Source organism: Spermophilus citellus (genome assembly GCF_964194105.1).
Source record: "Spermophilus citellus genome assembly, chromosome: 16".
Classification (NCBI taxonomy): Eukaryota; Metazoa; Chordata; class Mammalia; order Rodentia; family Sciuridae; genus Spermophilus; species Spermophilus citellus.
Window position 1 is genome coordinate 112,732 of NC_138196.1, and position 72,089 is coordinate 184,820.

The following is a 72,089-nucleotide window of genomic DNA, read 5'->3' on the forward strand; positions in this document are numbered from 1 at the left end:
GTTGAGTAATAGTAAGTTTCTATATGCATTTATAGAAATTTATCACTGTTGAGTGGCTTGGGTGATTATTTCTAAATTACAATGAGCACAGCAAACAAGGCAATGTCAAGGGAGTTGGCCCCAACCTGACACACACTGCCTGCTTCACAAACGCTAGTTTTCATGCCTCCCTCCCAGGAGGACATTCTGTATAGGAGTGCTGTTGTCAGCCTGTGTCCAGCAATGTTCAGTCCAGCCTAATAATTATTTCATTAATATATTTATTATAGCATTTCAGAGTTGGGGGACATCAGAGTGGTTATTGTAAGCCTTCTGTTTGCAAGAGGAATGAAGATTAGGAACGTCAAATTCCAGGAAGTTTAATGAGCTTTGCACCCTAACAGCTTATTAGAGTCACCTAGAGGGTCTCCTGTTTCCAGTTCATTCTAACTTAATTGTCCTGGGATGTGGCCTAGGCTTTTCTGGTACTTTTTAAAGATTCCTCAGGTAAATTTATAGCACAATCAGCCTTGAAAATGATAGGATTTAGGTCCTAGATATGCAGCTCTAAATAATTAGGACATATAAACCATCCATTTTCAATTTTTTTTCAATCATGAGTTTAAGTTCAGAATAATGGCTAACTATAGTGTTGAGTTTGTTGATAACAGTGTCTATCACTTGCTAATCTCCTTTTTTAATTAGCAGAGCAAAGGTCTCTGGCTCAGGGACTTTAACATCATTCAGCTGCTGTCCATGTACATTATCTTGGACAGTGTCCATTCATATTTTTTTTTCTACTCACTGTGTTCATTTCTGCCATTAACTTATTTTGGTGAGCAAACTCCCATTTAGGTAAAAAATATACATTTTCCCTATCTGTTTCCATATTAATTAAAGAAAGTTAACCAGTTTAAGAAAACATCAAGTGAATAACAGAACTTCCATTCATAGGAAGTGTCATATAAAGCTGTAAATGTAACTGTAGTGACCAAAGTGTAGAAAACAATGAGTTAAAGTCTCTGGTAAAGGCATCTTGACATCACCAACTTCTAGTGAGGCACACCAGGACATTCCCTCCCAAAGAAAGTTGAGCAAATTCTTAGCCCAGCTCAGTGGGGCACACCTATAATCCCAGCACTTTGGAGACCCAAGGATTGTGAGTTCAAAGCCAGCCTCAGCAAAATCCCAGGCTTGTTAAGCAAGTCAGAAAGACCTGTCTGTAAATAAAATACAAAATAAAGCTAGGGATGTGGCTCAGTGCTCAAGTGCCCCTGAGTTCAATCCCCAGTACCTCCCTCTGCCAAAAAAAAAAAAAAAGAAAAGAAAGTCAAGCAAATTCTGATATGAACAGATGGCGTTTACCTGCCTTAAATATCACCTGTTCAGACAACCAAGTGACTGTAACCACTGCTAGTAAGAAAAATTAGCACCATGTCCCAGCTTGGTCCTATTCCCATGCTTCAGTGGCTGCCTACGTTTTCTCTTCCTTGCCTGAGCCGAGTATGTGTGTAAGGAAGGTGACCCTGAGGAGGCTGTCCAGGGCGAGTGGGGGCAAGGTTTAATTTTCTTGGTCATAAATGCAGAGGCGAGTCATGTCACCACCAGTTCCTTTGGGGACCTTCACAGAGGAAAGCACCAACCAGATTCCAGGAGGAACCTATAGGTGGATTGCTTTCAAGGCACCTGGGTGTGACTTACATGCGGTGTCAGGGTTTGGAAAGCAGGCCTGTGAAGGGACCGATGATTAATTTGGGTGGCTCTGCAGTCACAGGCTGCATAAAGTGATAAAAAGGAAGAGGCCCACCTAGTCAACCTTGCCTTCCATACATCAAAATGTATTGTTTTTCCCCTTATACTGGGAAATTATGCTTCTTGGCAGTCCGGTGGCAGCATTTATATCGAGAGTGCTTACTAAGGAATTAGTATTTGTGATAATCTGTTTCACTCAAAGTTGAGGCTCTGCTGGCAACATAGAAGCCGTTCCCCGATTCTGAAGTTTGCACTGCACCTCAGTTCTTAGCACATGGCAGACACCACAGTGTGCTTCGAGCCTGCCTGTAATTAGTGATGATCTGCTGCTCATTTACTTTCTCCTGGCATGGGTTATCATATCACATACTGCTTGCCTTTCAGTGCAGAATGGCTTTTAAATTGCATCCCAAATTTCATTAGTGTCATCACCTCAGAAAAATACAGGGGAAAAGTTAATAAGATCCTCTTCTGTTTAATTCAATACACGCTACATTTTCCCTTAACATTTATGTCAAAGATGATTTGGCTTATAAATCTGTTTGCTGCTTGTACCTGTAGCATGTTTCAAAAATATGTATTTTTTTTCCTAAAAGAAATGTGTATGACTAGGTGAACAAATACTTCAATAAGAAAGCGATTCTAGGGCTTGGGCATGTGGCCCAGTGGTAGAGTGTGTGCTTAGTGTGTTTAAGGCTCTGGGTTCAATCCCCAGCATGAAAAAAAAAGGGTAAATGATTCTAGTCAAACTTAGAAATTATAAAATTAGCCCAAAAAGGAAAAAAATTACTGTCATTTTGATGTAAATATGCATTTGATGTTGGCTATAGTGAACTTTTAATTTTGGGGGACAGATAAAGAGTTTGTAGATTAACTACATTCCTGACATCCCTATTCCTGAAACCCATTTAGCAACCCTCTTGCTCCCCCTGGTAGTGGGGATTGAACCCAGTGGTGCTTAACCACAGAACTACATCTGCAATGCTCCACCCCACACACAAACACTTGTTAAATTTTGAGACAAAGTTTCACTAAGTTCCTTAAGTTTTCACTGAGTCACTGAGGCTGGCCTCCAACTTATGATCCTCTTGCCTCTGCCTCCTGGGCCGCTGGGATTACAGGTGTGTGCCACTACCCTACCCTTCTTGAGTCAAACAAATTGATTGTGTCCTCAAGTGCTTTTCATGTGGATATGTGCCCGGGTAGACCACTTCACCCTCTTTTCCAAGACTTCTGCTTACATCGCATATCTGGGCCCATCGGTCCATTCACTGAAACCCTCAAAAACCATAGACTCTTCTGTGTTCTCTTATCTTAAGTTACACTGTAATTTGACATTGTTTTATGTCATTGTTTGATGACTGCCTCTCTCAGCTGTCAGCTCAGTGAATATAAGGACTGTTTTTTTCTCCCCTCATCATTGTATACCCAGCAACTGAAGTGTAGTAGTTGCTTAATAAATAGTTTTTGAATGAATTATCTTATTTTTAAAAAGGTAGTTCTTTTAAGAAGGAACTCAAATTTGTATCACTGAGGGATTTTTCTCCTGCTGTATAAGTTTCTGTATGAATCATTGGAATAGACCTTGTCTATGGCTCAGATCTCCTATTTTGAGTAAACCTGTGGCCTGCAGCTTAGAAAAATGGCTTGATTTCTAGAAAACTTAGAATTGCATGGCTTGGGGGAGGTTTCTAGAGGGAAGTTTTAAAGAAAATTAGGATGAAAGAAAATGAAAGTAAAAACTTGACCCCCTGCCCCCCATCTTGCCTATGTGGTCCATTCTATTCAAGGAGGGAGGGGAGGGGAAGAATACTTAGGAAAATACTACAGACTAATTTAACAGAGAGGAAACACCAAGCTGTTTTTCACTCAAACAATTATTAGTGTGCCTAACAATTTATTGAAGGTTATTAGTGTTATAATCTCCTTTATTTGAATTGCTTTATACTCTAAAGAAAAATGTCTCTAGATATATCTATTATGCTATCTCATTAATAAATATATCGAGAAACCTATTTAGAGGAGACCTACTGGTTTACTACATTTTGACAAATCTTACTTAGATTTTCCCAGGCAGTCTTGTCCCACCCGCTTTATCCTAGCTACCCAATAAACAACTACATTCTCCAAGAGTGACAACCTGATGTGGAAAAGAGTTGGGTTTGCTATCAGTGAATCTTCCTTTTGGAATTTTTTTTTAATGTCTGGAAATAGTTGTATCCTGATAAGAAATGATGGGATAATGTGTGCCTGCCAAGTAGCCCAGTGGATTTTCACATGAGGAACACATGGAGCATGATCTGCACTTTAGAATCCCCCATGATGCTTCAATCCAGAGTACTTATTCCTTCCCAGGTAACCACAGCTCCCTTCTCTCGGGTGGTGAGATTAGATCAATATCCTCTTTTCTCTCTGGTTTGTATCCTCTGTGTTGTTTAGATGCAGCTACATAGATCTATGTACATAGTTTTGTCATTTTAATGTCCCAATAGTATTTCCGTAAATGATTATACCACTTATTTATTGATGAGTTTTACCGAGACAGACATTGAGTCCTCTGGTTTTCAGCTGTGTATATCTTGTGGTCGATGCACACACACATTTCTGCAGGATAAGTCCATTCCTAGGGGTGAAATAATGGGTGATAGATGATGCTTATGTTGTGCCTTAGTGGAGACTTCTGGACAGTTCTCCAGAGGGGTTGCACCCATTCACACTCCTCCCAGCAGCAGGAGTAGGGGCTCTGGTTCCACACTGTCAGCAAAACTTGAAAACATTCATCTCTGTTGCTTTACAGCTCTCCACACATGGTGTGCCACGTGATATCCTTTGACCTGAGTTGAACTTCCCAGGTTTTCAGATGGAATCTGCCTCATATTTACATTCCTTGTTACCCTGAGTTGGGTTTATATCATGGAGAACAAAGGTCATGTGTCAGGCAGGTCTTAGCCCTTGAAGGCTTAAGCAGGATTGGGTAAACCTCTGTTAAGGTGAATCTTGCTTCTATGAAGCGATGCATTAAGACAATAGATGAGTTGGAGATAGAAAGGGCCAGAAAAGTACAATATAAATACATGTTACTGAACTGGCAAAAATTAAATTCTACTTTCATTTACATATTTATCTAATTCAACAACATTTTGGTGCTAAAAAAAAATCAATGGCTCCCATTGTCTACATATCTTAGTTAATTGCTTCTTTTTCCAACATTTTTTTAGATTTAATTTAATTTTATTATTGGTTCCTTTTTTTTATACATTACAGTAGAATCCATTTTGACATAATTATACAAGCATGGAATATATTTTGTTCTAATTGAGGCACCAGTATCTCTCCTTCCCCTTCCTTCTCCCCACCCCCTTCTCTCTATTGATCTTTCCGTCATTTACCCATAGTTATTTTATCTTATTTTTTAAAATTAATTTCTTGTGGCATACATGATGGTGAGGTTCACTGGATTCACTGTGGTACACTTGTATACTTAGAAATGGTGTGTCCTCTTAACGTAAGCCTACATTTCTTTAGGAAGATAGTTTGATTTCTGTGACCTGGCTGAGCATTTCTGTCTCCCCCGCTATCAATACCTGAAGTCACATCCTGATACCAAACTCTCCTTCAAGAGACAAGACCAGTGGTGTGCTGAAATGGTACATGCAGATATCTAAAGACTTGGGAGAGCCCTATTATAATTCTCTTTTACCCAACTGTTTTCAAAGTAAGCAAATAAAGGTAGGGAGAATAACAGCCTCATCCCCAATGTCTTGGCGGCATTTATCATCAACAGTTTTTTTACTGAAAATTAAAGATTTCTATAGAAATGATTATCACCCTCCTGTGACTATATGGAACTCAGAAAACCTGTAAAGGTCAGCAAGCATTGAGGGTTTCATCCTGGGAATAAATTTCTAAATAACCCTGAGGAGAAAGAGGGAGGGAGGAAAAGAAGTTCAGAGTGTGGAAAGTAAAATCTGCAAACTTCACAGTTTCAGGATTATCTTTTAATTGTGGCCATCAATCAGCACACATCTGGTCTCTCCCAGTGCTCAAGAAGTTCTGTCCAAAGCCATATGATCCAACCAACAGAGAATCTGTGGCCCATTAAGAATCCTCAGGGCAGGGAGCAATATGGAAGGAAGTACCCTGTAGGTGGTTTTAGGAAATTACCTAAAAATAGGATAACTGATCCCCTTTTCAACATATTCTAGGAAAACCCAAGAGGAAAGCTATGCTTTTAATTAACAAGATAAATGCTGCTGTGTCCTGTACCAGGTCAGGCATCAACTGCTTATCTTTTTCAAAGGGCTTTGCTTTTCCAAATTATTTTATTTCAATCCATATTTTTACTAATGCATGAAACCGACCTGCAGTTAGTCATTTTATGAACATGATTTTATATTCTCTTTAAATGAAGACCATTTAAAGTTGAGCATTTAGAAATATATTTTCTCCGTTAATTGGCGCTGGGGGACACCCACAAATGTCTTTATGGATAGCTGATATTTTTAAGGTTTAAAATGTTTCCATTTCTTCTTATTGAGGGGGTTCATTCTGACTGTTCCTAAAGTTCTGCAGCTGAGGAATTAAATGGCATTAGTCTTTTAGAGCTCCAATGCGTTTAGAACAGTGTTCAACTGTGGTAATCCCTGTGTCGCGCTGCATTTATCTCCCACTAGATACCTAAATGGTTTCTGCTTCTTCTCAGGCAGATAATTGCAGTGGGGTTGGAACCAGAGAAAACAGTTGAGCTGATGCTGAGCGGTGGATATAAAAAGAAGTGTCACCCTGGTGGAAGTAAATAGACTCTGAGACTATAATCTCTGCCCTCATTTATTTTTGAAACCATAAATGCCCCTGGGGAAAGCTAGTCATTTATTTGTCTGCAGAAATATTTATCTGCAGTCATGTATGGTTTTTAACTTGGTATTATTTCCGTTCATTCCCTTATTGCATCCTCTGTCTAGTCCCACTTTAGTTTTTACTCTAAATACAGATTCCGTCGCCATGTGTTTCTGGGCCATAGTCTCCAAAATTCTTTGTGTTTTAAAAATAATGGTGTGTCCATCACCGGTTTTCCCAACAGAGTTCCTCAGGTGATCTAATGATCAGAAACATCCAGCTGACGCACAGTGGGAAGTACGTCTGCATGGTGCACACGGGAGTGGACAGTGTCTCCTCTGCCGCCGAGCTCATAGTTAGAGGTAACAGGAACGCCTCCTGGATTTCCTACCTTCACATCTTAGCTGATCATTCCTAACTGGAGGAAGAGCCGTGATGAGAGGGAATATGAACATGCAAATTATAGTGTTGATTTGAGTCCTCCCTCTGCCAGCAAATACGACAATTCAGATGAGTGTCAATTCAGAGAAACAAGATTCTTGACTCTTCCCTTCAAATAGCTCTCACTGTGACGGGGTTGGCTGCCAAGCTGATATGTTCTTGAGCATGCCATCAATCAGCATATGGATTAAATAGGAGAGAGAATATCGTGTGTGTGTGTGTGTGTGTGTGTGTGTGTGTGTGTGTATGTCCTTCTAAGAGAATCAGGATTATTTATTCAGGATTCCTGACAAAATTTTCCAACCTAAGCTACTATCCAGAGTACTATTGCTATTGGGCTGGAAAATGACCAGAGTGAATCATGAATTAAAACATCACTAGATAACAATCTGAGAACTACAGAGGTAATATAAACCACTGGGTTTAAGGGAAAGTCAGTCTATCCAAAGCCAGGGGCACTGCATTTGGAAGGAACAGGAATCCTATATATAGTCACAATGGACCATGGGGGATTATGGCCTTCTATCCAGATTTAAGATCTAACAATGGAAATGTGTGTCAGGGGATATTATTACTAGGTACCTGGCCTTTGTCACTAAGCACTTTCTAAACGGGGACCGCATGGAGGTACTGAAGTGGTCACGGGACATACTCTTCACTTTGGTGGAAGTGGGTGACAGTGGTATGCGTACTCACCTTCTTTAGGTTCACCTGGACCACCAGGAAATGTGATGGTAGAAGAAATCACAGACACCACAGCCCAGCTGTCGTGGAAAGAAGGCACAGACAACCACAGCCCGGTGATCTCCTATGCTATCCAAGCAAGGACACCTTTCTCTGTGGGCTGGCAAACTGTCACAACAGGTAAGGGGAGAGGCAGCCACTGTCCCTGCTTAGGAATGGATTTAGAGGCCTTGCTAGGCACCACAGACTCTGACAACTCTGAACTGCTCCTTTGTAGTGCCTGAGGTCATCGATGGGAAAACACACACAGCTACCGTAGTGGAGTTAAACCCCTGGGTGGAATAAGAATTTCGGGTTGTAGCCAGTAACAAAATCGGAGGTGGAGAACCCAGTTTACCCTCAGAAAAAGTAAGAACTGAAGAGGCAGGTTAGTGTTTCTGTTTTCTGAGTAATGGGTGAAGAGATGTCCCTGGATGTGCATCTCCAGTTTCCTTGGCCCTGGTCTCCAGGCCCAGTGGGGACTCCATATCCATAATGCAGTGTTATAATTATCTGACTTTTCTAATGAAATCTGCCATATGGCTTTAGTCAACCCATGTAAGTGACTCTGATGTTGTGTGACATTTCCAGGAGTTCAGTCCCTCCTAGACCATCATTAGTGCATGTTGAGTGAATACATTTTTGTCATTTAAGGTTATAATTACTATCTGACATCTTTACCCTGTTAGCAGGGAAGAGCTGTTTTCATTTAAAACAAACATTGACAAATTAGCAAAACAATGGCATTTGGAATTTTTGCTGCTAGGAAATCTCATTCTGTCGCTGAGCTCAGTGAACACACACGAGCTCAAACAATTGATGGGTATTATATTTTGGCTTCTCAACTGTTCAATTAAGAAAGAATTATTGTTATTAATTTCCATGTAAGGCAACTATCAATCTAAATGGCTTTATGATCCTAAAATTATCCTAATTTTAAGACTTAGAAGTGGAATGCATACCCAGCATCACATTATTGAGACAGCTGAGGGGACGTAAACTTTCCTTTTCATAATCTACATATTAATTAATATTAACTAATAGAATATTTGAAACAGCAAGCTATTTATTTAGCAAGTCATTTTAGGAGCTAACTAAGTCAAGATAAAGTCAAAGGATACGTCTCAACATTTTAGAGATGCCGTTTGATTGGCACAGTGCACTTGGTACGTGTGGCAGGTACTAGGAGACATGGGGGCTGGTGCCTGCCTACAGACTGCTCATTTGTTCACACCACATGTATTCAGGAGTGTCTACTGTGTGCTCAGCACTTTGCAGACTTTGCAGATACAGCTATGGGCACGACAAAGACCCACCTTCAAATAATTTATATGCTAGCTGTGTCATTGAGTTTACTAAAGGAAAGTTCTCAGCAGAAGTGTGAAAGTCGATGCCTGCCTGAGGTTTATAAATACCTCCTACCAGGATGGGAGGGCCCAGTCTGTATCCTTCCTCTATAAAGCCACTGTTGTTCTGAGACTCATGTCTCTGCTTGGAATAGCCACAGTTCAGGGTTCATGCTGGAGTGGTTTCCCAGCATCCCTGGTGAATCCATTTTCCATATTTTATTAGCCTTCACACCAGTCACAATGTCCCTCTCAAATAACTTTCATTTTTATTACCTCTTGAGAGGTTTTAAATGTTTTATAATTTCAGGTAAAATAAAATCATCTGCTGACCTCACCCAAAATATTTTATAATTTCATGCAATATAAATTAGGCCGTTACCTAAGGCATCTGTGAATGTATACATATGGGATATATACACACGTGTGTGTGTGTGTGTGTGTGTGTGTGTGTGTGTGTAGTGTGTCAATGATGAAGCTCCTTCATGTATTTTAAAAGCAACAATGAGTCTTCTTTTGGATAAATATTGCTACATGCAAAGAGGGTTTCATCTCTTTCTCTCTGACCCACGCAGTTCCAGAAGTGCCTCCCTCTGATGTCAGTGGAGGAGGCGGAAGCCGGTCTGAACTGGTGATCACCTGGGATGTAAGTGTCTGGGCAGCACTTCCCTCGTCAGAGTGCTCCTATTTTCATGATCCTTGTGGCCTCCTGGGTGGTGTCCATGCTGGTAGTGGTGCTGCAGGGCTGGTACTGATGGTGCTCCTGCTAAGGATGCTATAGTTGACGCTAGTGCTGGTAGCACTGGTGGTTCTGGTGGTAGTGGTACTGGTGCTAGTCCTAGTAGTAATGTTGGTGATGGTGCTGGCAATGCTGGTGATGCTGGTGATGGTGCTTATAGTGATGTTCCTGATGCGAAGAGTATACTGATACTGGTGCTGCTGATACTAGTAATGGTGTCAGCGCTACTGGTGGTACTGAACGTGATACTGTTGCCATGGTAGTGCTGGTCCTTGAGCTGGTGGCACTAGTAGTGCTGGAGGAATGGTCCTGGTGGTGCTGGTGCTCACAATACTCTTGTAATAGTGCTGATGGCACTAGGGCTGGTGGCGGTCATGGCGGTGGTGCTGGTGATGCTAATGGAGGTGTTGCTGGGGGAATGGACTGGGGCTGGATCTACCAATAACACCCGTGCTGGAGGTGGCACAGGTGGTGGTGCTTCTGGTGCTGGTGCTATTGGTGATGCTGATGCTGGTGGTCCTGCTGCCAATGAGATAGCTTTGGCTGCTGCTGGCTCCTACCCCGCTGTTGCTGCTGGTGGGCCTGGCGCTGTTGTTGGTGCTTATGGAGGCAGTGCTGCTAATGCTGCCGAGAGTCGTAGGGTTGGTGACAGTGGTGCTGGGGATGGACTGGTGATGTGGGCGCTGGTGGTGGTAGTGGTTGTAGTAGTGGTGCAATTGGTACTGGTTCTTTTGGTGGTGGGTTTAGTGGCACAGGTGCTAGTAGTGGTGCTGGGAACACAGGTATTCATGGTGGCACTGATGGTGCAGATGTAGTTATTCTGGTGTTGGTGCTGATGGTGCTGATGGTGTGTGTGCTCATTTTCATGGTGTTGGTGATACAGCTGGTGGCACAGGTGCCGCTGCTGGAGGTGTTGGTACTGGTGGTGTAGGCCGTTGTTTTGATGTTGGTACTTCGATGGAACAGGTGCTACTGGTTCTCATGTCTCCAGTGCTGGCGACACTGGTGCTGGGAATTGTGGTGCCTGTGTTGGTGGTACTGGTGGTACTATCAGTGGTGCTTGTGATGTGGGTTCTGATGCTGGCATTGCTATTGCTGCTGATAATGGTACCACTGTTGCCACTGCTGGTAGCACTGGTAGCAAATATTTCAGTGCTAATCACTGTTCCTGTCATTTTGCAAAAGTTTTCTTATTTCATTCTTGGAACATTTATATATTAAAACACTGAGGCACAAAGATAGTAATTTGTACATGGACACCTGGCTGCTAAACAGAGGGTGAGAGTCAACTCCTGGCTTCTGACTCTTGAGGTTCCCTCAGGGCTCTCCCTGCATTCCTGGAATGTCCTGCTGACATTCCCACAGGTGCTTGAGTCTGTATTTCTTTCCTGACCGTCTTTTATCCTTTGTTTATGTTAAGTTAGGGGGAAAATGTAATTAACATGTATGAAATGGGGGGGGCTAGCACTAAATTTATTTATATTAATTGAATATGTTAACAAACAAATAAAGCATCATGAGCTTGTGATAAATGCCAATAGAATTTTTGGCATGAGTCCATGCAGCCTTGAGTTCAGTAAGCTGTATTTACTTTCTTTTGCTTTTCTTTTCTTTTCTTTTTTTTTTTTTTGCTCCTTTGTACTTAATCACTGTATCAAGGTGTGATTTCTTTCCATAAAACCAACACTAGGGATTTGATCATTTTTATTTGACTTAAAATATCTAGTATGTTATACTCAAAGTATGGGTTATTAGAAACCCAGATGTGGACTTAAAGACACTCATATGTCAAATAATCACTGAGAAGTCTAGCTCAGTACCTGGGTGCCTGTTAAAGAGTATTATATGTCTCTTAAAAATCAGCTGAATTAAATGTGCCCCTGGTGTTCCTCTTCTTTTTAAAATCTCCGACTTGATACTGTGAAGGTTATTATTTGATAATTCATAGGAAACACTAAGGATGAGGACTCATCACTTTGCTATGCCCTTGTCTGTAAGAGTGACAGACTGTGCATTTTCTTTATAGCCAGTCCCTGAAGAGCTGCAGAATGGTGAAGGTTTTGGGTATGTGGTTGCTTTCCGCCCTCTTGGGGTTACCAACTGGATCCAGACAGTGGTGACATCCCCTGACACCCCAAGCTACGTCTTCAGGAATGAAAGTATCATGCCATTTTCACCCTATGAAGTCAAAGTGGGTGTCTATAATAACAGAGGTGAAGGCCCATTTAGCCCAGTGACAACAGTGTTCTCTGCAGAAGAAGGTGCGGGAAACAAGTTTGTATATCAATAAGCTAGTTGTGCTCAAACCTGACTAGAAAATTCTCTGTGGCTTTAGGGGTATTTTTTTTTCCTCAAGTCAACAGTAATCAAACTCGTGGTTATGTCCCCAGGGCAGGTCATAAAGATCAACCATAACTGACTTGAAGTGTAAGACTCAAGAGACAGAGGATCTAACAATTGGTTGCAACCCTATTTTTCTTGGTTGAAGAATAAAATAGTCCCTGGAAGCTACACTAGTCCAAAGTTCTGTTGTGGTTTATGTAACTGAGAAAAGGACATTAGCAAGACTGAAAGCAAGAGCCAAGATGCCATCCAAGAGATGTACAATGTGAACCTTTGAGGGATATGAGTACCTGTCACTCTGGCCTAATTGCATCATTCTGCTGTGTACACACACACTTCACTAGAAAACCATTGAGTCATTCTGCTCTCCTTTTAAATCTGCTCCACATTCTGAGACATCTCAAGATCACTCTAGAAAATGATAGCAAACCACCATTTTATAGATGACAGCAACTGAATATTGGCCACCTCATGTGGTTCCACCTAACAAAGATGTCAGGGGCCTACCTGTATTGCATGGTTGCCATCTGCCAGGAGTTACCTAATTAGAATTTTCAAATGAAAAGTCTCCCATCTACAAATTAGGAAATGAAAGCTTGATGAAAGAGATGAATAAATCTGCCAAAACTCATGTAGAAAGAGCCAGGATTTTAACCCAGGGCCGTTGGTCTTAAGCATTCTGAGCTCATGCAGTATATCCCAGTGTCTCTCTTAACCTCAGAACTGGCAGTAAATTGAAAAAAAGAAAAAGGTCCACAGTTGTCATTTCTAAAAATAGACTCCATATTTCTGAGGACGGAGGACGGCTACCCTTATTCTTGTCTTCTCATTTCCCATTGAGTTCTGAAAAGGATAAAAACAGGTATTATAGGCATCTTTGCAAAAGAAAGAGTCTTGCATTCATAGCCAGACCCCATTTCCAAGAGCTTCCAGGAATTACAAGGTCAGGTTGTGGGTCAGGGAAGTGATGGAAATTGGCCAGCGGGAGGACTTCAGACACTGTCTGCCCTCAGCATCTAGGGCCTGAGAACTGGCTGTGGGAAGTGGGAACAGACTCAGCCTTTGGCCCATTCTTGTGCCCCTCACCTCCCTTCTCCTGAATCATCCTTATCACTCTGAGGAGTTGGTCAAAGGGCTGTCTGTTCACACATAAGAAAGATATTTAGTCGCCTAAGAAAAAAATGAGGGGCTTGTTAGAAATACACTCAGACATTTCAGTGAATCAGAGGAAGACTTTATCATTGAGCCTTATGAGATTCCCATGAATTCCCCCAAAATATTCATTATAAGGGGGTGTCCTTACTGGAGATCACATGGGCATGTCTACCTACTCCATCAAAAGAGTCAGTATCCAAATTCACACTGCCCCTTGTGTGGAATTAGGCTCTCAGTGCTTGCTGAGTAAATGAACTTTACTTGAACTTGACTTTGACTTTGTTTGACCCAAATAAGAAAGTAGTATAGGAGTTCCCAAGCAGCTGGTGTGGGGTGAAACAGAGGGGAAAAAGGGGTAGAGAGAACAGAGGGAAGAAGAAAATACTGAGAAAGAGGTGCAAGGGAGGAAGGTACAGGTTGCTGTGGGCGCTGAGCAAGGAAAACCCCTGTGGCACTGTGGCCACCTCGTCCTCAGCAATAGATCAGTGTCTGTGTTTTCAAGACATGGTGCATGTTTTCAAATATTTTTATAGGATGATTATAAAAGTTTCACTTACGTTAAAATGCTTTCTCAAAAATAAGGACGTCAAAGGATTGTTTTAATCAACTGCAGAAATGATCATTGTTTTTCAATTTCTATTCCTAAACAGAGCCTACAATGGCCCCATCTGAAGTCTCTGCCCATAGCCTGTCTTCTTCAGAAATTGAAGTTTTGTGGAACACCATTCCTTGGAAGTTGAGCAATGGACATTTGCTTGGCTATGAGGTAAACTGACTTGTGCTTGTATGTTACCACGCTACTTTGCTTCTTTCACTAAAACTTCTTCTGAACAATGACAACTTATATGAATTCTGTTCTGGGTTGCTCTTTTCTTACCCACACATTGTGCCATCTGATTATTAGTACATACCTGATTTAACCCTGCCGGGGCATGAGTACCACCTTAGTTGGGGTGGAAAAGAAACAAAAACAGTGAATATGAAAGGCAGTCAGGGGCACTGTCAGCCAGATCTTATGATGGATTGACTGAAAACCGAGGGTGAGAGTGAAAGGCTGTGGTCTTATTCATTGGATGGCTATGTCAGTAGAAAGTCACCTTCCTCTGGCTATGGTCTTCTGTCCTTGGTTGTGAGATTCTCTTCTGAATTCTAGAGAATTCAGCTGCCCGTAATATAACTTGTGTTTCCAGAGACCTTGATGTATGCTGAAATAAGATGAAATATCCAAAAGAGAGGGCATCATAAGACCTAATATAATGAAGTAGGAATAGTTCACCTGAGCAAGAAGTGTTTGAGGAAGAAGGATGACCAGGCTTTACAGACTTCCAGATGGTAGGAAGGTTTAACCAGGACTTTGGAGGGAAAGGAAATGAATGTAGAGGTATACTGAGAACATTCCAGATTGAGCACAGCATTTTGAAGGAGTAAAGGAGTAGAGGCTGCGTACAAAACCAAGGTTACACTAAAGATGATGCCCACCAAGGCATAGGAGAGCAGGTTACAGATGGCTTTGAATGTAAGAGGAACTACTTGAACTGGACCCCATATTTCGTAGGGAACTGTGGAATTAGGAAGTGGTGAGATAAACACATTTTAAGATTTATCTAGCAATGCTGTTATAGAGGTCATGGTTGTGACTTTATCCCCACCACCCACTGCTGGCTTCTTAGGAAACTGCCCTCATGTGTAACTGCTGATTCAGTGGCAGACTAACATAGCCATATTAGCATGACACAGCCACGTACCCCTCCACTCCCCAATACAGTCTCCAGTGGTTGTATCCCAGTGACCACGTGACCAAAGTCAACTGGTCTGCACAGCGAGCTGACCCAGTCAGATTCTTGTGTGAGATATTTAAGTAAGGAATACAGAGGTTATAGTTAATGAGCATCATGTGGTCATATGTCAGATTTGTAGCCAAGTTCACACTTCTTAAGCCATTGGCATGTAGGAAAAAGTAGGTCTGCAAAGATGAGATAGAGAAGATATCTCCCCACTTCACCCTCACAAGGAGAGAAACAAGGTCCCTACAACATTACAAGAGTAAAATAGAAGAGCTCTTTGACAACTGCCCAATTCTCAAGTGGACTTCTTACATCCTTTTTCATAGTGCTTTGTCCTTCTTGACAGTGAACCCCCTTTCTATCTGAGCAGCTTCAAGAGAGTTTCTGTTCCCTATAACCACATAGCATGGGCCTGAATAAATATTATCAAATGAAACAGAGACAGCACTGGAGCAGTAAGGCTCTGCATACAGGCCATTCAGGGGCAATAGCTGAATTTGTAATTGAAATTGAGCTCCCAGTTGTTGGTTCTTGGCTTTGTTTCTTGAGCTTTGGGGATCTTATTAACAAAATGAATGCCTGTACACATATTGTAGAGTGTTGACTGTGTGTTTTCTTCTAGAAGTTGCAATGTTCCTGGTCTTATTCCTAAGTCTTTATTCCACTTTGAGTGGATTTTTGTGCAGGATGAGACATAGACTTCTGTATGGCAAAGGAAGTAACTAAAAACATGGAGAGGTGGGAGAAAGTCTTTGCCAGCTACTTCTCTAACATGGGATTAATAACAAGAATATATAAATAACTCAAAAAATTTAACACCAGAAAAAAAATAGGAATGTCCCAATCAATAAATGGGAAAATTGACTAAACAGACATTTCTTAGAAGAAATACAAATGGCTAACAATATGAAAATAGGAAAAATATTAAGAATGTTCAACATCTTAACAAGCAGAGAAATGAAAATCCAAACTACATTGAGATTTCTTCTCACTCCAGTTAGAGTGGCAATCATCAAGAATACAAATAATAAATGCTGGCAAGGATGTGGGAAAAAGGTACACTCATACATCATCAGTAGCACTGCAAATTACTACTAACCAATTTGGAAAGCAGTATGGAGATTTCTCAATAAACCAGGAATAGATCCATCATGTGACCCAGATATCCCACTCCTTGGTATTTATCCAAAAGAACTAAAATCAGTATACTGTAGTGATACAGCCACATTAACGTTTATAGCAGTTTGATTCATAACAGACAAGACATGGCAGCAGCCCAGGTGTCCATCAGCAAATGAATGGATAAGGCTTTACTCAGCCTTAAAGAAGAATGAAATTACAGCATTTTCTGGTAGATGGATGGAACTGGAGAATATCGTGCGAAGTGAAATCAGCCAGACCTAGAAAGTCAAGGGTCCAATGTGATCTCTCATGTGAAAGAGAAAAGGGAATTTAAAGAAATGAACACATGTGATTCTCCTCAATGAAGGAGTTGGACTGAGACATGTGCCCACTGTGGATAATTGCCCTTTATGAGCCACAATGGCAGGATCATATCCCCAGTCTGGTTGTACCTTGTGAAATACTGGAGACAAATGAAGGAGAGGTTACGTAGAAGAGAACTATGGGCTTATACGCATTGTAGGGGTCTTGAGAGTTGATGGTAGTTAATGGAGAGCATGAGGGCAATGAGATGCTATTTTTTTTCCATATCAATTTAAACTGATAAGGACTCATCCAGGTAAAAATATTCTATATGAAAATGGAATGGTATCTCTTAGCCATATCAGGAAAGAGTATTTGACTGAAGAATATCAAAGAATGCTAGTGAAAACTCATATTTTCTAGTTAAGGCTCTACCATTTTGGAATTAGACAGTTCTGCATTCAAAACTAGTAGGTTACTATATAAGCTCCACAAGGAACAGGGACTCTGTGTGTTTGTTTAATGATATCTCCCAAGTTCACAGAGCAATATCTGGCACATGGGTGACATGCACAAACTATGTGTTGATGGAAAAAATGCAGTTTGGGCTTTGCTATCTCACTGCTGCATGTTCTTAAGCAAGTTATTAAAGCTCTCCAAGGCTCAGTTAGAATAGAGTAACAGTCGTCCATAACTCATAGCATCATTTGAGAATTGCAAGAGATAAAGCAGCCATTGTTAAAACCACCCTGAGAGACTTGAAGCTTCTGCTTTTTTTCTGTTTAGATATTAGGCTTCAGGGTGAGATTTCATTTAAAGAAAAAGAAAACTGAAAAGCAGCAAAGAGTAGAAGAATACTTTCTACTTTTCACAAGGGAAATACACTCCCCGAGTGACTCTCATGCCTGTTGCCACTAGGGTCAGAGGCAAAAGATGAGAAGGAAATGGAACTTTTCTTGGTATCAATTATGGGTTAAAAAGCATTGCATCTTGGGGCTGGGATTGTGGCTCAGCAGTAGAGCGCTCGCCTCGCACATGGGAGACCCTGGGTTCAACCCTCAGCACCACATAAAAATAAATAAGTGAAATAAAGTTATTATGTCCAACTACAACTAAAAAATAAATACTTTTTTTAAAAAAATGCATCACATCTTATCTATTTGTATAAAGAGTAGCAGACAAAATATCCAAATGTAACATGTATACTGTATTGAAAGGAAAAACAAGGATTAAAAATTTCTTCCCCAAGTGCTTGGTAGAATATATGAAGAGAAAGACAACAAGCTAAGAGAAAGCTGTACTAATTAGAAAAAAATCTTAAATAATTTATGTAATTCACCAAGTTAAAAATATGTCTTTTGTTCATTTCAGTAATGATTTAAAAAATAACCTAGAAAAATAAATGACTTAGCAGAGTATTTAATTATCAGTCCTGTGGCTAACTTTGTGGGTTGTAGTTTCCCCAGTTTGGCTTGAAAATCGTTAATATCTCCTGCCTTTCTCTCATCTTGGCATGAGTTGATCATGTGCCTCACAACATGCTGAGCACACATCATCATTAGCATCTAGACTAATTTTCTTTCTGATTTGACCAACCAGTAGTTGAGCTCATTTCCCTAGACTCCAATTTATTTCATCTGCTGTGCCTCTAAACTCAGGCTCAGATCTTTCCTGGTGCCCTTTTGGATAGGAATAAGAGAGGCAGACCCGCAAAAGAGGATCCAGAGCCATTAAGTTCATGGAGAGTGGGCACCAAAAGGAGAGAGCGCTAGAGTTCCTGCCTGGAATATACCATGGCTTTAAAGTCCTTTTGTGCTTTTAAAAAAATAAACTCTAGTTCACAATAATCTATTCGCTGTTTCTATGAAGAACTCCAAAGTTCCAAACAAAAAGAAATGATAACAAGATGGAAAAGATAATTACTCTGATTGATCTATGTGAGGTACATGCAGGCATTGAAGTATCATGCTGCACTCCCTAAATATGTACCATTACTACATGTTAATAAAAGTTAAACATTAAGAAAGAATAAACCCTGGGAAGAACAAATTTAATAAGCAAATGAAACAAGTCAACATTTGTAAAATAGTAAGAGTTGCATATTTGGGGGGAACCACATAAGATTATTTTTTTAAGTGTGGCAGAGGAACTTAAGAAATGTAATATTTCAGAATGCCAAACCAAACTTTCTAGATGCCTTCCTCCAGCCTCCTGTTCCCACAGCTGTATGGAATATGCACAGGGCCTGATATTTTAATCAGAATAGAAAAAGATGTTAAATATTTGAGTACCTTTTTTTTTCTTTTGAGGATATGAAAATTCCACTTGAAGAAAAGCTATGTGCCCGGGGTCTCATCTCCTGCTGTCTTGCAGTGAATTCAATTCACTGTGGCATGAGTTGAATATACATAGGAAAATTGGGTACAGACAGTTGAGATATTCTTACATCAATATCAAAAAAGTAAAATGTGTTTAGGTGAATAAAAGGCAGACTTTGGGAGGGACAGAGGCTTGGTGATGCAGCAGGAGTGGTTTCCAATACCATGGAGACAAGCAGAGAGGAGAGGGTCCAGTGTGTAGCAGGCTTCACTCTGTGGGGAATTCTGGGAATGACCCTCACTGCCCATGTGCTGCTGGATTCTTTGTTAGAAGGTCCCTACTAAACCCTGGCACAGCACTATAAGTGCTGAGGAGTAAACATCCCAGTCTCTCCTGAGTCCTACTGATTAAACCCAAAGAGAAGTCAGAGGGCAAGGATGTACACAATACCTCTCCCCAGGCTGAGGGCAGAGGGAGGACAGACCTGGACTTATCTCCCTAAAAGACATTCAAATGCATTTCCCTCTCTGGCTTCTGCTGATTTAAATGTGCCCAATCTAATAGCTAAGTTAAAGTGTTCATCTCTCTAGAAATCTGTAAATACACATAAAATTATTTCAGTCTATTAAAAGAGTATTTCCAACTTAACACCTGTTTCCTTCAAGCCTAAAAAAAGGTTCTACTTTTAAATACATTAGTTTTACAAACTATATTTCATTTTATGTTTAAATTAAATGAAAGATCTGATGCAGGGATATTAAGGAATACTTGGAGCAGGAACATTAGTTTGGGGAACAACCAAATTACTCACAGAAACTGAAATTATATTTTTAGTTTTGGCATTCTTCAAGTTTGTTTCTGTTTATTTATCCAGATAAAAATATATTGACTTGTGAAATGGTTTTATTTTTCCAAAGGAAAAAATACCATATTATCTCATCAGAAAATTGAATTACCAGTGTTTATAGATGCAGAAAATTTGAGAACTTGAATACTGAGTTTGGTGGATCTCCATGGTCAGAGGAGGGAAACATTTTTAAACTGTTAAGACTGAAGCCGTTTAAGTCATGTAGTAATTCCACAATATGGAGGGTTCTATCCCTAGCCACCGTTCATCCATAGGAGACATGGTCCAGGACCCCCAGTCGTTGCCTGAAACCACAAACAGTAAAGTTCAACTTGTAAATTTGGCACAATAAAGAGATTATTAATAATAAAATAGAACAATTATAACAATATACTATAATAAAGATTTTATGAAAGTAATCTCTCAAAGTATCTTTGTGTATGTTGTTACCCTTCTTGCCCATTTTGAAAGAGGGCAGCTGAGACCACAGAGGGAAAACCCATGGATCAGGGGGACAGCTGTGTGTACAGGTTCGCTGTCAGCAGTAATGACCAGAACCTAGAGGCCCCTGCCCATCACGGCCTGCGTTATTGCTGTCTACTCTGTCAGGAAATGAGGTCCTTCCCTCCCAGGCCCCAGCCTCACCTGCAAACCCCCAACTCAGGGACTCAGGAACGGCTCAGAGGAGAAGACTGGATCAGATTCTTAGGGATGAAGCATGGTTGAAAACCCAAGGCAGTCTTAACCAACCTCTCCTGTTCCTTTTATTGTCCCCTCACTAAATTCAGAGTTTGCACCATGAAAATGCCCATATCTTCAGCTCTGGAAAGATCTCAGCCATTTTTTTCCTCTGAGAGTTGCGTTTTCCTTCATCTCTCCTTTGGGAACTCTGTTTGGAACTTTGCATTCTGTTCTCAATGCCACAGCTTTGCTTTGGTAATTTTCATTTCTTTGTTCAGACTATGTCCTGGGCTCATTAATTCACCCTTCCACCATTAGTCTATAGCTTTATTCTTATTACTGATTTCCTTAATTTTTTAATCATTGCATTTTTTCAGGTCTACAAGTTCTACTTATTGTTTTTCAAATTGGGCTGATCTTTTTTTCTTTATCTCCTATTCTTGCATAATAGATTCAATCTCTTTTCAAACAGACTTGGACATTTTAGGTATAGTTATTTTATAATCCATTACTCATCAGTGTATTTAGCTGGCCTGCCTCTAGTCGTATCTACACTGGCTTTTTTATTAACAGGGTGTGTCTTGTGTTTGGTAATGTGCATCTCTCTGATCATCCTTTGCAGATGCCACCTTCATATTCTGTCAACTTTATATTCACCCTTTTCTGCACAATTACATTTTCAAAGTTTGTTCCTCCAACATAGACATCTTTCCTTCCCCATCCCTGTATTGTGATTGTGCCCATAAAAATCCAAATTAGCATAGAAATATTCTCTTCTCTCAGTTGGAGTACTTTTATCATTTAAATCCAGAACACAACTGAGAGGAAAATGGGATATTTGTCTTTCTTATTTCTTTAACTATTCCACCTTATTTAAAAAAATGATCTAGCCTTATAGAAGCATTTTTGAACAAAATTTCTTGGAACATAATGGAATTCTTTCAGAAAATTGGCAATATTAGTGGCACGTCTCTGTTTCCTTATGTTTTATTTACATGAATATTTATTCAGCTCTTTAAGGAAAGCTGTTTAAGAAGATTATATAATCAGTCTTCACTAACTAGTACCATGTTCAACTTTGTCACAATTTTTCTCTGTGTCTAAATGTTTCTAATACCTCTCAGCAACTAAGATCTAAAAATAAAGCTCTCCTTCTGATGGGTGGAGATTGGTTAAAGTACTTTAAAACATGACACTATCAAGAACTTTCAAGTACTTTCTATACAACGGATTTATAAAAAGAGATTCCACAATACCAATTATAAATTATGTTTATGTCTTCTTTAAATCAGTCTCCTAAGAACATTTTCTTAGGCAACTTGTGTTCAACCAGTTTGATATATCAGAAAAGGAACAACCCTGGCACTGGAACCTAACAGGGGAGGGAAGCTTGGGCGGTCCTGATTTTACCACCTGAATCCTCTCTGCTGCTGTCTTACAGTCATATTTATATGCTACCCCCGTCTATGCTCTATCCCAAGCTTCAGGTTTTGTGTCTAGTACATTTTATTATAATTATTGATCTGTATCATTCTTAGTTAATAACTAGACAATGCTCTTAGGAGCAGGGAAATCTTCTTATCATTTAGGGCTCATCTAGACCTAACAACACACAATGTTTTCTCTTGGTGAGTCTACCATATATAAAAGCTTTTAGTATCCATTAACAGGCTATTTGGCTTTGGTGTTAGAAAAGGAACCATGTATCCACTTCAATGCTACTTGTTTGGGCTCACATCCTCCCTTTGAGATTCTTATTAAAACTAATAACCCTTCTCTGAGAGAAATTCACATAAATGCATCCATAAGATCAGCATTTTGTGTGAATATAAGGGTGCTTATCCTTCCATGTGCACATACATAGGGAGATTTTGATCTAGCACAATATATAATTTGCTTTCACTTATCATTTAGGACCTTAACAGTCACCCAGTGGTGTTTTAAGAGAGAATAAGTTGTAGTGTGTTTTGTACAGATGACTGACACTTGTAATCAGCTGTGGCCCATAAGCACATTTTGTTTGATCAACACAGTATTGGTTTTGAGCCAACCCTAAATTTAGGACATTTTACATGAAAATTAGAACTCTGCTTTTTAAAAAAAATAAATTAATTAAATAGAAAGTCTATCCTCCTCCAATCAGGCAAAGCTGAGTAGCTCCATTATTAAAAATCTGCTCTGTCCTATGTCCAGCTTTCCAGTCACTTAAGCCTTCTTTCCTTTCCTTTTTCTTTCTTCTTTTTTCCATTTTGGCCACTGAGCTATGTTCTTAGTCTTTAAGTTTTTGTTTTTGTTTCTTGTGGTCACAAGCCTTTACCATTTCCAACATTCTGTGCACTCAGAATCAATTATTGCCAGTTTCATTGAGCTCAAATTGCTTTTTAGTTGTACAAGTTATAATAATTATTTCCTATTTTTATATTTTGCCTTCAACAGTAAAACATAAAGGCCAGAACAAGGTGGCCATATACTGCAATGAAGAGAGTAGAGCTGGGCATGGTGGGCACACCTGTAGTCCCAGCAGCTCAGGAGGCTGAGGCAGGAAGATCGCCGGTTCAGAGCCAGACTTAGGGACCACAAGGCATTTGGCAACATAGTGAGACCCTGTCTCTAAATAAAATACAAAATAGGGCTTGGGATGTGGCTCACTGGTTGAGTGTCCCTGAGTTCAATACCCAACACCAAAAAGAGAGAGAGAGAGAGAGAGAGAGAGAGAGAGAGAGAGAGAGAGAGAGAGAAGAGAAGAGAAGAGAAGAGAAGAGAAGAGAAGAGAGAGAGAGCACAGATTGTCTATATTTATAAAAGTAAGAAATATGCTTATGCCCTTGTGAGAACCTGGTAGATCTGCTGTCGTGTTAACTATGTGGCCCCTGCTTTAGATCAGCAGATGGTAATACCAAGTCTTATCTACACAAAGAATATGTACACTTTCCTAAACCATTTATTTGCATAAATTTTTGATTTTACTTTGTTTACTTATAGACAATCTGTATGTTCAAAAAGAAAGCACACAAAATTTTATAGTAAAATAATTTATAGTGTGAATTGTAAGTACTTAAAAATGTATTTTTCCTCCCTTCAGCAAATATTCTCTTATATTCACATTTTTAACCATATTTGTATATCTTTCTCTTAATTAATTTATTTTAATCAGGTATAAATGACAGCATTGATTCATTGTCCACAATTGCAGCACAACTTTTCATTTCTCTGGTTGTACACCATGTAGCATCACACCATATGTGCGGTCATACATGTGCCTACGGTAATGATGTCCATTTCATTCCACCATCTTTCCTGCCCCTATGCACCATCCCTACCCTCTCTCCCCTTTGCAGGACCAAAGTTCCTCCATTTTTCCCATGCCTTCCCCTCCCTGTTATGGATCAGAATCCACTTATTAGAACATTTAGCCTTAGGTTTTGGGGATTGGCTTACCTCACTTAGCATGATATTCTCCAACTCCATCCAGTTACCTGCAAATGCCACAATTTTATTCTCTTTTAATGTTGTGTGTAATATTCCATTGGATATATATACCACAGTTTCTTTCTTCATTCATCTATTGAAGGGAATCTGGTTTGGTTCCACAATTTAGCTATTGTGAATTGTGCTGCTATAAACATTGATATGGCTGTGTCCCTATAGTATGCTGTTTTTAAGTCCTTTGGGTATAAACCAAGGAGTGGGATAGCTGGGTCAAATGGTGATTCCATTCCACATTTTCTAAGGAATCTCCATACTGCTTTCCAGATGGGTTGCACCAACTTGCAGTCCCACCAGCAATGTATGAGTGTGCCTTTTCCCCCACATCCTCAACAACACTATTGTTTTCTGTATTCTTAATAGCTGCCATTCTGACTGGAGTAAGATGAAATCTTAGAGTAGTTTTGATTTGCATTTCTCTAATTACAAGACATGTTGAACATTTTTTCCTATATTTGTTGATTGAATGTATATCTTCTTCTGAGAAGTGTCTATTCAAGTCCTTAGCCCATTTATTGATTGGTTGGTTGGTTGGTGTTAAGTATTTTGAGTTCTTTATATGTCCTGGTATGTCTAAGATCACTTTGCATGGCCCAGGATAATATATGAAAAATATTTTAATGCCCATTCCTATTGAAAATCAGCCCTTTTAACTACTTTTACTCCCTCTGGTGCAGCTCTGTGTGCACTGTTAGTCACCTGACTGTGGCTGGCACTGCAGGACAGTCAATCTAATAATGTTTTCCTCTGACAGTTCACTTTCTTCCAGGAAGGAACCTCAGCTGTCCATAGAGTTCATGCCTTTCTGCCAGTGTTCTGGACTTGACCTTGGGCTCAGTTGGTTAAGGGTTGAGAAGGCAGGCAGATTTCCCCTTCCTTCTCCCATTGTGATATCATAGTCTGATCATGCTCAACACTCTGAATTTTTCTGCTCTGTCTGTCTACATGTTTTTCCTCCTTATCCTCCTAGGGTTCCTTTCCTGTGTGTACACTACTGTGCCACAGAGCCCAATGCAGCACCTGGCACAAGTAGGTCCTCTGGAAGTATTTGTCAAATAAAAAAGAAAGTAAATCACAGTCCTAATTTTAATGAAAACCACAGAATGAGGAAGGTGGTGCTGGGTCCAGCCTTCTCATCTGGTGCATCTTCCTCACCAGGTGCGGTACTGGGTCAGTGGGGAAGAGCAGGAGTCCTCAAGCAAGGTGAGAGTGGCCGGAAACGAGACCTCAGCCAGGCTCCAGGGACTGAAGAGCAACCTTGCCTATTACGCGGCTGTCCGGGCATACAACAGTGCAGGCACCGGCCCCTTCAGTGCCACAGTTAACGCGACCACCAAGAAAACCCGTATGTATTTTCCCACCTTTTGAATATCTAGGAAAATAGTCTGTATTAAAAATGATGGCATCCTTCAACATTTTCAGTGGACTAGTTAGATCATTAATCCCACTGAGTGATATAAACCTGGTCCAAACCCTTACTCAAGCCCCACATAGTCTAGTCTTCATGATAGCCCTGAATATTTACATGGAGGCTCCATATGAAAATGAATAAGCACCTTTTGAAAAATCTTATGGTGCACTGTTCTTTTTAAATGGGATGCATTTCAATGGGTTCATTTCCATTATATTTTAGTTCCCTCAAATCTTGGGTGTTATTGATAAGCAGAAATAAGCTTAATACCAACGATTTGGAAGGGGTATTTTTTTGTTCTTTAATTTTCTTTCTCACATTATTCAAAAGATGGCAGTATGCTTTTTTTCTTTTTTTTATTGGTTGTTTAAAACATTACATAGTTCTTGATATATCATATTTCACACTTTGATTCAAGTGGGTTATGAACTCCCATTTTTACCCCGTATATAGATTGCAGAGTCACATCAGTTACACTTCCACTGATTTACATATTGACATACTCATGTCTGTTGTATTCTGCTGCCTTTCCTATCCTCTACTATCCCCCCTCCCCTCCCCTCCCCTCCCCTCTTCTCTCTCTACCCCCTCTACTGTAATTCATTTCTCCCCCTTGTATTATTTTTCCCTTTCCCCTCACTTCCTCTTGTATGTAATTTTGTATAACCCTGAGGGTCTCCTTCCATTTCCAAGCAATTTCCCTTCTCTCTCCCTTTCCCTCCCACCTCTCATCCCTGTTTAATGTTAGTCATCTTCTCATGCTCTTCTTCCCTACTCTGTTCTTAGTTACTCTCCTTATATCAAAGAAGACATTTGGCATTTGTTTTTTAGGGATTGGCTAGCTTCACTTAGCATAATCTGCTCTAATGCCATCCATTTCCCTCCAAATTCTATAATTTTGTCATTTTGTAATGCAGAGTAATACTCCATTGTGTATAAATGCCACATTTTTTTATCCATTCGTCTATTGAAGGGCATCTAGGTTGCCTCCACAGTCTTGCTATTGTAAATTGTACTGCTAACTCAAAAAATTAGACAATAAGATAACAAATAACCCAATCAACAAATGGGCCAAGGACCTAAACAGACACTTCTCAGAGGAGGACATACAATCAATCAACAAGTACATGAAAAAATGCTCACCATCGCTAGCAGTCAGAGAAATGCAAATCAAAACCACCCTAAGATATCATCTCACTCCAGTAAGATTGGCAGCCATTATGAAGTCAAACAACAACAAGTGCTGGCGAGGATGTGGGGAAAAGGGTACACTTATACATTGTTGGTGGGACTGCAAATTGGTGCAACCAATTTGGAAAGCAGTATGGAGATTTCTTGGAAAGCTGGGAATGGAACCACCATTTGATCCAGCTATTCCCCTTCTGGGTCTATTCCCTAAAGACCTAAAAACAGCATGCTACAGGGACACTGCTACATCGATGTTCATGGCAGTATACTTTTAACAGGTAATGCTCAGGAGATTCTGGTGCACATGTAGATATTGATACTTTGAAAACTGAATCAGAGATAGCTGTGTCACCTTCAAAGCTGAGTTTCTGTTGGCTGTGTGTTCACAGGTAAACTCACCTGCAGTAATGAGCAGTTATGATTTAAGTAGCCTATGAGAAATCATCAGTTTACATTTTGGAGTGTCCCACGTAAATTTCAGTTGGAATGTTCTCATGATGCCCAGCTGATCGTGGTGTCTCATTGCTGCTCTATCACAGCGCACCTATATGGGTGTGTTGTTTATTCTTTTATAGCCAAAAATGACTGAGAGCATTCATGAGCCAAGCTGTCCAGGCTCAGTTCCTTCTTATTTTCGTTCTACAGGTGATAAGAAAGGGGAGAGAAGAAATTAGGGGATTTTAGCACATTAATATTTTTGCTTGCAGAAAACCATTTCCTTAATTTATTTTCAAAATTTACTCTAGTAAATTTATCTGCTTAACTGATTTTATGAAGGAGTGAGGCAGTGATTATGTTTCATCACCAATTTCATTAGTTCAGTCCTACGTTCATATATTATTTCCAATTTTATTTGAAAGCATACATTTACTGGCTAGAATGTCTAACAACTTTAATTACATAAAGTTGAATATAATGGGCCAGCATTGTTATTGATAGTTTAAAATATATATATAAACATAATCCTACTGCTTTAGATGTTAATAAATAAGCATCAATTTTATCAGGGAAGTTTGCACATTTATCTTTGTATTATGTATAAGGGGGAAAAGAGCATGGCTGGTAGCTTACCAGCATAATGAATATCACAGAGCAAAAGTTTAGCAACAAAACATTTTAGTACCTTCATAAGCAACAGCTCATATGGCAATCATGAGGGAATGCTAACCGATATCATGCATATCATGTGGCTGCTCTTAGAAAAAAAGAGAACATTGGTTTGGAAATACATACACTGAAAATGTTCTGTATTTACAACTTTTTACTAAATATGTTTGTCTTTCCCAGTAACAGTTCTGAATTAGTAAAACATATAAATACACCATTATTTATATATTGAAATTCTGATTGTGAAGATGTATGCAGACAGCTTTGTTGAGCTCTTTCTTCAGACTTGATAATCAATGTGGTTACTCATTGGGAAATATGTTCACACAAGATGGTTTAATGTCATGATGGAATTGGTGAAAAACAGTGAATTGGGAAGACAGTTCACAAAGGAAGAGGCTGATTATAAGTTAGTGAGAATGTAACAATAACATACAATGAATGAAATAAAATTGCAAGAAGGAAAAAAGCTTTTATAATTTAGATATAGCATATAAATAACCAATTTAAAGTAGAAATTTGTCCGTAACAGTGATAATGATAATTATACTATGAATGACTAATACTTAGTGAGCAATTTCCAGTCACAGTTCCAAGTACTTTTCCTGTATTGATTCTTAATTCTCACAGTGACTGCATGGCTTGGAAGTGGTGAGGATCCTCACTCTAGAGATGAAAGGGCTGTGGCACATAGGGCTAGATGACTTTACAGAAATAGCAGAGAAAGTGGCAGGACAGCCATACAGACCCAGAAACGCTCTTAACCACTCCTCTAACCATATGATTAAAATATTCATGACTCATGTGGTGCTAGTATCTATTTTGAGTTTGCTCTGTGCTTAGGAGCTGGGTAAGGTAATCACAGATAGACAGGGTTTCTATGCTGATAGATCAGTCCTCTGATAGGAATTTCAACAACTGAATAAAATCTCTTCAAAATTATGCCCTCCTGGTGCTTCAATTTGCCTACACTCTACATGGTGACCTGCAGATGTTATTAAGGAAAAGTTTGCTACAATGTGTGGGAAATCCATAAAAGATCATTAAAATCCCTGGGCATATTAAACTGTACATTTAATTTTTAAATTTTATGTTAACAATTGTTCAAACATGTGCCAAAGTAGAAGTAAAACCAACTCTTTTAAAACTATTCCTACTAATCATCCTAACCTTTGACATGGTCCAGCTCTGAATCCTGTTTAAGAATTATAGTAATGCGCTTGTGAATATTACTAGGAAGAAAATGATCTGTATCCCTGGTGCATAAAGAATTAAGATAGCATTTTTTTTTCACTTGCTCTCTTTCTCCCCCTTCGATGTGTCACCTTTGAAGGGAAAGAGTCCTTCCAAACTCACTCACCAGTCCAAACCTAGCACTCATTATCTGTGGAAAGGCTGGCTGAGTGGATGATTCCTCAAAACCTAGGTCAACCTGGAAGTACTATCATTAATCGGATGAGCTTCTTCTTGTCGACACATTGCAAATTCCGAACACACACTGCAGCCTTTTACCACCTTGCTTCCAAGGTGCAACTGTCACCTACTCAGAATCCTGGAATTCTATATGCAAGGCTTATATCAGCACAGAGCATAGGTGATATTTCTGATTAACGTAAAATAACACAAGGATTCTCAAGGAAAGTACTGTAGCTTCCATTAAACAATTTTTTTGATATCCAAATACTTGGGCTTTTTAAAAGCATTTTTAAGTTAACATTGATTGGCCTCTTGAAGTAATCTAAGTTGTGTTTCTGTCACATGCAACCCAGAGAGTGAGCTCTTGACAACATCGTCGTCAGTGAGGCTGATGAGGAATAGTGGCAGATGGCTTCAAAATGGTGAAATGTTATTACTTTCTAAAAGGAGACTTTGTCAGAGTTTCACATCCAGAATTCACAAGAAAGAATCTGTAGGACCAATATTTTGCTTTGCATAACCGAAAATTCAAGAGGTAACTGTGGTTGTCAATGTGGATGGATCCAGGCCCTCGACATCCTCAAAAATTATCTAATAAGATCTCAAATTGAACATTTCTTAAATTGAGCTCTCGATTGCACTCCCAGCCATTACAAACCTGTGTCTTCTACAATTTCAGCAAAAGCAACCCCCATTATTTCAGTCCCTTGGGCCAGCGGATCCCAGTCGTCATTAATGCTCTTTCTCTCATACCCTACAATGGATGCAGTATCTGACTTTAAATTTGCTGAGAATCTACCACTTACTGCATTCACCCTAGAACACACTACCCCATCTCCCCCATGGATCAGGGTATTGACCTTTACTGTTGAAATGTTCTGCCCTGGGTCAGAGTGATCCTAAAGGTGTCACACTGTTGCTCAGACCCCTCCAGTCCCTTTCCGTCCACTCTTTATATAAATCCTTAAAATACCCAAAAAGGTCTTCCACAATCTGTCCCCCACTTCCTGTTCCTGCTCATTTTCTCCTGAGCCCACTTGCCATTCCACTTTTCCTGCGGGTCCTTGACCTTTGCTGTCCAGATGGCCAGGAGACACTCCTACCTCTCTTAGGCCCTCCCTGCAGTATGTCCTCAGTGCCCCCTGAGTCCATATTTAATCAGCAGCCCTGCGTCTCCTGATATCCCCTTATCCTGCTATGTTCTGGGGCACCAATTAGAGCCACGTGCATACCACATCTTGCATGTGGTCATCTGATTGCTGCCCCCCTCTCTTTGCTGGAGTCTCATCTCCTTGAGGCATAGACATTGCCAGGTTTGATCATTATTTAACTCCTGAGTTCTCCCAAGTAATCAGAGCTGCTGCCCAATGAGTATCTGTTCAACAGTGACTCTCTCCAGGTCTGTTTCTCTTCCTGGTGGAATCAGTTTAGTTTAGTTCCCTCTTCAGGGTAGCAATATTCCTACCAGAATCTTAAGGACTGTTTTCTATCATCCAAACACTCTGGGGAGAGTGGGAATCTTAGTTTCTGAGTTTTGGATGAGTCATAAAGTAGATGTTTCTGTTTCAAAACATGGTATCCATTTCCTGTGATCCAAAGATTTAAGTCCATTTATAATACTTTAAGTGATTCTGAAATGAATCTTTCTCCCTGTTGGACAGAAAGTAGCTTTTGATTACTTGATTTCTGCCCAGTGCCACATTTTTGGGCAGCTTGCTTACTAATGTTGATGATCATCTCAAGGGAAGTCCGTGCCGAGTGTATTTTTCAGCTACTGCTGACAGCATTCCCTTTCATGAAAGTCATCTTATTACCATCAGGTGTCCAAGAGAAGGAGCTGAGAAACATACTGAGTTTTGTATAATTAATCTCTGCAAGCATATGTTCTTGAAATCCCATATTTTTAAAGGAAATGCCAGGTACAGTCACCAGTATGGAGACATTATCCCTGAAAACTCCACACAACAATGTTCTTCAGATGAACAACCTCTATTTTTTATTATATGGAGGAAAACATATTTACTATAGAAAATTTTGGGGGGAGAAAATAAAATCACCCACAATCCAATCCTATCGTGCAGAAATAAGATCATTAAAATAATTTGTCTTCTCCTCTCAGACTTGTGTTCCATGGATTATTTCGCTTACACAAAACATCTCTTGAAGGTTATGCTATGTATTTAGTTACCTGTGTATCATAGTACTATATCTTATTCTTTTGTGATAACACCCCACAAATTATTTAGTCATTTTCCTATTGTAGGAATGTCTTATAATCCTCACTTTATTCGATCTTAGAAATATCATAGTGGCCACTTTTTGCAGGCTGAGTTTACAGAATAAGTAAATTGATAGGGCTGATATTGAGGAGTGACAGTCAACCCAGAGGACCTAAGAAAAACCCTTCAAGATAAAACTATTTTGTTATGTAACATTTAAAAGTATCCACATAATCTTATAGCCTGCCACTCAGTGTTATTCTACAAATCTTAGGAGATGCTGCCTTTATACAAAATAAATTCATTTGTTGCCACATTTTCTGTCTTAGCATACTGCCAATAATAGAAATTGAACTGACAGAGAAAAAAAATCTATAGGATATGATTGTTGACAAATAATTCCCAAAAACATTCAAAATGCAGACCACACATCGAGTTAGGCCCCAAAATATTTGGAATTGAGTCAGCCTATTCTGGGTTGTGTTTCTGCACAGAATAGAACAGTAAAATGAGAAGTCTTAGGAGGGATGCGCTGTCGAGATCCCCTGCCCATTCCCACTTCACACCAGCTCTGTGCCTTTGAAGTTCACAGTGCGCCTTCAAAGCTCTATAGCCTACTGGCCATATCAGTCACGTAGGGCCAGTTCAGTGCAGTTCTACAAGTCCCCACTCCTCAATGGCTTACAACTAAAAGAGTGTCTCTTTCCTACTAGTCACCAAATGTTGATCATGAGTGAGATTCAGACCTGATCTGTTCCATCTTTACTCCATGACCCAGACTGCAGGAACAGCCACCCTCACTGATGTGCTGGTCTCATGGCAGAAAGAAGAAAGGCCAGTTTAGTTCCCAGCACCAAAAAAAAAAAAAAACAGAAAGAAGAAAGGCCAGCCACGCCCTTCCATTTTTTTTTCTTAAAACTCCCTCATTGAAACCACCTGTTTCTTATTTGCTCATATTTCACTGGTGGAAGCATATCCGGTAATGAAGCCTGACGTCCCCATGATGCCAAGGAGCAGGGTGGTGCGTCCTCTTCCCAGAGAGGGCAGCAGGAGCCCCACAGCCCCACATAATGCCAGGTAGAAAAGCATAAGGTCATCAGGGTCCAGAATTAATCAGAGCTGTTTTGAATCCACATAACACCCCTTCCTAGTTAACTATCTTAGGATTGTGTTAAAATTTTTAATTGTACTGAAGTATATTCATAAGTTGGAATTTACCATCTTGGCCATTTTTTAATGCACATTTGCAATAGGGTTAAAATAGGGTTAAGGGCACTGATGCAGCTGTGTGAGATGGTCAAGACCTTCTCCACTGCACAGAACTGAAGCTCTCCATCCTTGAGACCAGGCCCCATTCCCCTCCCCAGCTCCGGGCAACTGCCATCCTACTTTCCATCTCTGAATTTTACTATTCCATGTTATCACATATAAACAGAATCACACAGTATTTCTTTGTATGATTGGCTTATCTCACCTAGCATAATGTCTTCCAGGTCCATCCATGTTATAGCACATGTCATGATGTCATTCCTTTTGTTTTGTTTTTGTTTTTTGGTACCAGGGATTAAACCCTGGGGTATTTACCCACTGAGCAACATCCCCAACCCTTCCTACATTTTTTTTTGAGACTGGTTCTCAATAGGTTGCTTATAGCCTTGCTGAGTTGCTGAGATTGGCTTTGAATCTTCAGTCCTCCTGTCTCAGCCTCTGAAGCCACTGGGATTACAGGCATGGGCCACCATGCCTAGATCTTCATTCCTTTTAAAGGCATATGCATATAGCCCCCTTTTGTTTATCCATTCATGTGCTGATAGATTGTGAAAATGATTGTGTTAACCTTTTCATTGTTGTAAATGAACATGAGTGACAAGTATGCATCTTTGTTTATTAACTCTGAGTTTTACAAATAGGCACCATGACAATGCAGGGAATTTTAAAAAAGAACATTCTGGAATTCCTAACACATTATGGACATTTACTATGCGTTTGTTACTAGCAACAATGGAATTTTGAAAATGGAAGAAAGTTCATCTGGCCCAGAATCTCCCACATAGTGTCATTCTTCCCTGTCATAATAAGGCAGATGATTATTCATGTGATTATAAAATTCTAAGTGAAATATTAGTTTAATTTACTTTAAATACTATCAAACAATGTAACTAGCACATCCAGCTTATTATTATGTGAATGTTAATGTTTAGAATGAGGCTGAAATAAATGTTTATGCTTTTAAACAAGTGCGTTTTTCAAAAATAGCAAAATGGTCAAAATGGAACATGTCTCTCTGATGCTCAGGAAACACTGATATGATTTGAAAAGAGCTTTGAAACCCTCTATTTTTCCTCTTTCATTTTTCAGATTTTTTTTTCTTTTTGTCATTTCAAAGAGTATTCATTTCAGGCTGAACTCATTCAAGTGATCTATTTTGGGACTCACACAAGACAAATCCCAATTTTCAGTCATATGTTCTGCCAGCCTGCTGTTGGGGGTCAGTGTATTTACCCAAAATTACTGAAACTCTCTATAACCTGTAAGCACCCATATTTTGGTAGGCCAAACCATGCTGGGGATGTTTTCTGAGCTGCATCAAATCAATCTGTCCTTTTAAGGTGCTGTCAGCCACAGGGAATCACAGGCCCTGGGAAAGTGTTCTAACAAGTGTGGGTTCATAGCATCTGGACTGGGCAACCAGAACATTCTCTCTAGTATTTCAGTCCTAAGCAATTGCCCATATACATTCTTACAGATGTCTTATCACAGCATTGCAGTGTCGACAATCTGAGCTGGTCTGTTAGTATCACATCACAAAAATTTAAAGGCAACAGAACAGTGTTAAAGAGGACACAATCAACCAAAGAACCCACCAGGAGGACAGTCTTGAATGGTGTTATTAGCCACATAACTGCACATGAGAGCTTTTCCCATCTGTAAGTCCAGCTGTATTTCCATCCTGGTGTGAGTCAATGATGTTTAGAAATTCCTCTGGAGAGGTAATTGTTGATATCACTTTCCCATTACAAATTCAGTTAACCAAATCACATTCTGTGCTTAAATCCACAAGAATAAGATATTTCAGCATGTTTTGGGCAGTTGTGATGCTGTTGAAAAATGAGTAATATGTTTGCTGTTTTTCGATTGACAAGGAACTGAGTCCCTAATGTCCCATCCATCCATATTAGGGAGTGCTTCTGACCATGTCCACCCGAGTCCCCCAGAACCAGTTTCCTCTCCAGGGTTGCTAAGCTGTTGGTCCATGTTTATAAACCTATGAGAGTTTCATTAATCCTCTAATGGAATTCTCATTACATTTTTAGTGTTTTGCCTTATTTTTCTCAAAAATTGATTTGAACTCAGAAAAAAGACTTTAAAATATGGATTCTCTGTGGCAATTTTTCACATGTGTAGCTATTACTTCACGAGAATAAATCTAAGTAATTCTTATTTTGATTGCCTCTCATTTTGCCCATCTCATCTTACAACACTGGCTTGAAAATCATCCACACTTCATTTCGTGTGACTTTAATCTGCTCCTTTGGCAATTTCTCTCAGCCTCTCTGTGTGTCAAAACAAGTCCAAATGCCTGCCTTTCCTGGCTCACCCACAAGCATCCCTCTAGTGGTGGATAAAGGAACTTGCGTCTCTGTATTGTCAGTTTGTCTTCTGGGAGACTTGAAGTGCATTAAATCCTTAAAGTATGTGTTAAGCCAGGTGTGGTGGCAAAAGCCTGTAGTCCCAGCAGCTTGGGAGGCTGCAGCAGGAAGATTGCAAGTTCAAAGCCTGAGAAACTTAGAGAGGTCCTAAGCAACTAAATGAGACTTTGTCTCAAGATAAAAAATAAAATCAAGAGATGGGGATATGGCTCACTGGTGAAGCGGCCCTGGGTTCAACCCCTGGTACCAAAAAATTAAAGTAAAATAAATAAAGTATGTGTTGAATATGATAACATGCAATATCTCACAGTTTAATTGAAATGCCCCTTTTAAAGGAAGTTTTTCTATTCTGTTAATTTTTCTTTTTCCTGATTCCATCTACATACTATGCCTTACCGGAGAGTCCCTGCAGTTGCCTTGGTGCTCAGCATGTATCTGCTCCATGTAAAACAGTACTCCATGCTCAAATCAGTTTTAATTTCTCATTTTTGCATTGCAAGCTCCCAGTCAGCCTCCTGGGAATGTGGTTTGGAATGCTACAGACACTAAAGTGTTACTTAATTGGGAGCAAGTAAAAGCAATGGAGAATGAATCAGAAGTAACCGGCTATAAAGTAAGTTGAATCATTTGCAACACTGTATTTTCCCTTTTTCACTTATACTTTGCAAATCTTTAAAAATTTTGATGATATTATGTCAGTAATCTAATTTTGACGTGAACATCAAGTTTTTCATAAAAGGATATACTACCAAACTCTCTGAATTATTAAGTACAGACTTACATGAAATAATACTGCTCACATGGGAATTGTGGACACGATGTTTGTGCATTGTGTTAATCAGCTTTCTATATTTCCAGCTAAGCTCCTCCAGGGGAGAAAGCTGCTCTTCCCCACCTCCTTGATTTTGAGAGCATAATGATCCTAGTGTCTGCTAATCCATAATTCAAGACCTATGCATGGAGCTGGGAATGTGTTTTTGTATTCTGTTGTGGAGAGAATGACAAAAATAATTTCAGAGCAATGAGAGTATGTGAAGAAAGTAAAAGAAGGTAATATAAGAATGAAGTGTATTTGTTCATGCGTTTTAGGTGTTCTATAGGACTAGCAGTCAAAATAGCGTGCAAGTGCTGAACACAAACAAAACTTCAGCTGAACTTGTGCTGCCCTTTCAAGAGGACTACATTATTGAAGTCAAGGCCACCACAGATGGAGGGGATGGCACCAGCAGTGAGCAGATCAGGATTCCAAGAATAACCAGTAAGTTGGTTGGACTCAGCTTCCCCTTGACCTGCATCAGTGTTGTTAGCCACCAGGAGCCCATCAGCCACTTCCCCTCCCTCCACCCACCCTTTCCTCCCAGCATGCCCTTCATGTGAACACAAGGTGATATTGCAACATGAGCAAGTAAAACCAAGAAGAAAACCTCCAGAGTGGTGCAGAACAGGGAAAAATATGAGCACAGAAAGGAAGGACATGGAAAAGTAGTTAAAAACTTCATTCATTTGAATTATTTCCCTTATTTAATGCACCTGTAGATTGCCTAGAATAGAATTCCCAAAGCAGTTCTCATGGGCAAGCCTGAACCCATGCCCTGTTTTTAAGACCTCTGATATTCCAGTTGTATGCCTCCTAAAAATTATAGATGGATCTTATCAATTCTTTCAGTAGGAAAATTAGCATTGGCAAAGTCATGAAACTTTTACACGTGCCACACAAAAAAAGATGACATTTTTAAAGAAATCTGTTCCAAGTTTCAGAAGAATTTCATGCTCTTTCCTCTTAAAATCCTAATGAAAGCTATTTCACCACCAAAAGTACACTTTTAGGGGGCTGGGGTTATGTTCAGTGGTAAGAGAACTTGCCTGGCATATGTTGAGGCACTGGGTTCCATTCTCAGCACTGTAGGTACATAGATAGATAGATAGATAGATAGATAGATAGATAGATAGATAGATAGATAGATAGATAGATAGAAAGAATAAAGGTTCATTGACAACTAAAAAATATTTTTTTAAAAAAGAAAGAAAGTAGACTTTTAGAGTGAAGAGGAACAAACCCCAGCATACATATTTTTATCAGTGACCATGGAAGAGAACTTGTATCTTCACTTTGAAATCCTGTGTCTGGAGTTTTCAGGCCTCAATCTAAGTAACACGGAGCCTACCCTGTCTTCATAGTCTACTCTACAATCCTCAGTGACGTAAATAACTTTGTTCCCTGTTTTCATTTATTGACTGTGGTTTAGTCTATATAGTAGCAGGTGACCAAGACTGAAGCAAGTTTCTTTAATCTTGAAAAAGAAAATGACTGAAAAAAATGGGAGAGATCAACCCTTGCAGGAATTCTCTCTTTCTATGAAATCATAACCGGCCACACTTGAACTAAAAGTAATAAGAAAATGGGGGCTACCTGTCTGTAAATAAGTATGTAAACAACTATTTCAGACTGCAGAGATTTGTATATCTGTGTGTGCTTCAGGAGACCCAAACAGGAATCTGGTTGCTAATTGTTATTTGCTGAGGCTTTACAGTAGAGAATGCTCCTTGCTTCTTGCATTGTTCAGGGTGTCGGAGTTAGCATGACAGCTTGGACAGAGGGGCTCTGTTTGAAGAAGCAGCTTCTGTGCTTTTGCAGGGACAGCCGCCACCATGGCATTTTCAGGCTGCTGAGTCAAGAGCAGCCTTTTCATCTGATGTCTGTGGACTTGCTGAGCTTGCACAGACCAGTGCCTGCACAAGGCCATCTCTGAAAATGGAGCTTTCATCGATTGCATTTTAAAAGATGATGTCTTGTATTAAGTACAATAATTCATCTGCATAAAATAGAAACAAGTAGATTTTCCAGACATTTATCCAATGACGTTTTCTTTCATTAAACCATCAAGTTATGTGATCAGGTATCATTAATGGCAAAATGCCTAACTTGGATTTTTTTTCAATTTCAAGTAAAGTTAAATAATACTAGATAAACAAAGTGTAGATTCATTTAAGAAATCCTAAACACGTTGGTGATTTTATGGATACCCTTGGTAACACCTATGTGTTGCACTGGTAGATAAAATAAGGACTTGTAGTCCCAGGTTAGGTTCATGCCGTGATTTGATTTTGACAGGAAACACATCACTTTTGTCTGCATATTAGTCCTTCAGAATGCTGTAAGAATACACCCTGGACAGGGTGTCTTATAACTACAGAAGTTTAACTTTTCACGGTTCTGGAGGCTGGAACTCTTATGTCAAGATGCAGCTAGTTCTGTGTCAGTTGTCAAGAGCTCATTTCCTAATGTCACAACACTGGAGCTAGGATGTCAATGTGTGATTTTCGGGAGGACATATGCATGCATTCTCCACCACCCTAACTACCTGTTAATATAGTCCTCCTTTATTTTTTTATTTATTCTAATGAAGTCTATATGACAGCAGAATGCGATTTGATCCATTGTATACAATCACAGCACAACTTTTCATTTCTCTGGTTGTACATGATGTAGCATCTCACCATATGTGCAGTAATACATGTACCTAGGGTAATGATGTCCATCTCATTCCGCCATCTTTCCTGCCCCCATGCACCATCCCTAACCTCCCTCCCCTTGGCCCAATCACAGTTCCTCCATTTTTCCCATGCCCCCCCCACACTATGGATCAGCATCTACTTATCAGAGGTATAGTCCTTCTTAATGAGCTATTTATCATCTTTGACAGATATGGATGCAAGAGGATCCACATCAGCCATCTCGAATGTTCACCCCGTGTCAAGTTATATACCTATGGTCCTGTTTTTCCTTGTAAATGCCCTGTGGTGATATTTATTCTTTTTTATTATTTACTGGAAAGTTCACTGGTTACCATAATAAGTGTTCTCATGAAACACAGTGATTATGCAAGTTTTTTTTTTCCAACTTTGTGTTTTTAACTTTCTACTTCATTATAGGTAAAATAAGAGTATAATAAAACAACAGTAAATCCTTTTAGAGGAATCTGAAATGCCTTAATATTTACTTGATAAACCAAAGGAATTTACATGTTACATACTGCAAACTTTTGATACAAATGTTCTTAAGCTATGAGTTTAAGCACTGCCTATGGATAAAAACCTCCGCCCCAACATACACACACACACACACACACACACACACACACACACACACACAGTTTCTTATTTGCATTGGAAAACTCTTCATTTATTCCAAAAACTCTTTTCCAGTTATGAAAGCAATGTTTGAAGAGTTAATAAGTATCAGTTTAAAGATTTAAATGATTTAAACCCCACCGGTTGAAAAATGCATTTAAACACTTACCCTGCTGGAAGGGGGTGGTGTTTGTAATTCAGGAGTGTTTTTGGAAAATGCTGCTCTGGAGAAGAGGAGGGTGACCTGGTTCAGTGTACTCACTACTAAATGGCTGTGAGACTTTAGAAATCACTCTGCTCTCTCTACCTCTCAATTATTCATCTACAAAATGTGGAGGTAATAATAACCATCTGATCTGCCTCTGCCCCATGAATTAATGGTTAAAAGATAAAGAAGGACCCACGAAAGGGCTTTGTCACCCAAAATGCCATGTCCCTTTGCAAAATACTGGCATGAATTTCCCTGAGCATTTGAAAGTCATTTTCTAAACTTGCATTCCAGTATGCTTTTTCCTTCAATGATAGAAAAGGGAAATAAGCACATTTTATCCTTTCTCAAAATTTAAAACAAAACTAGAACAGGAATTGTTTTCTTCACACCTGAGAATAAACTTTCAGGCTTTATTAAAATGCAGTGGAGAAAATAAGTAGCCCCCTGAATGTCAACCCAAATGTTAAACAAAATCCACAGGATTCTTCCTTTCTAATTTCTGATTCCATTAAAGGACCCTCTCTCTTTTGGATGGTGGAGATTTTTTTTAATGAAATCTCACTGCCTATTGCAGTGAGTCAGGCAGGCATTTTAGTTCCTGAGTTAAATTGGTAATAGAACCACAGCAATGTTGCTGGCTTTGATGTGTATGACTCAGTCTTTCAATATGTGGTTTTCAAAGCATCATTGGAGACACGGCTTCATAGCAATATGTAAAGAATATATGAAAATCAGCAGATGAGTGTTAGTCATTCAAAATCAGTTTTTTTTACCTCTTTCCTACCAATTTCACATTTTGCTGTAACTTGTTCGTTTGTCTTTCCAGAGATATCAGAATTTAAAACCAACAAACAGTTCATCTCTCAAGAAAGATTACGAATTAGCAAAATTCTGATACCATTTTATATTTAGATTACATTTAAGATAAACTCATTATATACAAAGGAGAAAAGTATAACTTTCTCTGTAGTGTCTGTATATACTGTATATATCTAGAAAAAAATCTGAATGACGAGTAGATTTCATATGACCATTGTTATTTCCAGTCAAAAAGTGGGGAAACGTTCTCCAATACTTGTATTTTATTCTACATGCAATGGAGTTGTACCTTTTTATTATCTAGTAATTCCTATAATATGCTCCTATACTTTTCATTTTCAAGATGATGACTCTTGTTCCGTGTTATTTCTAGCAGTATATCTCCATGAGATTTGGACATTGTTTCATATTGAAAAGGATGAAATTGATCTTTAAATTCCTGTGTGTGTATCCTATGGTTATCTGTATGTATTATTTTCTATTATTCTAATAAAATTTATAACCTTCAAGTGCTCCTGCATTATTCATTGTGGTAAAAGAAGAATAACTACCTGGAAAAGCATTTTGTTGCTGTGACCTAAAGATCTGGTAAGAACAACTTAGAGAAGGAAAAGTTTATTTTGGCTCAAGGTTTCAGAGATTTAGTCCAAGGTCGGTGGACTCCATAGGTGTGAACTGAAGTGAGGCAGAACATCATGGCGGAAGACAGTGGAATAGGTAAGCAGCTCAGAACAACTAGGAACCTCTATTCAAAAGGGATAAAACATAAACCCCAAGGGCATGCCCCATGACCCATCTCCTCCAGCTGTATCCTACCTATCTACAGTCACCACCCAATTAATCCATTCAAGTGGATTGATGCACTGACAAGGTTACAGCTCTCATAATCTCATCATTTCACCTCTTAACATTCTTGCATTGTCTCACATATGAGTTTTGGGGGGGACATCTTGTATCTAAATCATAACAAACTATAATAGCTACACTGATGCTATCCTTTCTTGTATTTTCAACCAGCATTAACTTTTCATCTTTGAACATCGTTTAATTATTTTATACCCTACTGATTCAGTAAAATGAGCAATTTGGAACAGTGATCTCTATTTCAGCTGTAAGGTGAAGAGAAAGAAAGAATAAAATTTACTTTATATAGTTAAGATATCTAATTTCTTTTTTTTCTTTAATGAAACAGTTTTTTCCTCAAATTGTTATCAATTCATGACACTGTTCACAGACTGTCTCTTTGGTATCAATGTTATAGTACTATAACATTAATTTTAGTACTATAAAAAGATTTTAGTTTTTAATCAGTAAGCATTCTAAATGTTATTGTTAATATAAGGAGAATGATAACTAAAATTCTAATTCAATCATTTTCTTTCTTGAGGATTGAATTTGTGTAGAATCCAGTGAGGAAACTGTAGGTGTGTGTGTGTGTGTGTGTGTGTGTGTGTGTGTGTGTGTGTGTTTAAGTTTAAGGAGAGTTGCAATGGGTACATTTGTCTACCTGTTGAAGGGGAAATAATTAGAAAATATGCATACAGGATATCTCTAACAGTCCTGTCCAGGGCTGATGAACATGCAGAATCACAAGTTCAGCTTGAGTCATGCTTCCTGGATCGTGGTAACAACTTCACCAGTCCTGATTGTGCAACCTTATTCAAGTGTCTTTGCTTCTCTGAGCTTCACTTTCCCTTCATGCAGAATGGGGACCATGGTAATGTTACACTCATGTGGTCATGAGATCTTTAGCCAATGAATTGAAATTATGGACCCTTCCTCTTACTTGGCTGGGAGGTAGGAAATGGAATGAGATGAGCAAGTCTGTGCACTGGAGCTCAGCCTCATTCTTCCCACCAATAGGAAATGAGCAACAAGGATGGCAGAACCTGGTTTTACTTTACTCTTTTGAGCTCTCCTTCAATGTCTGTTTACCGAGAAGAGAGCTGTGATTCCAAGAATTTCTAGAGGATGGAGTAAAGCGATTCTGGGATCAGATTATTTTTTTTGTTAAGATGCAAGGTTGATAATGTTAAGTAACATATATGTACTGTGTGTGCCAGACTCAGAGCTAAGCCTTTACCTGTGCTAAGTTATCTGCCTCTGATCTCACTGGGGAGGTTCTCATAGCCCATTGTACACAGCAAGAAATAGGCTGAGGAAGATTAAGTGAAGGTCATAGTAAAATGGGGTTCAGAGAAGATTTGGTGCAACCCATAAGCTCTTAACATGGGTAGGCTATTAGTCCCTCTTGAAATCAAATCCATAAGCTATAGACTCTAAGTAAGAATCTTCAGGATGAATTTGTGGTGTACTTTGTCTTCTATTATGGATCACAGTTCAAATTAGGGAACTTGGGTATCCTTAGTTTTCATTATACATTTAAAAAAACATTTTGGAGATGGCTTCTGCTGTTTTTCAAAAAAATTCTCCATTTCCAATGAAATCCAAACAGTATAACAAACATAAAGAAAATGTTAAAATGAGAGGACTGTATCATTTTTTTTTTAAATTTAAATCCCCCCTGCCATTTTGTACTCTTATAATGCCAGCATTTTTATTAAAATGAATCCTAATTGGGTTCTTTTTTTTTTCTAAAGTATTTTACCCTTTTAAAAACTGAAAATTGCCCTGTTATTATTCATTGTAATTTGGATACATTTCAGCAAATATTGGAGGTAAATCAACTCACAACAGCAATTACAAAATTAGCGATTAGTAAATTGTACCATTCTTTTGAAAGAAAATATGTAAACAGATTGGAACATCGCTCATTTAAACTGTTAGGTTTTTCTGCTGTTCAAATGTAAACCCAGTGCCCTAATTTAACATGTCTTGCTTACATGGAGGAAGTAATTACCTTGTGAACTTGCACAGAATTAATGCACTGATAAGAGAATTAAACTTGTAAGAGAAGAATGCTTCTCTTATTCGTCAGTGTTCATTCTTTACTCCCGCTCTCTGCCTGTTGAAATTATCTTAGAGCCATGATCATTAGTAAGTGGGAAAGAAAAAGAACTAGATACTGTATAATTGGGTATTACCTTGGAAATTTCAAAAGAAAAACAGGGAAATGATAAGGATGGCAAATTAGCAGATGTACTTTGGCATCAGACAGTAGAATGTGACAGACGCCAGCTAATAAGGAGTGCATCTCATGGAAACCCCATTGCGATGTCATCACTGCATTGGCATTTCCAAAGTATCCAGGTAAAAACGGCTTTCCACCCAAGACGACATTGGAGGATGACACCAAGATGCACTCACTAGGGTCTCTGTCCTAGGCACAGTACTCTCCTGGTACAAAGTTCATCTTCATGGGCTCAGTACCTACTTGTGGAATGAAACCAGTAAATTTCTCACCATTTCTTCTTACCCTCTCCTATTTTCTTCACTTTTTTCTTGTCTACCTTGCTGGCCCTGGAGATTATAAATGTTGATCAATTAGAGAAGAAGAGTTATTATATACCACATTGGAAACAGTGGCAAACAGACCATCTATACTGAGGAAGTCAACAGATTTGTCAAGACAGTCGGTCCCCGTGGTTAATAACAATTGTTTCCAGATGTCTAGTTAGAATCCTAATCATGTCCTTCCATAAGTGTGTGACCATAAGCAAGTAGGTGAATCCCTACAAGGAAAGAATCTTCATCTCTGAAATGGCACTAATGGACAGACCTGTCTTGTAAGACTGTCACCTGAGCTGATTTATCATTGTCTCATGGGAAATCAAGAACACACTCTAGTAAGTTAATAACATCATTGTCATTGTTAAGGTTTAAATTCTGGATGAGTCTTTAAAGACCAACCATTGCAGTATCTTCCTTAAAGCACGTTCCATTCCATCATCCTAAGTTGCAGGTGAACTAGGAACTAATGATGGAGCTCCTCTCGGGGAGCTACCTTCAGTAATAAAAGTGAAGAAGGTACTGGTGTTTGGGAAGACAGAGATGGTGTTTCCATAGCTTCTAACACAGGGGTGGGAGCATGCCCAGAACTCAGCCTCTCCGGCTTGTTGTCCTTCGTCCCTCAAGGCAGCACCCAGACGGCCATAGCTCATGATGTGGCCACCGACAAGACCAGCAATGTGACCCAGAAAAATGATGAATAGGAAACTAAAAGCTTTACTTGTGCTTTAAGAGTGCCTCTGCTTTTAAGTAAATAGAACCAACATATAACTCGATATGTGCCTCATAAATTATAGTAATTGAGCTAAACAAGCGCCACTCGACCAGGAAGGGCTGGTCTAGTCCACAGAGAAGTCCTGTACATTAGTCCTGAAAGCCTGATGACCTGGGAGCATTAACAGTCTTGGCACAGAGGAATGAGATTGAGGAAAAGGATCTAGTCGCTTGAAGCCATTGGAGAGCATCTCACAGAGGCCCCTTTTAAGAAGACCTTGCTGTTCTTGTGCTCATACTTGGGACAGGCTCCCTCAAACTGCTGGGACCACCACCCACGAGGGACAGAGAAGCTCCCCCCAGGCATAGAAGCTGCAAAGGCCAACGTCTTTAGCCTCCTCCTTCAGCAATTCAACAGCTGCCTCTGTGCAGCCTCTGACTAGGCCCTTTCTGTGCAAAAGAAAGCCAGCTTCTCCTTATAATTCTCCTCTTCTGTAAGGGAAAATGCTACAAACGCATAAAGAATGGGGTTGGCGTGCAAAAATATAATTGCCTCATTCCATACTTTGAAAGATTCAATTCACTGTAATAAAGTAAATCTCAACAAGGAGAGAATAATGGGCATGAGTCAAGATTTGAACCTTCTCAAGTGAAGGATAAGGGGAGAATGAGTGGTAAGTCTATTTTCCAATGTACTAGTGATTGAAAATATGTCACTCACTTTCAACTGGCATTTACCTTTTGCAGAAGTCAAAGACAATGTTTTTTTTTTTTTAAATGCACAGCCTCCTATGTCCACCCATGAGATTCATTAGATACCACAGAAGGAATCCTGTTTGCAACCCCCGTGCTCTTTAAAAGCAGGTAACAGGCTACAGGTGTTGCTCAAGGTGGTGGAGTCTCCTGGGTAAGCATAGACACTGGAACTTAGCATGCTCCCATGAAGCTGCCTGTGACACACCGCAGACAGGAACTTGCCAGGCAAAGATTTTCCAGATCTGAGCAACAGGATTGGTAGGAAGGAAGTTATGCAGAGCTTTGAGGTCTGCAGTCTCCTCTTGGTATGTTATATATAAAGTGCCCTCTTGAAGTTATGATAGAAGAGAGTTTGAGAAATGATTCTGGGCTTTGGAATCAGCCAGCCAGCAAGTAAGTTCTGGAACTGTCATTCAACTGCCTGGAGCACTTAGAGTAAGTTGCCGAATTTCTTTCTTCCTTATTTCTTTCCTGTGAAACAAATATTTTAGAGCGTTTTGGACTTGAATGCACAGGTAAGATAATTTGTTATTAAAACCTATCAAGATACTGGTGCTCCCTAACAACAAAAGTGAGGGTAATTTTAAAACCCTGTTTTTGGCAAATATATTTTTTAACAGATACCAAGCCATATATATGAATTGAATGTATTAATGAGGTAGTATGCAATGGTAACAGGTGAATATATTAGGTAGTGTTCAAATCAGGTTAAACATATCCAGCTCTTCAAGCCTGCAACTCCTTCTTTCCAGTGAAGATCTTTGTCCAATGCTTCTGTTCATCAGCTTTGTCAAAAGTCAGCCCTCTGCGGATGTGTGGTTGACTTCTGGGCTATTCCATCGCTTCCGTCTTTGTGTCGTTTGTGCCGGTCCCCTGCTGTTGGGATCACTTCATATTTAGACTGTGTTCTGAAATCAGGTATTTTGATACCTCCTGTTTCCTTCTTAGTGCTCAAAACAGCTTTGGCTATTTCAGGGGATTTTTTCATGCTTCCACATACATTTAATCACTTTACGTTTCTTTTCCTGGCATATAAAATGGAGCTGAGATGGTCCTGCCTCGGTTGTGTGATCATTAAAAATAATTTGAGGGCTGGGCTGGGAGGTAACCCGGGCTGGGAGGTGGCACCCAGCTTGCACCCAGCCTGGGCTTCGATCCCCCGGCGCACGAGCGCACGCATGCGCGCGCAGCCCCCCCCCCCCCCCCCCCCCGAGGGAGAAAGAGGCTGGAGCGGCGGGAGGAAGCCGGCTAGGGCTCCTCAGCGGCCGCCGCTGGCTGAGGAGAAAACTGCACCTCAGCCAGGTGAGTTGCCAAGGAACCTGACAGAAACGTCCTAAATGGTAAAACAAACAAACAAATAAATAAACAACAAAAACACCGACGGAGGCGCCGGGGCGTGGCTCGTGGTGAGGTGAGCTCAGTGAGTGCTCGCCGGCCCGTCCACCTCAGCACCGAGAAAAATAAATAAGGTTTCGGGCCCTTTTACGACTAAAACATAATAATAATAATAATAATAATAATAATAATAATAATAATAATAATAATAAGCCAGAAAGGCCCAGGGGCCGGCGAGGGGCCCGGAGCCAGCAGAGGAGCCAGGGCGGGTAGCAAGAGGGCAGGGGACCAGAGGCCAGCGCGGCCCAGACCTGGCCCAGACCTCCCTGGAGCCAGGCTGAGACGGGCCGGGGGCCTCTGGGGAAGGGGCTCGGAAAGCAGGCCCCAGGGGTCCCCAGGGGTCCCCCAGGAGTCCCCGGGGTGGCCCGCGGGAGCCCTCCTCGGCCCAGAAATCCAAGCCCTTCGCAGGTGGGAAGACGCCCTGGGGCCTGAGAGGTAGAATTTACATCTTGAAAACGGCCCCATCAGCAAAAGCACTAGGCAGATTCCATGCAGTCCCCTCCAAATAAGTGACATTCTTCACAAAACTAGGGAAAAAAAATTCCTTAAGTCCATGCAGAAGTGACCCAGAATAGCCAAAGGAATCGGAACAGGTACAGAGAAGCAGCACCTGGTCTGAAATTATATTACAGACCTGTAGTGAAAAAAAAAAGATTAAAAAAAAAAGCAGCATGGTATGGTCACCAAAACAGACATGAAGACCAATGTAACAGAATAGAACACAAAACCTACACCCATCGGATACTTGACAAAGGTGCCAAAAAATCTATGTGGGAGAGAAGACCTCCTATTCATCAACTGGTGTTGAGAGAAAACTGAACAGCTATATGTAGAAAAAAAAATGAGACTAGATCCCTATCTCTTACTCTGCACAAAACTCAAAATGGAACAAAGATGAGGAATTAGACCCAAAACCTTGCAACTGCTAGAAGAAAATATAGGGTTAACACTCCAACATATAGATGCAGGCACCACTTCCTTAACAAGACCCCCAGAGCACAAGAAATAAAACCAAGAATCAGTAAGTGGGATGCCATCAAACTAAAAACCTTCTACACAGAGTCTGCGGAACAGGAGAAAATGTTGGCCAGTTACTCCTCTGACAGGGGACTAATATCCAGAATACACAAAGAACTCAAAAAACTGAACACCAAAAAATGCATAAGTAACCAGTCAATAAATAGGCAAAAGAACTAATTAGAAACTTCTCAAAGATTAAACACAAATGGCTAATAAAATTTATGAAAAAAAATGTCAACATCTCTAGCCCTCAGGGGAATGCAAATCAAACTACACTAAGATTTCACCTCCATTCAGAATGGCAATGATCAAGAATACAAACAATAGCACATTCTGGGGAGAATGTGGGGGAAAATGTACAATTGTACATTGTTGGTGAGACTGTAAACTAGTATAACCACTAGGAAAGAAGTAGGGAAATTCCTCAAAAAATCAGGGTGGAACTACCATATGACAGCTACCCATTCGCTGGTATTTAAAAAGAAGTGAAACCCTAAAATCAGTATATGAGAGCAATACAGCCACCTCACAATAGCTAAATTATGGGATCAACCCAGTTGATGTTCAATAGATGAATGGATTAAGAAAATGTGGTCGAGATACACAATGGACTTCTCATTTACCATAAAGATTGAATTTGTGACATTTGCTTGTAAATGGATGGAAATGGAGACTACCTGGCTAGGTGAAATAACCAAACTCAGAAACTCAAAGGTTGAATGTTTTCTCTCATATAGGGAAGCTGGAGTAAAATGAAGGAAAGGAGGGGGAAGGACAGGATAGCATTAAGATACAGGGAAGATCAGTAATCTAGTAGGAGGCAGAGAGGCAGAGTGGAGGAATGGGAAAGGGGAGGCAACATGGAATGAATTCTTAAACAACCATTTTCTGTGCATATGTAAGCATACTTCACGTTTATAAGTAAAATGTGCCAACCAAATATAAATAAGCGGAGGAAAAGGAAGTTAACAGAGAAAAGAAAACAGGGGAGGGGAAGAGGACAGGAGGGAGAATCATGAACTGAATTCAAATTCCAGGCAGGCATGATTTTGTTGGGATGAACCCAACTACTATTATTATAAAGCTGTGATTTAAAAAATTGTCAGTATAAAAATATCACTTAACTTGCAAGACAAATGACTGTCAAATATATTCTGTAGATACACTGGGCATTGGATAGCTGTCTAGTCTAGAATCTAATTTCATCCTTAAAAATTATTGAAAATCATAGATAGATAGTTTAGATAGTTTTCTGGAAAAGGGTAAACCTTTTGGGAATGCAAACTTCAGAACAATCTGTCAGTGGTACTTAGGAATTGATTCTAGACAATCATGGGTGAGCTTTGGTATGACAAAGAAAGCATTAATATGACAGCTTCATGTCTAAAATAAATAAGAATATGATATGAATTGGGGAAGCGTGAGAGGTTTACATAATGAGCCCTTAATAAGATATATTTTCTTCCTTCACAGTATTATGTATTTTCCTATTTCCAAGTTAAAAAAAAAATCTTTTCTGTTACATATCCATATCCTAAGATGGGTAGTGTTTTATTTTTTCAGTGAAGTGTGCCTTTAACATTTTGCTACTGGCTTATAAAAGCATCTGACGCTGGCTTATTTCAAACTACTTTACTTACTTAGAAATTGGGTATGTGTCTGAATCTTGAAAAGAGTTCTATAAATACCATCACTTACAGGAGTTACGAGAGAGCTTGTTTATTATTGGTTTACTTGTCTACTCACATAACAGCCAGTGTCTCTAGGGCAGGGAATTCATTTGTTTGCTTTGGGCTTTGTGTTTTTGGCATATTGCATGCAGCTTGGTAATTGGTAGGCAATCAATAAATAAAAGCATTATTAAAATGAATCCGAGAATGGGAGTTCCGGATCATTTTCTTCCATCTTTCAATCAGAGGTAATCTCCTTATTCCTATTCCCTTCTAGCTGACATCCATGCATGAATCATGGGAAAAGACATGAAATGTCTATTCTCTTAATTAACCAAACACTGCAGAGTTTCTCTTTTCCTCCAGTGAAAGACAGATGCTGAACTCAGAATCACAAGTGATCAAGCACAGTGGGGGTTAAATGTGCCATGCCTTCTCTCATCAGCCCAGACGATTTGCTGAAGTGTTCTTGTGTCTGATGCCTATTGGGATAAAAGACACTAGATTCCCTAATATGTAAAAATGAGACTATAACCATCACAGCTACTCAATAAGGTTGTTATGAGAATGAGGTCACAATCCAAGTGCAGTGTGCATACACAGGAGTTCAATAAATAGTTGTGATTCACAGTGACTTGACCTTGTGCTGCAGGGTGCTTCAGATCAGGCTCCTATTGAATTTGAGGACAGGAAATCAGTTGTGTAAACTAAATCATTCTGTTCTTCAACTCGCCTAGACTTTCTCAACATAAACAATAGTTTGTTTTTTTCCTTTCCTCTTGGATGATTGCCATATTTTCCTTACCTTGTCCATCTATATGTACTCTCCCACTAAAAATAGTATATTTAAAAGAAATGTTTAATGGGGACATGGGACGTAATGCAACATCTAGTGTTTGTGTGTGTGTATGATTTATGTTATTGTGTTATTCCTCTTGAGTGTGCCTCCTGTGTCCATTGTATGGCTCTTCATGCTGGGGCTGGAATGTAGCCCTTAGCCAGGGAAACTATAGCTGTGTCCTCACGGAGCTTCTGTTCTGTGAGGAGTAGGAGGCAGGAGGTCAGCGAGCTGAAGATGAATTGAAAACACCAGACAGGGAAGGAAACAAATGGATGTGTGGGCAATAGGAGGAAAGAAGGACTTATGCCTAGCAACTTGGGAGGCTGAGGCAGGAGGATCGAAAGTTCAGTGCCAGCCTCAGCAACTTAGTAGGCCCTAAGTAACTTAGCAAGACTTGGTCTCTAAATAAAATATAAAAGAGAGGTGGGATGTGGCTTAGTGGTTAAGCACTCCTGGGTTCAATCCCTAGTACCAAAAAAAAAAAGAGAGAGAGAGTCTCTAAATAGAAGCTGACTTATCAACACAAAGGCTTTGAGGCAAGAATAAAGATTGGATGGGGAAAATAGACCAGATTAAATAGATGAGAATCCAGAGAGTGTCTAGGGCCTTACAGACTGTGAGAAGGAAGTTGGGTTTTATGGCCCAATAAAACAGGAAGCAATATAACATTTTATGCAGAATGGTAATTTTTTTTTTTGGCACCAGGGATTGAACCCAGGGGCATTTAGATACATCCCCAGCCTTTTTAAAAAAAATATTTTTATGTAGATACAGGGTCTCGCTGTGTTGCTTAGGGCCTTGCTAAATTTGCTGATGCTGGCTTGGAACTCGAAATCCTCCTGCCACAGCCTCCCAAGCTGCTGGGATTATAGGTGTGTGCCACTGTGCCCGACGTAATTGGCGTTTTAAAAACATCCTCCTGGCTGCCTAGTGGCACATGGATTGAGTTGGGGAGACCTGCCAAGGGTTTCTTGTGATAGTTCCGGGGGGAACCTGTTCTAGGCAGGGCTCAAGTGAAGAAACTGTGATGGACAGGAATGAAGTCACTTTCCAGAATGGGGGTTCAGTTTAGTGTTATATTGAAGAATTTGATGGAAGAAACGAGAAGACAGAAATAAAGAGTGACTGTTAAAATTGTTTTCCTCTTGTTTTTGCTTAATGATCCAAAGTAAAACTCAAAGGACAACACATTTTAGATCATTCAAAAAAAATTCCCTATAGAATAACCCAATTTTTTCTTTCCTTGGGTTCTTGGGCTTTTTATTTGTACCACAAGTGATTAGCATATTCTCTTCAGATAAATTGTATACCAGTGTCAACAAAAATCCAGAAATGCATCTTGCTCTTCAAGCAAATTAATTATTTTTGTTCTAATGTTCATTTTTACCCTCATTATAAGATAAAATACCTACAAAGCTTAATTTTTTAAATTGAGTTTATCTTAAAAAGGCAGTATCAAATTATTTTCCAAATCATAGCACCTTAGGAAACCCAGATGAGTTTTTAACTGTATAGTGTTTCTAAGACTGGTAGTATTTTTCAGCATACCAGTGCTTTTTGGTTATATATAAAAGGTGCGTGGTCCTATTGAATTTTGTAGATTTTTCAAGTTCTTCTAATTTATTAGCAGACTTTTTTTGTTTTGGAAAAAAATAGGCTCAATAAATTTATCCTAATCTTTTTTTTGGAAGGGAGTTACTGGGGATTGAACTCAGGGGCGCTAGACTACTGAGCCACAATCCCCAACCTTAGTTTGCACTTTATTTAGAGACAGGGTCTCACTGAGTTGCTTAGTGCTTCACTAAATGCTAAGGCTGGCTTTGAACTCGAGATCCTCCTGCCTCAGTCTCCTGAGCTGCTGAGATTACAGGTGTGGGCCACTGAGCCTGGCTTATCCTAATCTTTCTAATAATGAAGATCTCACTCATAGAGATAGGTTAGGCATTTGCAGTCACAGAATGAGTAAAACCCAGAGGATTGTGGGAGGTGCTGGTTTCTGAAATTCCCTGTGTGTAGGTCCCCAATTTTCAACCAACCATCCATACCAGTTTATTTTGGCAAAGTATTGAACAGTCATTAAAGTAGTGATTTAAACTAATCTTAACATTTTAGAAAGCTTACTTGGTAAGATTTCTGTCTGCGACATTGACATTTTATCAAAAGTTTTATCTGATGGTGTCTGACAAAGAGAAGGGCAGCATACTATTGAACCACATTCAGTTTTAACTTGACTAAATACCAAAAAAAGTTCCACAAGTCAGCATTACATGTAGAAGTAATAGCTTACTGCCCTTTCACTTCTATATAACACTATGTCAAAAACATTATATCTGCCAATATGCGATTCCACAAGCGACCTTTGGCATTTGGAGCATGTATTCTCAAGCATCATTAGAGATTTCATGCCAAACCCAATAACATACTTCTGTGTTGTTTTCAAATGCCTCCCAAAGCAAAAGGTTAATGATCAATAAAATGCACTTAAATGGTTCTTTTTGTTGCCATAGCTTATCTATTTCTCTTTTCACTCAACCTCCACGTGCTTTTAATATTTCCTAAGCAGCTTTTGTTTTTTCACTTAATGAAGAGTACATAATGTGGCATTTCTCTTTTTATAAAGTAACACTCTCTCTAATAGACCTCAGCCTATGGGGATCAGTTATATCCAAGATGCCTTTCATTTGCCCTACGACAGTGGGCAATTTGACAACTGTGTGTCTTTAAAAATTAAATATCATGCATAAAATCTCCCATTTGCATGAGTTTGCACAAGATTGTAAAATTTATTTAAATACTGTCTGGCTTGGAAAGCTATGGCTCTAGTTTTGGACGATAAAATGTAATATAAAGCAAAACTCAGAAAACTGTGGCCCTCACACAACGTGGCCCACCATTTACTTTTTGTAGATAAAGTTTTATTGGCACACATCCATGGCCATTTGCTTACATTTGTGCTTCAATGGCAGAACTAAATAGTTCCAACAGAGGGCTTTAAAGTTGAAAGTATTTTTTTTTGTCCCTCACAGAAAGAAAAAAAAAATGGACAGTTCCTGATCTAAGTAAAAACAGGGCCTCTATCACTTCTGAGATTATACAGTCACAAAAATGTAGACTAGTTGACATCTATACTTCATCAAAACCAAAATGTTTGAATATGAAAGTCAATTTGCAAAGCAAGTTATGCATTTTCTTTTTTAAAATGTAAATCCCATTAGTCAATGGTTGCATATACCTCAGAAATACACCCAGTACAATACATGTTTTTAGTTGAGGAGAAAGGAAGGAATTTTAGCTTTTAATTCAATAACCTATGATAGTTCTGTAATTACACCACAGTAGGCATGTGATATGTTCTAGTGTATGTGGGTATATTTTTTAAAAAAATAGGTAGTTACTAACAACTCTGTCCTTTGGTAGCATTATTACTATCTGCTGCAATATGACTAGTATTTAGTTATATACTTCAATTAGGAATTTTCAGCATTAGTATTAAAATATTATAAAATAATTCTACTTTATAATGTGAAACATAGGACTATCACAGGCAATGTTACCTTGGGCATTGTTGCTACCGGACAAAATGAAGACAATAATTTATTCCAGACAAAATAATAATAATAATAATAATAATAATAATATTTGGAGTACACTACTTTACAGGGATGTACAGATGAAGATGGCCATTCACCTCCTCCCTGATGTTAGAACAATTGCATAAAATATCCACCTGAGTTTGGTGCTGTTATACCTGCTTTTTTAAAAAAAAAAAGGGGGGGGGAGAGATTAGGTTGAGCTATTAGATATTAGATAAGTAATCAGATATTTGACATTGAACACCAATGTCTGCCCTCCGCCATTACTGTGTGGTGATTCTTAATAGGTTGAGAGCTTACATTTGAGCTAGAATGGCTTGATCAGATGTATTTATTGATGTTGTATGGATAAGGTGCTGTAGCAGTTTCTGAGCCTTTGAAGAATTACACTAATCTTACTGGACACCATCCTAGATGCTATTTAAGTTTTTTAAATTCACAGGAAATTTAAAAACCATCACTTCTCTGTAATCCTAAACATCAAATAACTGTAATAATTTGTCTTGTTCCCCTCCCTATGAAAAGCATCACTTTTGTAAGTGTCCTAGTTAGTATCTGTGCACATCTATAGGCAAATGTTCCAGAATAATGAGATTGCAAGGTCAAAAAGCAGACATCTTTATTTTTTATTTATTTATTTTTTGGCAGTGCTGGGGATCAAACTCAAGGCCTCACACATGCTAGGCAAGTGTTTTACCACTGAGCCACATCCCCAGCCCCAACATCTTTATTTTGATAGGAATTGCTACATAGCATTCCAAAATGGTTATAACAGTATATTCTCGGCCACGTTTTACCAGGATAACCATTTCCCCAATGTGTAGTTTTTATTTCTATATGTCTTTAATGAGAAGCATTAGCATCCTTGGTTATTAATGTTCTCTCAACAGCTGGGTATGGTGACACACTCCTGTAATCCCAGTGGCTCAGGAGGCTGAGGTAGAAGCATTGTGAGTTTGAATACAGCCTCATAAACTTAGTGAGGGCCTAAGCAATTTAGCAAAACTCTGTCTCAAAAATAATAACAACAATAGAGGGCTGAGGATGTGGCTTAGTGGTTAAGCACCCCTGGGTCCCATCCTTGGTACCAAAAAACAGAAACAAAAACAAAATTAGTATAGACTATGCCTACGTCTTGATTAGGAACTTAACAAATAAAAAATTTCTCATTGTTAACTCTTAATTTTGATTTTTACAATTGTCCAATAATTTGTATTTAAACCTTTGAGAAGGCAACGTACATCATAGGCCTGATTTCTCTGTGGTCCTCTGCTTGAGGGAAAACTCCATTGCTATACATATGCTCTTCAACATACTGATCAGAGAACATACTTCATTTTTGATGGATGAAGGAAATACAGCATGTGACTCTCAGCTTTACTTTGTATGGATGAAAACATGTAAAACAGCAAACAAGGGTATTATTCAAGTTCTGATTTCTAACCTAAATGGAACATCACTGATGTTATAAATACAGAGCAGTTTCGCCAAGATTCTTCATATTTTTCACCATACCCCAGGAAGAGCTTAAAAAATTGTTAACAGAGATTGCTGGGTGTAGTCTTTAAGAATATATCCAATTTCTGAGCGTACACAATAACTCCAGTATAAAATGTATATAACTTGACATTTTTAGAAGATATTGAATTTATATATTTTTCTCTTAGGTTATTAAGTCTTTATCATGATAGACGACTAAGTTGTTGAACTGTAACCAAGAAGTCTACCTCTCGAATTTTACTTTTTACCTTTTTAATGTTTTCTGGAATTAAAAAAAAAACGGCAACGTTCCTTTGAATTTTAGCTCATTCACACAACAAAATTTGACCACCTTCTATATAGGAGGTACAACTCTGAGGAGAAATATAGGAACTAGGAAAAACAGCTGGTAAGGGAGGCAGAAGAAAGTCTGTCTAGTACTTGGGGAGTTTTGTGAGGTTTTGTTATATTATAAAGTACAACATTTGAATATATTAGTACTTCTTTTGCTTTGAGATACTCATACTTGATACTGTCAGAATATCTTTTCTCTTATTGTTCTGGTTAGTAAGACCATCACATCCAGAGAAATACCTTGATCCAAAATAATAAATCCACTCTTGCTGAAGATGAGTGATATTTAACCTGCATTCATCTCAGACACTTTAAGGATCTCATGTAAGCAAAATTCCTTACCCAGGAGAGAAAAATACATTTAAGTCTCCGAATTGTGCACATGGATTGCGCCAGTCTAAAGGCTTTCACTGGAATCAGCATGCTTGATGACTCAATAGAACTAAGGATTATATGCTATTAGATATTTATTAAGATATTTGAAAATTATCAATCCATTATATAGTATATTCATCCAGTGATTCATTTATTTATTCACCACATAGGTGATTGAATTTTAGTGTTGTTATATGATCAGTACTGTGTTGGACATTGCCATTACTCTAAAAATAATCTTATGTAATTATTTAATGTGAGTTTCATCTTAAAACCAATCACTAGACCCTCTAAAATGAGGTTCAGTATTTCTGTGAAATTCAGTATCAAACTTTTGTGCATTTGCCACATGTCAATCCCTTCTGGTCTTATCAGGACTTAACCAAATAAGAGGAAATTTGTTTCTTACTTTTATCAGGGATAAAAGAAGATTTGATTATGTAATTATTTAGAAACTATATTTCATACAAAGCAAGGAAACGTCAAAATACACTGTGGAGTCACGTTACATGCCAATGTATTTTTTCAGTGAGTTTCAAGGTAATTACATAAAAGACTACAACGGAAGCTGTTTTCCACTCACTAATTTTCTAAAACAAGTGACTCAATCCCTCTTACACCTGTCAAGTATCTGTGATAATCTGGAGCACCACATTAAATAAGGCATATTTAAATTAACAGTTTAATTTTTCCAAGTGGCATCCGTAATTTTTAACATTATTAAATGGCAAAGGAAGATTAAAAGTGACTAGATGTTGAGTTGAATTTTTTGGAATTTGATTTCTACTTTGTATCACTATTGTGAAGAACAGAAAAGATTTATATTCATAATATACGTATATGAAATTGCTTTGTAAGAGTGCAGAAGATAGATGTTATCATTGCCTCTTGTTAGTATATTTCAGTATAATTTATGTTAGGTATTTGGTCTGTGAAAATGGCAAAAGTGACTTTGGAAAAAAATCACAGTAGAATGTGTTATTTGTATTTTAAAAAGTAAACTCACATACTTAATAAAGTTTATAGTATTGGTTTTATTTTAGGAATTAAAGCTTTCTTCAAATATTTCTTGCAAAAACAAATACAGTTTATATCTAATAGAAGGGCAAAGATATCTGGGATTATATTTGAGTTGGCAGACATTTATCTAGTTTAATGAACTTGATAAGGAAGAGAGAGGGCTGGGTGTGTGGCTCAGTAGTAGAGCACTTGCCTAGCATGTTAAGGTTCTGGGTTCAATCCCTGAAATCTTCTCTTCAAATCTAGCAGAAGTACTTTCTGAAGAGATAAGAGATAAAGGATGATTACATGAAAAATCATAAAAAGTTTCAATCAGAATCCATGAAACAGTGACAGGACGGACAATATTTTAAATATCAAGTAATTGTATGTTCTAAAATATTAAACACGGTATTAATGTAGTAGTTTTAATAACTTTTAAATTTGAAAGCACTGGGAAAAAGATTATAGGCCACTTTATGAAAATAAATACAAATAGCAAATAACAGGTGAGCTCAAGGCTTCTTATCCATTAAATACATGGCAAGGATTTAAACTAGGTTTAATTGGCTATACCTACACTGCCTCTCAAAAGGTTTCTCGGGGCTGAGAGAGCAGCTCAGTTGCACATGATTCCGGGATTCTTTTTTTTTTTAAGAGGGAGAGAGAGAGAGAGAATTTTTTAATATTTATATTCAGTTTTTCAGTGGATACAACTTCTTTATTTTTATGTGGTGCTGAGGATCAAACCCAGCACCCCGTGCATGCCAGGCAAGCACGTTATCGCTTGAGCCACATCCCCAGTCCAATTCCGGGATTCTTACAATCAGCTTTCCTTAATTTCTTAAACTTTTGATTATACCAGATATGATCTTTTGAGAGAAAAATTAATCTTTATAATTCAAAATAACTTCAGGTTTGGTGAAATACTCATGGCCATGCTCACAGCATTCAGATTCATGATCACAGCCTCTTTGCTTTTCGTTGACCTGTTATTTCCATTTTTTTTCTTCTTACTTTTCTTTGTAGAACTATCTATTGGTAATGAGATTGTTTTAAAGAATGCTGTTTTTATTCCTCTTGTTACTGACAAGAGTGAATATTTCATAACCATTTCTCTCTCTCTCTCTCTCTCTCTCTCTCTCTCTCTCTCTCTCTCTCGTCAGTCTGTAGGTTTCTTTCTCTCTCTCTCTCTCTCTCACACACACACACACACACACACACACACAAACACACACACACACTAATTTGGTTTTTTTTTTTTGTTTTTGTCTTCTCCAACTTTTTCTGAGTCCTAATGCCTTTTTTTAAATTTAGTGCTGATTTTCAAAATCAGTGCCTCACACATGCCAGGCAAGCACTCTACCACATAGCTACAACCCGAGCCCAGTCCAACTGTCTTGATCCGAGAATTTTAGTATGTTGGCCTGGAAAATTCTGCCATCGTAAGTCATATTCTAAGCCTTATATACAACAACATAGATTATTTCAGAAGGAGAATTTTAAGACATTCTTTTTTATTTGGGGGGGGGGCAGCTATGGTGGATACCAGGGATTGAACCCAGGGCCACTGGGCTACTGAGCCACATCCCTAGCCCTATTTTGAATTTTTATTCAGAGACAGGGTCTCACTGAGTTGCTTAGTGCCTCACTGTTGCTGAGGCTAGCTTTGAACTCAGGATCTTACTGAATTTTAAGACATTCTTTTAGAAAAATTGCTTATAAAATGTGATACGTAATGTATTACAAAAATAAAGAAAAAAGCCTGTGATCAGAATCAGAAGGCTAATTATGTATTTAATAACATCAAAGAAAAACAAATATGAGATAATTTATGCACTTGTCATATTTTTTCCTATAATTTAGAAGATGACAACCCATGCTTATCTGTATCACCACCTTCCATCTTTCTTTTCTTTTTTTTTTTAAAGAGAGAGTGAGAGAGGGGAGAGAGAGAGAGAGAGAGAGAGAGAGAGAGAGAGAGAGAGAGAGAGAAAGAGAATTTTTAATATTTATTTTTTAGTTCTCGGCGGACACAACATCTTTGTTGGTATGTGGTGCTGAGGATTGAACCCGGGCCGCACGCATGCCAGGCGAGTGCGCTACCACTTGAGCCACATCCCCAGCCCTTATATAATTATTTAAAGATGGGATTTTACTGCATTGCCCCGGCTGGACTAGAACTCCTGGGTTGAAAGAGTTTTTCTGCCTCAGTCCTCTTAGTAGCTGGGAATTATACATCCTGCACCTGGCATGTGGGATGATTGCTAATTACTAGTTCAGTCTCTTAATACTTGTTAACATTTCATACACTATAGTTTGTGTTCCATAAACATGAATTTCTCCCTTAATCTCATCTAATTTTCTGACCTTTATCATTAGATAAAAGACTTTAATTTATTGCCCTGACTGGAGGAAAATAAGAAACCCAAACAGAATTAATCCTAATGTTTAGATTTTTATAGTTATTTTATTAATATATATTATTAAAGCAATTATATCTTTATACACCAAGTATAGCATTTTTTTTACTGTGAAAGGGGGCAACTGGTTGCTTATATTCTTCAGAGAAAATAGAAGCAAAGATTTTGTCTATATATGAAACAAAAAGTGACTTAAATGTCTTCATTCAAGGGGTTAGGCATTATAGTTTTTTTAAAGAAATTGTTTTCAGTCTGATTTTTTATCATTTTTCTTTTTCCTGGATATTTAATATTTATGTTTTTCATGTTCTAAAACTTTTTTCTTATTTTATATTAGTGGAAGAAGCTGTAATTCACATTTTATGGTCACCTATATAGTAGACGAAAGAACTAAGTATTTAAAAAAAATTTCAAATCTTTAAAGGTGGGAAAAACACTTTCTAGCTTATAGTACTCATTTTTTTTTATATTTTATACACTCTTGTCTTAGTCTCTTCATTTAGTGCAATGAAAATTTTATCTTTCAAATCAAATAACATTGAATATTTACAACATTGCAAGATAGTATGTTTGGGGACAGAATAGTGTATTTGTTTATGAATCTACTGAGCATAACAGCTATATAATCTAGTACATAAAGTGCAAGAATTCTGCTTTTGTATCCTCAATATAAGCCAAGTTGGAAGCACTTAGTAGGACTTTAATGAATTCTTATTTAATGTATAAATGAAGATTTATGCCTGTAGGGGATTTATAATCTGGTTGGAAATGAAATGAAACATAAACACTTGGAAAATTAAATGAAAGCAAGAAAATAATTACATAAGAATCCTGGCTTAATGAGATTAATTATATAAAGTGTTTAACAGAGTGCCTAATACATAGTAAATACTTTGAAGTGCTTATTTTCTTCTCTTTTGACTAAACACTAAAAGTTCCATAAAATGATATTTACATGTAGAGATTTGTTTTGTTTTTAAATGATAATAAATTCTCTTGAGTTTCAGAGAGATTACTATGAGCTGAGTGGGCCCAAATTTGAATATTGGTAGAATATGAAAAGAAAAGGTGTTTGGGGAGGTTAGCAGGAAAAGGGAAAGGCAAACAGCAAGGCATGGACCTGGAAAAGTTCAGTCCTATCTGAAGATTCATTGCTTCAGTTGAAGCACAGAGTGTGTGAGTAGGGATTATGAAAGGTGAAGCTAGGAAGAGTAGTTTGGGACAGATTGTGGATATCCTTATTCTGCTGGGAAGAGGCTTGGTGCAACAGTCTGGCTGGGCATAAATAACCGAGCCACCACAAAGCCTTGTAAATTCAAACAGCCACTCTTTATTCCCCAACTGTCACCGGCACTGCACACACCAAAGGGGAACCCACCCTCTCCACTGGGCTCCGTCTAATCTCCTGGAACCCCGCCCCCCAGAACTCATGGGAACTCCAAAATAGCAGGCGCCTGAGGCAGCAAGAGCCGCCCCATTGCCCAACAGTAAAGGTTAAATATACAATTCAATCAATCCAGCATCACAGCAATTATATACAGCTTAACTCAAATCATCATCTCAATGGTTCACTGGCATCACCTTTCATCCATTCCCTCTGGCAAATGCCAGGTGTCATTCTGACTGGGACGTGTCTCTCAACAGGCTGGAATTTATATGACATCTGATATTTTTGGTTTGTACATAGAGAATGAATGCTTTAAATATAGAAAAGTAGGCCCCTTGAAGAATGCTACTTTAAGGATTAATGTACATATCAAAAGAATTTTATTGGTTTAAAATGTGTTTAGAACCCCTTTGGAGCCATAAACAACATCATACATTATAGAAGACTTGCCATTTGCATGCCATGCTTTCTGAGACCATTTCAAATCCTCAGATTTTAACATTGTAAGATTTTTGTTCAAATCTTTACTTGCTCTGAATGTATTTCTATTGAGTCTTATGTTTCTTGTATATACTACTATTCTACATGTTAATATTCTTTTCAACTTTAGTGAATGTTTTTATTTTACTTTATGAATTATTTTTGCTCAGGTTGGAGTATCTGGCGAATCAGTTCAATGATTTTTTTTTAATCTCAAACATTTGGTGGACTTGTTCACATTCATAGCTACAAGTTATTACCAAATTTGATAATCTGTTCCTTTTCAGGTTAAGAGCTATCATTTTCTTAGACTTTACATTTTCCCTTCTTCCAATATTGTTATTAACAGTTTGGCTTTCTTTGGTGGTGATGAGGAAAACATTCTTTACGAAGAAACTTTGTGGGCTGGGGTTGTGGCCCACTGGTAGAGTGCTTGCCTAACATGTGCAAGCACTGGGTTTGGTCCTCAGCACCACATAAAGATAAATAAATAAAATAAAGATAATGTGTCTAACTACAACTAAAAAAAATATTTAACAAGAGAAACTCAGGGTTTTAAAAAATAACATTTTTTTATTAGTTGCTCAAGACAATACAATGATCTTGACATATCATACATTTGATTCAAATAGGGTATGAATTCTCATTTTTCCACGTGTACAAATTGCAGGAGTACATTGGTTATACATCCATGTGTATACATACAGCAATCCTAGTGTCAGTTGTATTCTGCTGCCCTCCCTATCCACCCCCTCCCCGCTCCTCCCCTCCCATCACCTCTCTCTACCCATTCTACTGTGACACTTATTTCTCTTTTTTTTTCTTCCCTTCCCCCTCACACCTTCGTATATGTATTTTGTGTAACCTTCCATCTTCCGTGCAATTTCCCTTCTCCCTCCCATTCCCTCCCACCTCTTTTCCTTGTTTCGTGGTAATCTTCTTCTCATGCTCTTCCTCCCTACACTGTTTTGAGTCACCTCCCTTATATCAGAGAAGACATTCGGCATTTGTTTTTTAGGGATTGTCTAACTTCGCTTAGCATAATCTGCTCTAATGCCATCCATTTTCCTGCAAATGGCATGATTTTGTTATTTTTTAGTGCTGAGTAATATTCCATTATGTATAAATGCCACATTTTTTAATCCATTCATCTGTTGAAGGGCATCAAGGTTGGTTCCACAATCTAGCTATTGTGAATTGTGCCGCTATGAACGTTGATGTAGCTGTGTCCCTGTAGTATGCTCTTAGGTACACTTGTACATTGCTGGTGGGACTGCAAATTGGTGCAGTCAATTTGGAGGGCAGTATGGAGATTCCTTGGAAAGCTGAGAATGGAACCACCGTTTGACCCAGCTATACCCCTTCTCGAACTATACCAAAGAAATAACACTTTTTAGTAATTGCCTTTGAACTCTGAGATGTAAATTAAAAACATTAGGCTAAACTCAAGTATTTTTAGTCTTTGAATTAGGCTTTAGCCTCTCCATTGCCTTCACAAAGTATCTTCTGCATGGGTAACCGTGAGTTAGAAGCTGCTCAGATAAAGACAGGGAATGGGGCTCTCAGCTGTGTCACAATGACAGATCACATCAGATTCTGCTTTCAAAGAACTTACAGTATAGCTGGAGAGTTAAGAAACATATATAAATAATAACAAGAATAATATCAGTTCATCAACAATGGCAGCCTGTGAGGTTGGCTGGGTGCTGTGATAATTGGTGTTTGTGCATTATCTCATTTAACCTGAGATCAATAGTTTTAGAAACACTGCCCATCAAAGTGTCTGGGCAGGACTTGAACTTGTGTGTGCACCTGACTTTCATGCCCTTGGCCACTATGTGCTACTTCTATAGTAATTTCTCAGTGACCAGCTGGCTTGTTCAGGGGCCCCATGGCCACCAGGGTATAATAGAACAATTACTTTTTTACAGAATGCTTGTCCCCTGCCTTGCTATGAGGATCTCCCTGGATCTCATTTTAAATGAGATCATTTGGCTGATCAGAGCTTCCCAAAAATGTTTAAATGGAGTAGGATATTTTTTAAAAATGCAATTCAATATATAAAGCAGATAGAAGTGTTTATTAACCTGGAGAAGATTCTCAAACGTCACCGTCCTCTTTGGCAATATCTGGTGCCCCTACGGGGAGCCTGGCATCTGGTAAGTGCTCAATAAGCTACCAGGCCAGCTAAGGTGACTTTAAGCCCTCACATATGCAGGGTGTTGTCTTACCAGTGTCCACTAGCTGCAGCTGTTTGGTGACGAGAATTGACTCCTTTCTTATCCCTTGTGCAAGGTAGAAAAACGCCCCTCCCCTCATGTCCACATCTAGACCATTGAAACCTGTGAATATGGAACTTTATATGGTAAAAGGGACTCTACCAAGAAGACCGAGTTGAGGATCTTGAGCTGGGAGGATTTTGCTGGATCATTTGGATGGGCCTAATGTAATCTTTAAGGTCCTTAGAAGAGGAACAGGTGGGTTGAGAAGGAGATGTGAGGGAGGGGGAGGGGGAGGAGGAGAGGGAGGAGGAGAGGAAAGGAGAAAGGGATTACCAGACAAGAAATGTAGAAAGTCTTTAGAAGTTGGTAAAAGCAAAAAATTAGATTCTTCCCCAGAACCACAACTCTACTGACATCTTGACTTTACCCCTAAATGACTCATTTTGAATTTCTGACTTCCAGAACTATAAGATAATAAATTTAAGTTGTCTTTTTAAAAAAAAATCATTGAGTTAAGGTAATTTGTTACATCAGCAACAGGGAACTCATACATCCCTCTGAGATAAGAATCTATCCCACTCCACAGGTTGTCTATGTCCCCCACTTAGTAGCCATTAGTAGCACAAATGGTAGCATCCCCTTATTGGGAGCCACCACATGTCAGTCACTATGCTTCACTTTCTTTTTGTTTTTTAATTTATATGTGACAGTGGAATGCATTACAATTCTTATTACACATATAGAGCACAATTTTTCATATCTCTGGTTGTATGCATTGTATATTCGCTTCACTTTATTTCTCACATTTCATTTGGCACTCAAAACAGCCCTGTGGGTAGGGACTGTCATGTCCACTTAGTAAAACTGAGGTTCCTGGTCTCTGAAGGTGACATCACCAGCTCAAGTGCACACAGGTAGGAAGTGTGTATGGAGAGGAGGATTTCAAAGCAAGCCCAAGGGTGTATAACTCTAAAACCATCACTGTGCTCTTTTGCTTTTAGAAGAGACCAGTGGCAGAGGATGCTGGGAAGGCATCCGGACCCCAGTCTTGCAAACGGTGCCTTCTGCAGAGTCAGATTCCAGACTCCTCACCGGTGTGGGACATCAGTGTCTTTGTGGGTGTGTTGCTGAACATGGAAGGAGAGTGGAGTTTTGCATCATGTTTAATTTCATCTGGGCAGCCTGTTCCTTGAAAGCTCAATTTTCTTCCCTGAAAATGGAGAGGGGGAAAAAATCCCTCCACCACTCCACAAATTTCTTCTGGGACAATTAAATTGTCTGCTCCATGTGCAGAATTCTCCATTTGAAAGGGGGAGACCAGGAGAAGAGAGTGATTGCTCTTAGCTGGAGCCCAGAACCAGGCTTATGAGGAAATGGGAAAACAGATCTGCTGTTCTGAGTGTGGGGCCCTGCTGTGTGAATTTGCATGGGGTTTGGAAAATCAGCAGTTGAGCCAGTCGATATAATTAAGGCACACTAAACCCAAAGCCACGGAGCTCTTTTCAAATTCGTTTGCTAATTTCTTTTGGTAAGTGGGATTTAATATCATTTTAAATAATTATTGATTTTAAAATCATAGAGGCTCATTGTGGAAATCTTGAAAAATAGAGGAAAAAAATCAAGGGGACAGTCACCTTAAATCCCACCAAACAGACTAACTTATGGTCAATGTTTTAGGGTGTCCCTTTTTCCTATGACGTACCTTGGATCATTGAATTTGTAATGCCTATATTTTTTCACTTTATATTATGTCATGGGCCAGGCATGGTGGTGCATGCCTGTAATTCCAGTGTCTCAGGAGGATGAGGCAGGAGAATCACGGTTTGAGGCCAGCCTCAGCAACTTAGCGAGGCCCTAAGCAACTTGGTAAAATCCTGTCTCAAAATAAAAAATAAAAAGGGCTGGGGATGTGGCTCAGTGGTAAAGCACTGCTGGGTTCAATCCCAAGTACAAGAAAGAAACACATTATGTCATGGATAGTTCTCAACATCATAAACATATCATTTTAAATCAGAGGCAGAAGCACAGTGTTTTTAACCTACCTAGGTGAGGTTGGAATCCCAGCTCCACCCCTGGCCAGCTGTGTGACCACAAGTGACCACCTGATCCAGGGATCTGGACTCAGATATTCTTCTGAGATCATCCCACAGGTCTGTGCCTCAGGGACATTTGGTAATGTCCGGACATATTTCTGACTGTCATAACTGGGGTGACAGGGAATAAACTTCTATGAGCATCTAGTGTTAGGGACCAGAGGTTCTGCTAAATACCCTCCTGTGCACAGCTCAGCCCTTGCCTCTTCCACAACAAAAAGTCAACTGGTCCTAAAAACTGAAAACCCAAGATTAACCCCGACCTAACCTCTGGGTTTCCATTTTCCTGTGTGTTAACCGGTGATGACTTGTAACCCTCCTAGGTTTTGTGTAAGGGTAAATAACAATCCCTTTAATGTACTTGGTGAAGTGTCCTCAGAGCAAATCCCCTTTCTACCCGGGGTGCACATGTTCTTCTCTGTGTTTCTATATCCTTTTCCTCTTGAGTGGCTTTGTCTGTCTGGTCATGAGTCAATATAGCTGCCAAAGGGACCCTCCGTAACCTCCATGGTCTATCATGGGGTGGGTGGTGGGGGTGGGGTGTGGGGGAAGAGAGAGGGAGGGAGAGAAAGAGAAGGAGAAGGAATGAGAATCTAAGGACTGGTTATTTACTGGAAAAAAAAGGTTTGGTTTTCTTTGGATCAGGGCTGGGCTCTGGACCAATCACCTGTGACTGTGGAAGGCAGGGCCACCTGAATCAATATGGCTGCCTAGACCTGCCCTACAGGTTAAAGGTTTCTCCTCAGATAAGGAATGTGGGAGACGAGTAGGGTGGGGAGAGGGGGCGCTGAAACATGTCTGCTACCCCTTACCCTTGAAGAAGTTAACATAATTAGGGACCATCAGTAGGAGTAATGGAGAATGGGAGGGGACATAGAGGGGATATAGGATCAGAGAGAGAGAGAGAGAGAGAGAGAGAGAGAGAGAGAGAGAGAGAGAGAGAGACAAGAGAGAGAAGAGAGAAGAGAGGAGAGAGGAGAGAGAGAGAGAGATAGAAAATTAACAGTGCATTAGGGGCATGTTATTAATTGCCGGTAAATATATATTTCCTGACATGTTAGACCGTAATTCATATAACAGATCCCCTTCAGGTGGACATTTAGGTTGTTTCCAATCTTTTGCCATTATCTAAAAAAAAATGCTTAAGTGAACATTCTTGCAGCAAATTCAGCATCAGATGCATTTTCAGAAGAGGAATTTCTGGTGAAAGGGTCTGCTCATTTAGAAGATCTGGTGCTTAATGCTTTCTAAAATAAGCATTGCTACTTCATTGCCCAGAGTCAAGAAATTCTTCAGTGTTTGGAGGTAGCTGTTGGCAGCTGTTCTGTGCATGCTGATCTGCCGTGGCCTCATCCCAAGCAGATGTTGCTATTGAGGTCAGTCTTGTGAGCCCCACCGTTAGTCTGCCAGTTCTCTGCTGCTGGGCCAAGGGCAGGTGGAGACCAATCCTTCTCAGTAGGTGGGAAGCAGAACATGTTCAGTTCCCAGCCTCTGACAGTTAACCCAATATAGAGAGACCCAGGTGTAGGGAAAGTGGTTATTTTCAGCTCAGTACTCCTTTCAGCCTCAGTTCCAATTTCCAATGGCCTTTTATCTCCTGGATGCCCACCTGGACCCTCCTGAACACCATCAAAACCATGAGTGGAAGGTCAAGGGCTTGAGCTGCTCATGGACTAGGTTGGCTTTTGCTTTGGAGCCTTGGGTTGGTGCCAGGAGAAGGTGAACTATGACTGAAATGGCACCCCCTTTCTCCACTGAAAAGTCTTAACTGGGCCTCTCCAGGAATCTTCACCATGGCTGATTTTAGGACTATCAGCAAAAGAGTCTCTGCAAAAGAGTCCAATGTAGATAAACTTCCTATTTTTGTGTCGCCCTGTTTACTTGGCCACTGGCCAGAAGATACCAGCACTCCAGGTGCTGGACACCCTGTTACTAGTTTTTCACCAACGTATCCAGTACAATACTTTGAAAAAATGTGCAAACAAGGCCTCTGGCCTTGAGCTCGGCCTCACAGAGATGTCTATATTTTTAAGATAAGTTACAATTGGGCTCCATGGTAACAGCTGGCAGGGGGAGGAAAGAAAGGGGAGAAACTCTCCCTTTCTCAGGTGTTGTCCTTGAAGAGTTAACTTGCCCAAAACAGTGAAAGAAAAAAGATTTTTCTTTGTGAACTTCTGCAGACTGTGAACTTCTGAGCCCCTCCCCTTACATGCTGGATATAAAACTCTGAAACTACCTGAACTCGGGGCTCAGGGGATTAATTGATTACAGCAAAAGCTGTGCCCTCTGAATCTGGCTGCAGCCAAATCAAACTGTTTCCTGCTATCTGTGGTGCCTGGCCTCACTTGTCCCTACAACATGAGATGCTTTCCCACAAAATGTGAACTATGAGATGCTTTACCCTCACCGAGGCCCCTGGAAACTCTTGTCTAGCAGCAAGCTTTTCACAGTGTTATGGTTTAGAGGTGAGGTGTCCCCCCAAAACTCATGTGTGGGACAATGCAAGAAGGCTTGGAGGAGAGATGATTGGGCTACAGCCTTAACTTAATCAGTTAACTAATCCCTGGTGGGATTAATTGAGTGGTAACAGGAGGCAGGTGGGTGTGGCTGGAGGCAGTGGCTCTTTGGGGGCGTGGCCCTGATGTCCTGCCTCACCTCGAGCCCCAAGGAAGGGAGCTGGCTGTCTATGGATGGAGACCTTGGAACTGTGAGCCCTCCAATGAACTTTTCCAACTCTACAATTGTGCTGGTCGGATCTTTTAGTCACAGCAGAAAAAAAAAAAACTGATTAAAACAAGTAGCAATGTGCCCAGGCTTCTAAAAGGTGGAGGGTGGAGAGACACTGTGAACAGGTGGCTCCCCTTGGCTAGATATCACAGATGAGGCCTGTAGAGTTTCCACAGAGAGCTCCCTCATCCTGCAGTCAATCAGTTAATCAAGTCATCAATTCTCCTGTATCTATCGTTTCTGCGCCAGCCACTTTCTAGGCCCGAAAAATTGTCCTGGAAAGAAGATTCTGAGGCGAAGATTGACGTGCAGCAGGTGTCTTAGCGAGAGCTCTTGGATAAAGATCTTTAGGTGGAAGGAGCAAAGCAGGACTGGGAAGAGGGGGGCATTGTGCTGCGGTGCATGGGGGGCCCTGCCAACTCTCCAGGGAGTTTTGAAAGTGGGTGATCTTTTAGGACTGTCCCAGTTTGGTGGTGAGGAACCAGGCCAACAAGTGATTCGACATGGGCAGCCTTGGGAATGACCTTGGGCAAAACAGCTGAAACTGTTTTGTGGGGGAATGAGAGCCCAGGGCAGCAACCTTAGCAGCTGGAAGAGTGAGTCACTCATTCCTGAAGGAGGACTTGCGCAGGGTGTCCTGGAGTCCAGCGAATCCCTCATGGAACTTATAGAGAGTGAGTAGCAAGTGAATTTGTGTCCACACCAGAGTAGGGCCTGAGACAAGGATTAGAGTGTTGGTAGTTTATCTGGGAGGTGATCCCGTGATGCATGAACGAAAGACTGGGGAGGATGAGATGGGAAAGCAACTGACGAACTAACCAACCAAGTAACTAACCATGAAATTAACTAGTCCGTGTTCAGTTCCAGGCATTGTACTAAGGCTGTCAATGTCCTCCCAAGAGTCCTTTCTTTTGCAACCTGGCTCCAGCCCCCAGGCCGTAGCTCCCATCCAGTCTTCCTTCTTAGGTCCCAGCAGATGAACTTGGCTTCCACTGGGCTTCAGAGATTGGCGCCACCACCTCTGGATTCCTTCAGGTGACATCTCTGCCTTGAAACACGTCCTCACTACCACTTCTTCCATCATTGTTTCTCCTACAAGTGAAGTCACCTCTGTTCTTTGTCTCATCTCTGATGGTCCAAGTCTTGTGCCAAGAATACGCCTCTCTCTCCAGCATCTTGGATCTCTGCTCTTCACAGATCCTTTCTTTGCCTACCCTCTGGTTCATATGCCCAATATTGTTGAAAAGAAAAGACTTTCCTTGAACTTCCTCCTCTTTTGGGCCACATTATTCCATTCTTCTTTGACAAAGATTTGCAGCTTCCATTCCATGGCCCACTCGATTCTCACCCAAGCATTTGCCTCTGTATCCCATCCTGCCCCAACGTGCTATCGAATCTGAACTTGCCAGGGCCACCGTACATCTTGTGAATACAGTTCTCCATTCTTCTTGTCCTCAGGTCTTAATTTCCTTCACTCCTGTGCCAGGCTCCATCTTCTTTTCAAAATTCTCCCTTTCCCTAGTTTTTAACAACACTGCTTTTTTATCTCTAGGATCTTTCTTTATTCCCCTCTCTCTTTTAAAACTCACTTCTTCTTCATTTTTCTCCCAAGGCTAAGTGCTCTTCCAGGTCGAATGCTGATAAAAAACTCTCTTCTTGTGGGGAGTGGTGGGTGGGTCTCACACTTGGCTATCTCTTAGAGTTCCCTGAGATGTTAAAAAACTACTGGTGCCCACAGAAGATTCTTTAGGATAGGGAAACTGTCCTGTTATGATTCTACAATGGAGGGGTCCACGTTATCATGCATTTGTTAATACCACGGAGTGTACCGCACCAAGAGTGGACTTAGACGATGATGATGTGTTGGAGTTAGTTCATCGACTTAAGCTATTTCTCTGTTGCAGGATATTTGAAAGCAGGAGAGGCTGTGCATGTGTAGGGGCACATTCATGGGACTCTGTAGAGTTTACTCCATTTTGCTGTGAATCTAAATCTGTTCTTAAAAATTAAGTCTATTCAGTAAAAAAAAAATGCGAATGCCTAAGCTCCATACCCAGAGCGTGTGACTTCATTGACTAGGGTGGGGTCAGGGCATTAATGCTTTTTTTTAAAGCTCTCCAGTTGATTCTAAAGTGCAACCAAGATTGAGAAACACTGGGCAGGACTTGGTGTCAGGGGATTTTTTTTCTCTCTGTCAAGCTTCACTGATACTTTCAAGGAAGAAACCACCAAACTTTCCAATGCTGCCCTTCTCAGGGTTCTCAGGCCGACAACCTCCACTTTTATGAAATCACAGGAAACCCACTGTCTTTTTCATTGTTCTAGATTCCTCCTCCTGTCATCCTTGTTTCTGACCAGTCTACCCATGGGTGGCTTGGCTACTCAGGTTTTGTAAACCTCAGAATCTGTGTCTTGGTCTGTCTTCTGTTGCTAAAGTAAAATACCTGAGTCTGGGCACTTTATAAAGAATGGAAGTTTATTTGGCTTACAGTTCTGGAGGCTGGAAAGTTCAAGTGCAAGGTGCTGACACCTGGTGAGGTCCTGCTTGCTGCATCATAACATGGTGGGACAGACCAGCATGTGAGCTAAGCTCTCTTCCTTTTATAAAGCCACTAATTTCATTTTGGGGGGCCCCACCCTTATGACCTTATCTAATCCCAGTTACCTTCCAAAGGCCTCACCTCCAAATACTATGAAGATGATTTTGAGGAATGTCTCCAACAAATAAATTCAAAGGGACACACCCAATCAGAGCATCCTGTATCCAGGATTCTTTGAGTTCACGTCTCTGACATCTTCTCCAAAACTGACACCCCCCTGGTCCCCATTTCCTGCCTCTGCTTGAATTTTTTCTAGCCTTGAAGCTCAAGCTTCAGCAAATATCAGCTCCTTTTCAAGAACACCTTTATTTTTTTTTCTTATTATATAGCTGACTCATGTGAGTTGCAGGAAAAGAAAAGTAAGAAGGAGATAATAAAAACCATCTATAACACCATCTCCTATCAATTTTGGCACATAAAAAATAAACGTAAAAAGGGCAAAGGTTAAATGGCCATGTTAGGTCATTTTTGCACTGGTCATGACATCATGAATACCCCTCCAAATCATTTAAAATAAATACTATTTGTTATTTATAAAATTGTAGTGCCCGTTCCTTGTGTAAAAGTCAGACAAGGAGAAACAGGAAATCCCCCCTCCCTTCTCCCCTCATTTTTCTTATGGGTGGAAAGAATTAGATATTTCAAAGAAAGCATTTGTTGGCATTCCTTCCTTATGTTTTGGATTGATTTTTAAAAAAAAAAAAAAACATTGAATTATATAATCTTCTCAGAGCTCAGGGCATGTAGAGGTTTTAAGTAGGCTCTTTGGGGCTGTTCCACCCACCCCTCTGTCACCACCTCCCCGGGGCTAGCTGCTTTTAATAATTCCTACATGCTATTTAATGGCGAAGGCTGCCTTTCTTTTGAAGGTTGGAAAGCTCTGCTTTATGTTGTGTTGAAAATTGCTTCTGTCCTTTCCTCTGGGCTCTGGGCTTTCTTTATGGAGCTAGGAACCAAAAGCAAAAACAGAATAAAACAAAACAAAAATACAAAGCAAAATAAAACATACAAAAAATTCCAAACAGACAACTCTGTGCCTCTTTTGATAAGCTCCCTTGCCTTCCTGTCCACTGAGCACTGATCTTTGGTGGCCTCTGTGCACCCAGACCTCCTGGTTCCTTAGGAAGAGTTCTAAATCCTCTTGAGTCTGTTTCCTAAGCTCTGAATTGGGCATGATTACAGTACCTGCCTCCTAATTTGCCGTGGGGATTAAATGAGTAATAATAGGTCTGAAGCCCAGAGGTTGCTGTCAGGTATTCAGTACCTGGATTCTCTTTGGAGAAGGGGAAGGTGGCCTGAGACCCACCTGGAAAGCTCACCTGGGTGCACGGACCTTGCTTTTTGGGTGGGTATTGGGGATTGAACTCAGGGGCACTCGACCACTGAACTCCATCCCCAGCTCTATTTCGTATTTTATTTAGAGATAGTTCTCACTGAATTGCTTAGGGCCTCGCTTTTGCTGAGGCTGGCTTTGACCTTGTGATCCTCCTGCCTCAGGCTCCCAAGCCACTAGGATTACAGGCATGTGCCACCATCTCCGGCTGA

At 39.6% G+C, this 72,089-nt stretch overlaps 1 protein-coding gene across 1 annotated transcript; it reads left to right on the plus strand.

Moving 5' to 3' along the window:
* Window positions 1-6,340: 6,340 nt before the first annotated feature.
* LOC308635045 (contactin-3-like) lies at window positions 6,341-38,652 on the plus strand (the record flags this gene model as incomplete). Its single annotated transcript, XM_081269311.1, is given in 12 exon segments — window positions 6,341-6,367; window positions 6,812-6,929; window positions 7,714-7,872; window positions 7,970-8,034; window positions 8,038-8,119; window positions 9,653-9,723; window positions 11,843-12,077; window positions 13,965-14,080; window positions 25,015-25,201; window positions 35,348-35,460; window positions 35,937-36,105; window positions 38,552-38,652. Coding segments are annotated over 12 exon segments (1,443 nt in total).
* Between the last annotated feature and the right edge of the window lie 33,437 nt (window positions 38,653-72,089).